The following is a 60948-nucleotide window of genomic DNA, read 5'->3' on the forward strand; positions in this document are numbered from 1 at the left end:
GCCCCTGCAGCAGGTTCCTGGGTGAGGGTCCCCACTGTGTGGTCATTAGTGCGCTAGGGCTCAGAAGCACCTGAAGATTCACAACTGTACCCAGACCAGGGTGCTTAAACCACAGGAATCTGCCCATGATCCTGGAGGCTAGAAGGCCGGGATCAAGGTGTGGGCTGGGCTGGTGTCTTCTGAGGCCTCTTTTCTTGGCTTGTAGATGGCCACCTTCCTCCTGTGTCTTCACCTCATCTTTCATCTGTACTTGCATGTGTCCTGATCTCTACTCACAAGGACACCGGTCATACTGAATGAGGCCCCATCCCATGCCCTCATTTTAACTTAATCGCCCCTTCAAAGACCCTATTTTCAAATACAGTCTTATTCTGAGGTATGGAGTATCAGGACTTCAGCATATGAATTGGTGGGGGTGGGGGGGTGCGGGAAAGGCATTGGTGGAGTTTGCAGGGCACGACTCAGCCCATGACAGGAGGTCTTAGCAAGAAAAATATATTTGCTAAATGTATAAATTTATTGAGGTATTTTACATGCCAGGCAATGGGATAACTGTTTTACATACATTATTTCATATACTTCTTTCATATACAATGATCCCCAAAGCTAGATTACTGGAATTGCTATTTACAAATGAGAAAACTTTGGGTTCCAAAGAAAGCGACGTTCCCACAGCTATAGAGAATGAGTTGTTAAAACCAAGTCCATACACTGTCTCCAGAAAGTGCACACATTACCATTATGCTTTTCTGCAATTTATGCAAGGTCACAGAGCTGGCTGGTAGCAAAGACAGGCCGCCTGATTCCCAATGCAGCGCTCTATTGCACTCATATGCAAATGACAGGAAACAAATGTATTTTCACTACTCCGCTTATTAAAACTGAGGATGTCATTTTGCCTTGTGTTAGTTAGGCTGTTTTATATTTCAAGGGATAGAGAACACTGAACAGGATGAGATGTTAAAAGCCATTGATGCTTTGCTTGTTCACTCAGTTAATTAGGGCTATTAAAAGGATATTAATAGGTAGGGCAACCGACCATCCCAATTTGCCCTGGAACTGAGGGCCTTCCAAGGATATGAGAGTTTTGTGTTAAACCTCAGAAAATCCTAGTTTTAAAAACAAACAGAAACAATTTTTTTTAATTTTTTTATGTTTTATTTATTATTTTTGAGAAAGAGACAGAGTGCGAGCAGGAGAGGAGCAGAGAGAAAGAGAAACACAGAATCTGAAGCAGGGTCTAGTCTCTGAGCTGTCAGCACAGAGCCTGACATGGGGCTTAAACTCATGAACTGTGAGATCATGACCTGAGCTGGAGTTGGACACCTAACTGACTGAGCCACCCAAGCACCCCAAAAACAGAAACAGTTTTAAAGCAGAAAATATAGGAAACAATCTCAACAAGTGCAGAGTCAGGCCCTATGGAGAACTGGATTCCCAGCTCAGACACAACAGCCAGACTCTATAGAGACTGAACATACCAATGGGCAATGGCTAGACCATATATATAAGCAGACCTTTGACCCGCGATCTGCAGCAACCTGCCCAGGAAGCCAGCCCCTTGTCTGCAATGAGCAACCTGCCATGTCCCACTTGCAGGATGCCAGGTCGCTATTTCTAGTGGCAACCCAGGAAGCTAAACCATAACTTCTGAAACAATCAGCCCCAAATGTCCAGGACTTGATTAATAACTGATGGTTGCCCTAATTGCTGCCCCTGCTTCCAACTTGGGACCAATCAGAGAAAGCCAAATACGTCCCCCTAACCAATCACTCAGGATGCCCTGCTTCCAGTTAGCCCACCTACAGTTTCCCCTTGCCAACAGCCTTAATTAGGGCACACCAGATGTCTTCTCCTTCTTCTACTATAAAGTTTCCCCAATCCTCTGCCTACCTTTGAGTCTCTGTCAAAATGCAAGCGACAATGGCAGGCTCCCTTGCTATAACAGTATCAGAATAGTCTTTCTTGCTCTCATTTTTTTTTTAATTTTTTTAATGTTCACTTATTTTTGAGAGAGAGAGACAGAGAGACAGCATGAGTGGAAGAGGAGCAGAGCAAGAGGGAGACACAGAATCCAAAGCAGGGTCCAGGCTCTGAGCTGTCAGCACAGAGCCCGATGTGAGGCTTGAACCCACAAACCGTGAGATCATGACCTGAGCCGAAGTCGGACACTTAACAGACTGAGCCACCCAGGTGCCCCTTTCTTGCTCTCATTTGATTAGCTTTTATCTTCACATTCCATTGACAGGACATATCATTCACTCTCTACTCCAGTGTTCCACCATTTTGGTGACTCAGCACTTTGCCTCCACTGCTTTCACTTCCTGCTACCAGTGAAAACTGCCTCTGTACCCTTGCAGTCACAGGCTTCCATTTACTGCCTTATTTCTGTGCCCGTCAGGTCCTCTTATTTTCCACCAGCTATGTCTGTCTTTGAGTTAAACTCCCTGGAGAGAGACAGCATCTGACTGCAGTATGCATTGGGTGCCCAGGGAACGTCCTTACTATGCATTGTTATGGATACAACCAACTCATAAGCTGCTGGCCAGATGATAAATGACTGCCTTTGGCTCAAAGACCTGCCCTTAGCCAATTAGCTGTGCTCGTGGTAACACCATCGCCTGGTACAAAGCATGACAACTGCTGTATAAAAGATCATTCATTCATTCCAAAAGAGTCTGATTATGGCTTCAGGCAGAGTGTACATGAACAAAACTGGCTGAGGGTTATGTCTGAGAATGACATTTGGTCCTTACTGAGCTGATATACTTGAATGTGTGAAGCACGCACGGCAAACCACCCTACATATTCTTCTTTACTTTTCTTCTTCCCAAGAGCTCTTTCCCCCTTTTATAACTGGAGGAAAGAGAAGCTTTGAGTATGTGCTCCATTTGATTTGGCAGGTTTTTATTCCTGCCGTGTTGTTACTACTGGGCTTTCCTGAACAGAAAGTCTTGCAAATTTAGATTCCAAGTGAATGATATGGTATTCTCCCACCTTCATGAGTGGTCCATTGCACGTGAAGCATTTCAGCAAATGATTTATAAATTGTTATTCGCTACTAGTTCTATAAAACCACTTTCTTCTCAAGAGAATTTGAAACAAGGAATGGCCACTTTTGAGTCCATTTTTTTCATGAAGTTCTTCAAAGGTTTTTAGTTAATTTTGAATTACTTATACTCATGTATTTATCATTCATTTTTCATATTTACTGAGCCCCATCTACTTTTTAGGCGTTGCAGGATTATGTATCTTGTATAGATAGTCTGATTTCCAAAGCAAAATTGTTATGTCTAAACCCCTAAATTACGGTAGATATACTGATAGATAAAATGCTCAGAGAGACATAATTTCAATAACAAAGATCTCTAGACTCAAAGAGAAAATCACTGGGCTGGAAAGCAGTCCTTTTAAGATCTGATCTCCGTAGTCTATGGAGGAAAGAACTGCTAGTTTGTAGCATTTGGACTCATCCAGATTACTAAAAAGAGTTCTAGAAGCAAGAAAAGCCATTAGGTTTTGTCTAAATCTCACAGAATATCCCTTACAAGCCAAATTCGGGCTGTATACACTAAACACATCATTGATTATTTTTTCAGATTGCTGTTCTAGTGGGAAATACAACGTTCCAGCCAGTAGTGTTTCTCACAGTGAGATAACTGACAGTCTCGTTACAAATTCATATTTCTTGGATGCAATTTGCTTATTCCAAGTTCTACTTGAACTTGAAGGAAAGCAATTTCATCAGCCTAGAGATCCTCTGTGACCAGGCATAAGACGATCCAGTGTGGGGTAGACATCCCCTTCATGTCTTTCTGTGGTGCTGAATATACATGCTAGGGCATATAGTAAATACAAACAACAGTCATCAGCAACTCATTTCTGAAAACGACTGGCATTGCGAGTTTATTCAAGACTGACCCAGATAAAGCAGGTCTAGGAACAGACTGGGCTGAGGCAGTCTGCTACGAAAATCAAGTTGGATCAAACACTCAACCAGAAGCATGGGGCAAGTAAAGAGCATGTGTGTGTTGGAAAGGTGTTGTGTAGGGGTAGAAAATAAGAAAGGGGGTAGGGAATGACTGGAAGTTGGGAAAAAGGGAGTTTCATTCTCAAAAGTCAAAATCCAGAGATTGAGCTCAGAAAACTAGTCCAGGAGAAATGATTTCTTCAGGATCAAGGGCTGAGAAGAGGCCCTAGCAGGTCTGGGCAGTTAAGAAGGGCTTGCTGTTCCCATTCTGTACAAGGCATGTAGTGTTTCAAGATTTCTGTGATAAATTGTATTCACACTGAGCATCTTTACTGAGCCTTGCTGTGGGGTTAAGAAGCAAAGCATTGTGGACTGCTGCCATGTTCACAAAGCAGTCACTTAAATAAATTTCCTGTATTGTTGCTATGTGATGGTAAAAGTATCCACTGATAACCTCTGAGAGCTTTAACTGCCTTCCGGCTGCTGAAGGACCATATCAAGCATAGTAACACATCTACAAGAGAAAGTTCCCGATTGGATGAGGTTAAAAATTCTCAAGCTGTCCTAATGCTTTCCCTCCTATATTTCACCTTTCATTTTGCTGTACCACCATCTTTTTCTAGCATTCTGAGCTAGGATGGCCCTTGACATACACACAGCATCTTTATCCCCATGTTGCACACTTCACCCCATCCTCACTGTCACCAAGTTAGGAAAATGACTTCATCTCTTAGTTCGCCTGAGGCAGGGTTAGTCTTTGACTCTATCATAGAATTGGCTCACACAGAAAGCATAGATTTCTTCATCTAATTTTCCTAAACCTAATCACATATATCTTAACTAGATACCCTACCCTAGATACCCTTCCTTGTTATTGATCCCACTCTGTGTATGCTAGACTAAATTAAAAAGACTTGGATTAGCACGGTTAAAAATATGGTAACAGCCTCACCAAAAGTAGATTCAAAATGTCATCTCCAAGGCTGGGTCCTGGGCTGCCTGGTCACTGTGTTCTTAGTGCTGTCCTTATCACTGGTCCCTGGGGAGGAAGACATTTCTCAGCGTGTCTGTGTATCCTCAAGTTTTCCGTCTTAGGCCATCAGTATTTTATCAGCCCCTTTCAGGAAGGGCTCTATGACATTGGGGCCCTAGATATCCAGCCTTAAGCCATCACCCGTTTATCTCCAACTTTTATGAAGTTTTCGATACATATTCACTACCTAGTGAGATGCTAAGGTTCATTTGAACCTCAACATAAGCTTAGTTGGCATTGGATCCTAATCTCATTATTTATCTGTCTTTGATGACACACGCCACCTATCCCCATTTCAATTCTCTGCCAGTTACTTCTAACCATGAGAAACAGAATCTCTGTCTCTTCTTTTGAAAAGTACCCACTCTCATCTGGGTCTCCCACTAAGTTCTTAGCTCATCTTTGGAACAGAGAAGCTTTTAATGAGTAATAAAACTCATATAGACAGTTCCACTCATGGCTCCAGGTTCTGCTGGGTGACTCACCTCTGAGGAAACTCTGAGGTGTCCCTTTCTGGAATCCTATGCCCGTTTTTACAACAGCAAAACTATTTTACACTGACTATAAATGCAGCAGATATGGTTTCCACTAAGGGAAAAGAAGACTTAGTAACTGACAAACCTAAAGTATCAATTACCCCTAAGATTAATATTGGGAAACGCCCACAGTCTCTATTTTAAAAGTGGCTTTCTTGCCCACAAAACACATGAATCTGGCCTCCATAGGGTGTTTTAAAAATTATCGATTACCTGTTGGAGCGCCTGGGTGGCTCAGTCACTTGAGCGTCTGACTCTTGGTTTCAGCTCAGGTCATGGTCTCACATTTTGTGGGATCGAGCTGACAGCACAGAGCATGCTTGGGACTCTCTCCCTGTCTGTGGCCCTGAATGATTCTATTTATTGATAATTTATTAATACTCCTATTTATTCAGACTATATAGTATATAATTAAATATATAGTATATATAATTAGAATATACCTATAATTCTATCTATATATGCTAAGATGTATCTATCCTTGAATTCATGCCATACTTTCCTCATTGCATCCTGTTACTGGTACACGATTAATACTTAGATCACTTCTAAGATATATAAGAGATTTCCTAGAGAAGCATTTCTCAAGCTTTTTGGTTTCAGGATCCCTTGTATCTTCAAAATTATTGAGGACCTCAAAGAGCTTTTGATTTTGTGGGTTCTATTTATTGATATTTTTTATGTAGTATGAAAAATCTAAACTGAGAAATTTTGAAATATTTCATTAATTTATTCATAACAATAATAAACACATAAATAACTTATTTAATGAAAATATAATTGTTTTCCAAACAAAAAAGTGGCATTGTTTTTTACTTTTGGAAAAATTTTTAAATGTCTGGCTTACTAGGAGATAGTTAGATTTTCATATCTGCTTCTTCATTCAAACAATTGCTTTATGTTGTTTTGTTTCAAGTACACGAACAAAGTCTGGTCTGACAAAAATAGTAGCTGGAAAGGAAAAAGTACTTTAATAGCATTTTCATATAATTGTGATATTATATTATATCTTGATATAGTTGCAGTTTTCTAAAGATTAGCTGCAATGTGGAAACTGAAATTCTATCAACGAAGTCTTCTTATTCTGTTACATTACAATAGAATTTTCTATCTTGAATTTTTTTTTTTAATTTTTTTTTTTAAAATTTTTTTTTCAACATTTATTTATTTTTGGGACAGAGAGAGACAGAGCATGAATGGGTGAGGGGCAGAGAGAGAGGGAGACACAGAATCGGAAACAGGCCCCAGGCTCTGAGCCATCAGCCCAGAGCCTGATGCGGGGCTCGAACTCACGGACCGCGAGATCGTGACCTGGCTGAAGTCGGACGCTTAACCGACTGCGCCACCCAGGCGCCCCTCTATCTTGAATTTTTAAGTGGATCTTTTACCCATTCATAATTTTATAACATGGTGCATTGGTTATTGGGAAAAGATTGGTTCACAGACATTTGCAGATCTTCCAAATATTGGCACTTTCTTGTTATACAGTATTAAATAAATACTTGGTTATTGCATCACCTATCTAATAAAAAAGTCTTTAAGTATTTGGAAACTGCCTCTTTGTACATACAAATTTTCTAAGATTCCAAATTTTGCTTAAAAGCTTGAAATTGAATTGTATCATTGGCCATAAACAATGCCTGGTGCACAGTAGTTCAACGGTTATATTCAGTAAAAAGAAATACAAAAGGGCATTAAACTTCAAAAAATATATACAATCTTCTGTCTTTTAACACATCTTAAATTTATGTCCTGGTTGATTTTAATGCAGGTATCATCTACAATATCTTCTATCCAAGCAGTACCTGATCTAGTTGAGTCCATAAACTCTGATGCAACTTCTCTGGAGAATACCCATCCCAGCCCTTGCTAGGGTGAACAGCAGTACTCACCAGGCTCTGAAGGAACGTGGGAGCTACCTGGGAGGTGACAGGCTCCTTATCCATAACTTTTCCTATTTCTTTTCTCATTTCTGTTTCACCTTCCAAAGTAACCGGTTGAATACAATTCCTGAGACTATCCATGGTTCGGCTAAATGAAATGGTTTGCTTCTTTCCAGAATCTCCCTGTGTGTCTTAGACACTTAACATTTCAGCTTTCTGTACTCTGCCTGAGCCAGTTACCACCCATCCACCATCTTTTTAGCTGCCAAGAATTTGTTGACTTTCTTCATCTCCTGTCATCTATTCTCTTTTCTTTTATTGTGGTTTTAGAACATGTTTATCCTTTCATTGTTGTTTTAATGAATTTGGAAGGGAAGGTGTAGAGATACATATTTGTGCTTAATCATCATAGTTTACCAGAAGTCAAGACTACTGCATGAGAATAGAATTTTCAAATTTGTCTTTCTCTTCACTTGGAACAACAACATCTAAGCCTAGAGGATTCATATCTTAGACTTGTAAGTAGGATAGCCCATCTTCTTTTGATAGTGAAGTTGTGAGACTTCCACAAGCAGGAAGAAAGTAAGGAGTATAAACAGTCATTTTATGTGTGCTAATTTCCCCTATGGATTAATGCTCATTTTGGGATGTGAATTGTCAATTCAAATACTTTGCCCATTTTTTAATTGGGTTCCTTTTTTTCTTTTTAGTATATGTAGTCTGGATATAAGTCTTTGTCAGATGTATATATGAGTATTTTCTCCTAGTCTATGGTTTGTTTATTTTCTTAGCAGTGTCTTCAAATGAGTAGAAGTTTTCAATTTGATGAAATTCAACTTCATCTGTTTTTCTTATATAATTAATGCTTTTTGGATTATCTCTAATAAATCTCTGCCTTCCAAATTTCGAAACATCTCTTACATTTCCTTCTAGAAGCTTTATGGTTTTAGATTTTACATTTAAGTTTATGACCCATCTTGAATTAATTTTTATGTAAAGCTTGAGGTACAGGTTGAGGTTCATTTTTTCCCCATATATTTATTATAGTTTTTCTAGTTCCATTTGTTTAAAGGACTTTTCTTTCCTACTGAATTATCTTGAAACCTTTGTAGAAAAGTTCTGTATGTATGAGTCTATTCCCCAACACTCTAATCTGTACCATCAATGTATTTGTCTATACTTCTGATAATTCCACATTATCTTGATTAGTGTAGCTTTAAAATAGGTCTTAAAATCACCTTAAAAATTCGCGGGTCCTCCAAATGTTTGTGGAATCATGTTGGATTCATAGTAGGGTCAATTTCTACAAAAAAGTCTTAATGTTTTAACTGTGATTACATTTAATGTGTAGATTAATTTAGGGTGAATTGCTATCTTAACAATATTGTGTCAGTTGATCCATGAAAATTCGAAATCTCTCCATTTATTTAGATTTTTTTATCTCTTTCAGCAATGTTTATAGTTTTCAGTGTAGAGGTCTTGCATGTCTTCTTAAAAAATGTTTATTTATTTATGTATTTATTTATTTAATTTTTGAGAGAGAGAGAGAGAGAGAGAGAGAGAACAGGGGATGGGCAGAGAGAGGGGAAGAGAGACAGAGAGAAAGAGAGAGAAAGAATCCCCAGCACAGAGCTCCATCCCACAAACCATGTGATCATGACCTGAGCCGAAATCCAGAGTCAGATGCTTAACCGACTATGCCAGCCACACATCCCTTGTGCATCTTTTATTACATTTATTCTGAAATATTTTATGTATTTGTCGCTATGTTTAAAAATACTTTCTAAGTGTTTTCTGCAAGTACATACAAATAAAATTAACTTTTTGGTATATTGACCTTATATACTATGACCTTTATAAATTCCTTACTAGTCCTCATAGTGTTTTATAGATTCTTTAGGAATTTCTACGTTAATAATCACATTGAGAGTAAGATGGTTTTACTTTTTTCTTTTCCGTTTTTGTTAGTTAGTTTCTGTGTCTTGTTGGAGGGTTTCCCTCCCTTGGCACCACTGACAATTTGAGCTTGTCCTGTGAATTATAGAATGTTTAACAGCATCTCTGGCCTTACCCACCAGATGCCAGTGGCACCTTCTCCCCACCCCCACCTCCCACCTCCCACCTCTCTGCCCTTTTGAATAACTTCCAGGCAGGGGGAGTAGTGAAGTCTTCAGGGGACAGAAGCTGTGGGGCAGCTGGAAATGGAGGTCAGAAAGAAACAGCAGAAGCTTGGGAGACTGAAGAAGAGAGACACAGACGCAAATAGACAAGAGGAGAGTTCCAGAAACAACATTTGGTCAGTATGATGGGAGAAGAAGTGTTCAAGAACAGGGATTGCTGTCACAGGAGGAATGATGTCTCAGTTTCTGCAAGTCCAGAAATGCCAAAATTAAGAAGTTTAGATTTTCTTCTTTAGGTCAATGGCTTTTTTATCCTTTTATCCCTCTTTCCCTACTTCAATCCGTTCCTTTCTTTCTGTTATTTTTTTCAAATGTCAGCAGAGCCCTCAAGAAATCAAATTAAATCTTACACGGATGACTGGTATTGAAAATAGATGAAATCAGAGAATCATCAAAATATACGCTGCAGGGAGGAACCCTGGAACCTGCCACACGATCTTGCCGTTGACATGGCTCCTGGGGCTCCTCTGTGGCACCCCCAGTGTTCTTTGAAATACAGAGACAAACAACGACTTTAGGAAATGAGGAGTCATTAATGGATTTTGAACTGAGAAGGCAAGCCTTTTCCTAGCTGTGAGCCTTACGAAAGTTATTTAGCCTCTCTGGGGCTCATTTTCTCTTTTGTAACATGTAGATAATAATACCTTCTAGAGAGGTTATAACAATTAGAAACAAAGTACTTGGCAGAGTGCCTAGCGTGTAGGTGTTCAAATAAATGTAATTGCAAAGTTAATGATCATGACGATAATAATGGAAACAGAGAATGTCACCAGGCACGGAGTTCCAAATTCCCAAAGTCATTATAAGATCTATGTTTGTGATTGGATTCTTGGCTGACCCCAAAACCAAATTCAGAAGACTCTTAACACTCTGGAGCCACCGTAAGGACCTGCTGCTTGTGTGTATATGCCTCTGGCTGGCTCTGGGTATCTAGGGAACATGGTTCTACCTGAGACTCTTTTGAGTCGGGAGATACACTGAGCTTGAGACTGACTCTGCAGTGGCTCTGGGTCCCCTGGCATGCCTCCACCTAGAAGGCCGCTCTGGTATGTACCTAGTATATCCACGGACAAAGCAAGGAACTACCCCCTTTCCACACTGAGCACGGCACAACTCAGCATTCCCTACTCCAGACGGATCCCTGCGCCAACTGTGGAGCTTTGGGAAAGGCAACAAGTTACATTCTTACCCCTTAAGACTGCCCATGTGTCATTTTATGGACAGAATACATTTGAATTCATCTTAGTTATGTGCACGTTATCTGTGGATATTCACCTTTTAGAATTCACTTACCATTTATTTATCACAAATATAACAAATTGATATTGAGTGCCCAGTGTGTGCCAAGCACTAGCTTAGGTACACGTTGAAAATACACTGACAGACGAGCCTGCAGAGTAAACATTATATAAATGCTAGTGGTACGTAGATGTCATATATTTATCAAATACAACTATATATGTGTATATATATACACACATGTTTATATTTATATATAAACTCAAAAGAGATTTAATGGGGAAAGTCAAAGCCGACTTTCCGATGTGTTTGTGTCTTTCCAGGGTGACTTGTAAGGCACTACCAACGCCATCTGCTCCAGAGCAGAAAGACTACTTAATAGCCAAAAGCAGCTGCCAGCTTAGGCTTCAATGTACTCTCTCAGTTCCCTCCAGGATGACCTGATGTGACCACCCTTCTAGGTAAAGAGGATTCTATCTCCATTGGACAATAAATCCTTAACCTGAGGAAAGAGGAGTCATGTCAGCCTGGCTGACTTTAAGTCCCAGGAGGGCGGAGGTTTTACAACTAACTTAGCTCTACCTGGAAAAGGCCATGTGTCAATCATTCAGAGGGGTAAATCCGGTTTGTCTGGTTTGGGGTCTGATTGTTTCAGTACCACGATGTGAGGAAGGATAATATTTCTGAAATATTAACGTGTTTCTTTTCCCTAATATTTTGAGATGCAGTAAAACGGGTGGCTAATCCCTAGGAAGGGGGTGTGGGCAGGTGTGAAGGAAGGGGTGGGCTGGGGATGAAAGGGGAGTGAAATGCATTGGCATCAAGACCTTTTCTATTTTTTTTTTTTTTTAATCTTTGAGAGGCAGAGTGCAAGTGGAGGAGGGGCAGAGGGAGACACAGAATCCGGAAGCAGGCTCCAAGCTCTGAGCTATCAGCATGGAGCCCCATGTGGAGTTCGAACCCACGAACTCTAAGCTCATGACCTGAGCCAAAGTCAGACGCTTAACCAACTGAGCCACCCAGGCACCCCAAGACTTTTTCTGTTCTTAAATTTGAAATAAAAATTAGTTTTGCTATAGAAAAAACAAATTAAATCCCCTGCATAACCTGACATCGTGGGGTAAGAGCTCAAATTGCCTCAGAAACTTTTTGGGGGGTTAGCCAGCAATTAAAGTATCTCAGTGCTAATCGATATACAGTAGGCAACTTTGGCAAATTGCTTAATAATGGTAACAAGATCATTGTAAGAAATCTAGGAAATGCCAAAGTGCTTAAATAAAGTGAAAAAACCGTTTGTAACATTTGTACCCTTTTCCTTTCAGTATATTCTTTCCGCTTTCTAGAAAACATAATTAAAATTATACTGTATATAAAATTTATCTTACTGTCTTATCTGAGAACGTTGCTTAAAGAACATTTTCTGTCATTAAAAATATTTACGTATTCTTTTAAATTAATTATGTTATATTGCAAAATTAACCCATGTTCATTGCAGAAAATTTAGAAAAAAGAGGAAATAAATAGTCCTAACTCAAGAAAATCACTATTAACTTAGTTATTAATATAGTTATCATATTAATATAGAGCCATAGGCAAGAGTTTTACCTATAAAAGCCTCATTTTCTTTATCTTTAAAATAGAGATAATAGTATCTTCCTTATAGGGCTGTTATAAGAAATTCCATATAAATGTAAAATGTTTCTCACAGTGCCTGAAATATCATCAGAACATATTTATAATTTTATACTACTTAAAAAAATTTTTTAATGTTTATTTATTTTTGAGAGACAGAGAGAGTGTGAGCAGGGGAGGGGCAGAGAGAGGGAGACACAGAATCCAAAGCAGGCTCCAGGCTCTGAGCTGTCAGCACAGGGCCCGACGTGAGGCTTGAACCCACAAACTGTGAGATCATGACCTGAGCCAAAGTTGGACGCTTAACCGACTGAGCCACTTGGGTGCCCCTATGCTAATTTTAAAGAAAATATTATCAACCTTTATAAATTGTTCTACAACCTGCTTTGTGTTTTAACTGAATAATATATATCAGGATCATTTTTACATGTTAACAAACATAAACCTGCAATATAATTTGAATAACTACATGGTGTTTTTTTCCATGACTATGTATGAGACATTAGGTTGCAAACATGATTTAAAAAAAATTTTTTTAACGTTTATTCATTTTTTGAGAGACAGAGAGAGAGCATGAGCAGGGGAGGGGCAGAGAGGGAGACACAGAATCCAAAGCAGGTTCCAGGCTCTGAGCTGTCAGCACAGAGCCCGACACGGGGCTTGAACTCACGGACTGTGAGATCATGACCTGAGCCGAAGTCCAATGCCCGATCGACTGAGCCACCCAGGCGCCCCCAAACATCATTTTTAATGTTTTCATAATATTCCATCATGTGTATGTGCTATATTGTATTTACACTATGTTGTGTGTTATGATCCAGCTACCTGGGGACAGTGAAACCATGTTGACGGTAATCAAATATATTTTTCTGACTCTTCCAACTTTTTTTGCTGGGCTTTAGGCCCTCTTCAAAGATGACTCGTGTCATTTCTAGGAGTCCCCAAGGGATCCATTTATTCATTCAATTAACAAACATTGAGCACACACCATGTTCCAGACATTGTGCCAAGGATGCGGTAGTGAGAAGAAAGACACAGCTGCTGTTCTCTTGGTGTCTTCAACCTAAAATGGAAGACACCAGACCTTAATCAAACAATCACTTAGGGAATCAAATGCAAGCTACGTTCAGTGCTAAGAAGAACAAGTAGATTGCTATGGTAACAATGGCAGATGGATTTGACCTTGGCTGGGGCTCAGGGAAGGTCTCCGAGGCAGTTCCTGCTTGAGATAAGATCAGGAGGGTGGAGGAGTTCATGAGGTCTGGGTGAAGGGGTTCTGAAGAAAGTGAGGGTCATGTCCAGCAAAAGGAACAGCAAGGGCCAGAGCTCTGTGGAAGGAGGACACCCGGCGTGCTTGGAGAAATGTCTGGGGCTTGAGTGAACCCTTGCTGGAAACAACACGTGCCATCTGTGGTGGCAGCATACCAGGCATGTCTTTTAAAACGTGTTTTGTTTTTTGTTTTTTGTTTTTTACTTTTCAGGTACAGAGGGGCCAACTGATGAGGGGGCAATTGCCATTGAAAAGATAATTTATTATACCCACAGGTCCCAAGAGGAAGGGGCACATGAGGAAGCACCACGGTCAGTCAGAAGGCTGAGGGAATGTGGGAGACACATGGGCAAGAGCGTTTGTTGTGGTTTCTGTGGGAAGGAACGGGCAAGGCAGCGTATGCAGTTTAGGATTGGCAAATCTGAATAATTTCAGCGGTCTCTGAGGCAAAGGGGCTGTCCCTAATTATCTGGTACCTGGTTCTGGGGGGTCACAGAGGCCAGGAAATAGTGGCCCTGAGTGTGAGAGCCCATAGAGGAGGTGGGTGGTAGTGTGGGCTCTGGATGGGTTGGTTTGCATATGAAAATCCCACCCACCGGCAGGTTGTTTGCTATCTCTAGAAATTGTCTAGCCCTGGGAAGGGATTCCTTCCAGATTCAGCAAGCCCCAAGATGTCAAAGGATCAAAAGTATAGAGTAAGAGACACGATTAATACAGTATATTGGAGGAACATCAGGGAGGAGAACAGTCAAAATAGAGTTAGCAAGAGGGACAGATGACGAGGAAGGATGATATTTCTCGATGTTTCTGAGAGACTTGAATGAAAACAGGTCCTTGCAGTTTTTGTAGTCCTTTTCCCCTTTGGGCACAAGCATACAGCTGATCAGAGGGCTAACCTGGATGACAGAAACATCTGCACTCAGAAGTGTCCCAGCAAGTGAGGTGTTCATCTTGGGTTAAGCCTGGATGCTGGGTCTGTTCCTTGGGAATACATTTTTTCTTACGTTCGTTGGTCAAATAGGCCCTAGAGCAGTGATTCTCAACCAGGAGCTATTCTGTGGAATATAGGACATTTGGCAATGTCTGGAGACATTTCTGGTTGTCACAACTTGGTGGAGAGTGCCAATGGCATTTAGTGCGCTGAGGTCAGGGATGCCAACACCTTAAAATGCATGGGACTCCCTCCCCCCCCCCCATAACAGAGCATTATCTCCCTCAAAATGTCAGCAGTGCAAGACTGCCCTCAGTGTCTGTATCCTGGAAGTGACCAGGACCAGAGTTTAAGCTATGGCCCTTCACAACAGAATTTTTTCATTAATAATCACCCTGCAGTGGACATATTGTATTCATCATTTTTATAACTTTTTGTTCAGTCTCAAGATGTATCTTCCCTGTTTCTTCCCTCTATGTCTGTTTCTGGAAAAGAACTTCTGGGGAGCATATGTGGAAAAAAATGACTTAATCTACTCTCTCGTAGGACAGTGACAAAGACCTTTCGGTCACAGTCTCCTATTTGTCTACCTTTTGAGTGTCCCTATTGCTTAATGAGTTCAAGTCAACAAGTCTTTAATGACTGTCTGCCATATACTTAGCATGTGTCATTTTCTGGAAATCTAGCACAGTGCCTGATGCAATGCACATAAGGAATTGGCCCATGAGAGCATACATTATCTTATTTACTTCTCCCAATAACCATATTATGGAGGGATTAATATACCTCAGCTTATATATGAGTAAATAAAGGCTTGGAGAGTCGAATCATGCCTAGATGACATGGCTAGGATGTAGTAGACTCTGGATTTGAACCCAAGCGCATGGTCTGACCCCCAAAGCCAATGCCCCTCTTGTGGAACTCCGTGACTCCTTCCTGTTGATGAAAACTGGGGACCACAATTCTTTATCTCATGAAGAACTGTGCTGTGGTTGGCTCTTTTAATTTCGAAGATTCTGGTAAGCTCATTCAGCTTCCTGTAAAAAAAAGTAAGTACAGTCCTGGATGAAAGGAAAAATATTAACCAAGGGAATAAACAGGCCTCATAATGGCTTGACTCCCACTCTACCAGAAAGTCTGACTTTGAAAAACTCTGATTCCAACATAACTAGTACCTTAGTTGAGATCCTATTAAGTAACAGAGATCGGTTATGGATAATGGCAAAGTTAGGGGACATTTCCCAACATTACGCAAGTTTTATTCTACAGATTGCTTCCTGGGAAATTAAAGAGATTCTCATTGAGCTTGAGGTGAGCCTTGAATTTCACAGAAGATGGAAAGGCTCATCAGAGTAGGCCTATTCCTGCTCTTGATATAAATTACTTGTCCTCGGATGTCAGCCCCTTTCTTACCCCTCAGACTATCTCTTGTTTCTCCCATATTGTCAGCGTTTTGTTTTGTTTTTTTAAATATATCCTTCTGTATGGTTTTAATGGTTTTTTCCTATTATGCCCCTATTCCCTCTATAAACTAAGACTTGAGTTAGCTACTTAAATAATCTTTAGTAACTACATGGAACTATACCCTATGGTAGAGTTTTAAAAATAAGATGCATAAAGCAAGTGGCAGAAGAGTATAGAAGATGTGATTTCAACTGTGCTATAAAAAGGAAATATATTTTAATATGTACAAAATATGTCTGGACTAAGACAATGGCTTATCAGAGAGAAGAGGGGCTGAAGAGGTCAGACACTGGTAGGATGTAGGTGATGTTTGCTTTTTAAAGGTTTTAAGAACTAGTCCACTTCCCAGGTAGAATTCTATAGATGACAAGATGCCATTTTGAAGGATCATGCCTTATCTATAATTTAAGGCATCAGGTTCTTCATTTGTTTACTAAAGGTTATACTTTAATTACAGATACTAGAGACTCCTGATAAAATACTTAAGTCTTTCACAAACTGCTTTACACGCCAGGGATCCACACTCTGATTTCAGAATGGCTACACCTTCCACCAAAGAATGTAACGCATCTTCTTTGGGTTACTGTATTACACTTCTTAGGTCGATGCCCACTTAGTTGGCACATTTTTGTTGACCCCTAACAGTGCTGATTTTGCTACTATCACTGGGCACGGACAGCTTTGTATGATCACCATCCTGTCCCTACCCAACAAAAATGAGACAAGTCATTTAGCCACTGATCTCAGCTGACAGTAGAATCAGTAAATCTTTGCAATGGTGGGTTTGCCAAGCACAGCTCTCTGGCACTACAAGCGTACTGACCAGTTCGAAAGAGAGTCTCCGGCTCACACCATTCACTCTGCACCCCTGACTATCTTTCCTCTTCTGGTCCAACTTTTTTTTTTTCATGATCATATTGCAGTCTCTGCTGAAATTTAAGAAAGACTAAAAATCAGGGACACCTGTTGTAGTTGGAAATGACCATGTTGTCTGTGTTATAGTGGCCATTGAGCCTGACAGCTGCACAAATGCAGGGCCAGTCAGGGTCTCCTTCAGTAGAAGTGACTTCTCTGTTTGGAAAAAAAAAAAATGCCAACAGAAACTCAGAGCCTGGACTGTTGCTGTGGCTTTGCCTGCTTGCTTGTTCACTTGCTTGGTTTTACAGAAAGAACATTTTCTGGTTTGTCTCAAAGTGGGGAATCATAAAAATAATATGTATATATACATTTACATATTTTATTTTATCTTAAAACACAGGTGCCTATTTTCCAGTGATTCATGTAGGGCCAAGGCTTGATTTCAGGGTGGACATGCTGTTTGGAGTCATAGAGTTGCCCCTTTTAAGGAAACCCCTTTCTGATGTACCATGCACCATTTCTAGAAATGTACCATTTCTAGGTTGGATTTCTTTAAAGTGGAATTAGAACTCCAAGCTCCTTGTGGAACAGTCTGAAAGTAGATTCCATTTGGATTTATACAATCTTTCCCCACAGAGTTTACTTCCCCATACATAATTCCACAGCAATATTCTTAGTTAGTTGTTTTTACTAAGTCTTTCCAAAGCATTCTCCTTAGTATTTGTAGAAAAAAGGGCTCTCATTTCATTATATTTCACTGGCTTATATAATACGTAATTAAAGGAATGTAACCAGGGCACCTAGGTGGCTCAGTTGGTTAAGCATCGAGCTCTTGATTCCAGCTCAGGTCATGATCTCAGGGCTTGTGAACTGGAGCCCCACGTCGGGCTCCATGGTAACAATGCAGAACTTGCTTGGGATTTTCTCTCTCTCTCTCTCTCTCTCTCCCTCTCTCTCTGCCCCTCCCCCCACTCACACTCTCTCACTCTCAAAATAAATAAATAAACTTAAAAAAAAAAAGAACATCACCAACACATACAACTGGCATTGAGTGGTTTGGGGACAAAGTCCAACTGATCCTTGGACAATAGGCAGCACAGTTTGAGGGGGTGGACAGGGAGGTGACTGAGCAAGCAGCCAGAAGCAATGCCCAGCTACCACCGGAGCATCAGTCAATAAGTCTTCCTTAACTCTGGGAAAAGGTGGGTTCATGGGATACCTACTGTTCATTAGTCTCTTTTAAGGTCTTGCAATGCATTTTAAGCAGCATTGATGGAGTCTTATGCAGAAGAATAGAATATCTGACAGGTATGGAAGTGTTCTTGGGGAATCACATTCATCCCCTCTCTGCCCCTTTTATTCCCCTGAGGTGGCCCTTGAGAAACATCTGGAACACCTAGGGCTGTGTGAAGCACAATATGCAAACCTTGGACAGAATCCAATTCTTTCACAATGAAATAATAAACTGAAATCTAAAGATATTGTGGCCAGAATTCAGTTTTCCTGGTTCCCGAGCTTACACTTTTTCTGCTATGTTTTCTGACTTTTATTTCCCATGTGACTTGAGGCTGCCCCTCCTTGGGTTTTTCTGCCATCTGATTATCTCTGTGCGGCAGCCCAGAGGCCAGGAAGGAACAGAGTGGAATGGGCTCAGCATGGCTCTTTCTTTTTGTATAGCTCTCTGAACTTCTTGCCACTAGCATCGAATCCCTATGAATCAGTGTGTGGTGGGAGAGGCATGACTTTCTTGCTGACCTTTCCACCAAGACTGTTACTTTCAAACACTTTGTGGGCTGCAGAAGTGTTTTTATTGCTCAATATGTGGTCCCACTTTCACCTCCAAATTGCTCCCAGGGGAGGTAACATCTAAGTGGGGCTTGCTCAGGAGAAGGGGGCAGAGGAGTGGAAGGGCAGTCTAGGCAAAGCAAACATCAAACACAAAGACCTTGACTTGACATGAACCAGTACATTGTTTCAGAAGCAGAAGGTGAGAGCAGGGGTCAAAATCACGAAGGGTCCTATATCCATGCTAAGAAGTGTGGATTTTGTCCTGAAGGCACTAGAAAGTTATTAAAGGATTACAAGCAGAGGGATGACATGGCCAGGCTTGTGATTTATATGGATCACCCTGTCAACGCAAGAAAATGGATGGTGGTGGTAGGAGGGACTAAAAGCAAAGAGGCCAGATAGGAGATGGATGGCTAGAGTAACTCAGGGGAAAGATGATACAGCCCTGAACTAAGGTTTTAACAACATGGTAGAGGGGAGGAGGCAGATTCCAAGAGAACACTTTCTGATGCTGACTAGAAAGTTGGATTAAAGTGGCAAAACAATTTTCAGGAGCATGAAGGAGAGTATGGACGTGATCAAGCTTCAGATTCAATTGCGAGGAATATTTCAGAGCTTCTAGTCTTCCTATCAGGGCCTCCATGTATGGCTGGACGTGTTGTACACTACTGTGCACTACGGAAGGTGCTACTGACACAGTGCAGTGTCCTCAGACTGCAGCCCCTTCAAGTTGTGCAATGCTACCATCTTGCTTCCTATGGTTGTGCAAACAAAAATTTCCAGAGAAAGTCTATGTAGCTTCCTGACAAATGTCATGTGAGGTATCGAAGCCCAACTAAATAGAAGAGGTAAGGTAAGGCAAGATTACTACCAGTAGCTTTTAGGGTCTAATGCAAAACTGAAACAGTCCTTGCTCCACACAGGTGCTGGGAAAAGAGCAGAGTTCAGATGGCTGCAGGCTCTCAGGCAGTTGGGGAGGGACACAGGAGGTGGTACAAAGCACTTGGCGTCAGAACAGCCTGAGACAGAACTTCCGCCGACGCGGTACAAGTCTGAAACATAGAAAACAGCCCCACCAAGGACATCCTACCGTGGTGCCCAATTCAGGGGCTCAGGGGAACTTGGAAGAGTCTTTACAGTGGCAAGCCCCTCAGCAGGATCTGCACCCACACACCAAGAGGCATTTTCTTCCCATTCTGTATTTGGAAAAGGTTGTGGTTTGTGCCCCTCCTTTTGCTTCACGTTAGCCAGTAAGGATGGTAATTCTTCTAGAAGTAGATGCTTTGTTTGTTCACAGTTCATGGTGTGTATGAAATAGATGAAGAAGTAAATGAGTATGTGCAACTGTCCTTCAGTTTACACAAATTAATATATTTCTAAGAAGTTGTGGGTGTACTGCATCCAAACCAAATGTCAACACAGGTTGGAAGTCTCTAACAGATGAAAATTGGAAGTGAACGTGCCGCGTGCTGTGCAGATCATATGGTCAGTGCCTACCAGTGCCTGCCTCATAGCGGAGGCTCCATGAGCGCTCACTGAACTCACAAATAAACGGGTTATGTTAACGAAGCACTTCCGCACAAATTATCTCATTTGATCCCAACAAGTCTGTGAAGTAAGTGTTGTTATCTTTGTTTCACAGAAGAGAAAACAGAAGCTCTGGAAGTTTCACTGATTTACGTGCTCAGGGTCACACAGCTACAAAATGCTGTAGCTGGGACATTAATTGAGATCTTTTGATTCTTTCCACCGCTCGACAGCTGTTTGTAAAAGCTTTGGTCGGCACAATTCTGATTTAAAGGAACCTACTGAGTAATCCTCTGGTAAAGAAGAAAACCGTGCCTGATGCATATTTTGTAAGCCATTTTTTGGTATTATTTTGGATTTTCTCAGAGTGGGGCTCTCATCTTGTAAATGCATAAATGCATAAATGCCTAGTTTACACTCATTTTGAAGACTGAGTAACTGTAGCACATAAAGGACACACAAATGGCTGGTAACCACAAAAAGGGAAAAAGGAAAAAAAGCAATATGAAAAAAAAAAAAGACTTCTTCCCTTCTTTTGACCTATTAGAATCCACTTCTCATATGTAGCCAGCATTACGTAATGTTTTATTTCTTGTCTCTGTCTGGTTCAAGGCTGAAATATTTGCTTTCTAAAATTGAGACCCTAATTTGTTGGGTTGATTTGATAAACTAATGATGTAGAAATTGGTTCCGAGGAGGAATGAAAACATTCCTCCCCTCCCCCCCACCAAATCACAGGTGCTGAAAGCCATAGATGAAGGAAGTTGCAAGCTTCCTTCTAGGTAAAAATGGAAGCAGTTAAGCCTCCTAGGGCAGGAAGCTGGTCTCAGAAAGTGTTACCTCTCACGCATACCACAGCAAGTGGGCTTTGCCCATGTGTGGTTATTCAGATTCCCACGCCTCTCCCACCTGCTAGGGGCCTGGGGGGCCCAAGGCAGCTCAAAACTTCACATCCTCTGGTGGTGACCCCCAAGCCTCCCGCTGGAGACAGTGTTCTCGTTCCCTGTCCCCAACTGCTGTTGACCATTGCCTGCTTGGTGAGCTTTCTCTCCTGATCTTTTTTTAGGTAAGCGTGAACAGAAGCCCAAGGATCAGGTGCTGGCTGCAGAACAAAGATGTTTACTTTCCACCAGGATCAAAGATGAACATAAACCAAAAATAAGTACAGCACCTTTACCATCAGAGTCTTTCAGACAATAAAGCAGAACATATTTTGAGAATTATATCAGCAGACACTGCTCAGGAGAATTTGTCTAAAGCAATGATTATCTTAATTTGATCTACCCCGTCCTTATTTGACTAGCGGAAGTGTCATTTCACGGATGAAGGACAGCAGATCTCAGCAGCCTGGCTGAAGGCGGTGTTTTTAAGAATTTCAGAGACCTCCACCTTGTTTGTGGTTAAACTTTATTCATTCAGCTTTCCCTGACTCAGTGCTTCCTCCAATTAATTTGTGCTGAGCAGAAACATTGAATATCAAATTGAAAACGAAAAGAAAATTTGCTGAGTATTTTAGTTGATAAAAGAGAGTCGAGAAAGATCTGAATACATACATGCATGCATAAAATTTTGATGGAGGTGGTGGTGTATTTTCCAGCAAGCAAACTGCAAATTCACAATGGTGTTTATTGAAGTGCACTATATTTAGCAAAGGCAGGTCTGATGGAGCTTGGCTTTGAGAGGGCTGTTTGATCCTTCCTTTCATCACTGCGTGGTGGGGAGGACCTTGGCGAGGCCTGGGTAGAGAGAAATCACCACCAGGGCTTCCACTGCACGAACCTCCGCTCTCGGGACCAAACATAGCCCTGCTGCTTCAGGAAGGTTTGCATAAAAGGGATTGGTTTTCATTTGATTCTGCAAGTGAACTCCCTGGGAGAGCCTGGCAGAAAGGAAGAGAATAAGAAAGAAAAAAGATTCTTAAGCAGTTCTGGCCAGCTTCCAAATGCTTCAAGCTGACAGCACAAGTGGTTTAATCTGCTTCTTTAGAGCTGAAGACTTGCTTAACTTTCAAGGCCACAAACCAGGGACTTAATGAGCGATCGCTTGAAATTCTGAATTTTTCTTTTTTTTTGGTAAAAAACAAAACCAAAACCAAAAACCAAGATATTATGCTTGAGCTATACTGCATTAATTTTTTTAATCATAGAAATGTTGGTCCATCTCCTTTACTTAAAAGACATTTTAAAAATTGTAAAAATTCATGACTTCTCTGAGAAAGAATCATGTTGCATCTGTTGCTACCATATGATTACATTAGAACTGTTGAAGACAAAAAGATAACCCTCTTCAAAATGAAATTGAGTTGGATCTAAAATAATTGTTATTTATTTGCTGACAATTTACCATGGGTGGGCATTAATCTTGGTTTGTTACAAAGATAAAAAGCAATGACACATATTCACTGTTCTCAGGGCCTCACAATTGAACAGGGAAAGCACAAATTTATGGCTAAGTGGAAGATACATATTCTAATTTTCATACAATGCAATGAACATTACATAAAAGGTATGGGCAAGACACTGGAAACAAGAAAAGGTAGCAATGAATTCAGCTGAGTGGAGCAGAAGTCTGTTTTGGTTTCACATGGATATTAACATTGAAGCTGGGCTTTAAAGAGATACTAGCTAACAAGACCTAGGAGTAACGCCAGGACCAAATGGGGACATATTGTATAGCACTTGCTAACAGTGAGGCCAGCTGTATTCAGGTAAGGAGACTGGGCCAGAAACGGGATTACTCAACAGCCACCACCTATCCAAGCCGCATCAGATCCTATCTGAGCTGGAATGCTAAGCTACTCTCATCCTCTCATCCTTCTATAGAAGTCTTTTCTCCGCAGTGTATCAAGACTCACCCCCTTACTATCTAAATCATGTATTTCTTTTTTAATTATGTATTTTTATTTTTTAATTTACATCCAAGTTAGTTAGCATATAGTGCAATAATGATTTCAGGAATAGAATCTTGTGATTCACCCCCTACATATAACTCCCAGTGTTCATCCCAACAAGTGTCTTCCTCAATGACCCTTGCCCATTAGCCCATCTCCCCACCTGTAACCCCTCTGGCAGCCCTCAGTTTGTTCTGTGTTTAAGAGTCTCATGTTTTGTCCTCTGCCCTGTTTTTATATTATTTTTGCTTCCCTTTCCCTATATTCATCCATTGTGTGTCTTAAATTCCACATAGGAGTGAAGTCATATGATGTTTGTCTTTCTCTGACTGACTAATTTCGCTTAGACTAATACCCTCTAGTTCCAACTATGTTGTTGCAAATCACAAGATTTCATTCTTGTTGATTGCTTAGTAATACTCCACTGTATATGTATACCACATCCCCTTTACCCATTCATCTGTCAATGGACATTTGGGCTCTTTCCATACTTCGGCTATTGTTGATAGTGCTGCTATAAACATGGGGGTGCATGTGCCCCTTTGAAACAGCATACCTGTATCCTTTGGATAAATACCTAGTAGTGCAATTGTTGGGTCTTTAGTTTTTCTATTTTTAATTTTTTGAGGAACCTCCATACAGTCTTCCAGAGTGGCTGCACCAGTTGCATTCCCACCAGCAGTACAAAAGAGTTCTCCTTTCTCTGTATCATTGCCAACATCTGTTGTTGCCTGACTTGTTAATTTTAGCCATTCTGGCAGGTGTAAGGTGGTATCGCATTGTGGTTTTGATTTGTACTTCCCTAATGATGAGTGATGTTGAGCATTTTTTCATGTGTCTGTTATAGCCATCTGGATGTCTTCCTTTGAAAAGTGTCTATTCATGTCTTTTGCCCATTTCTTCACTGGATTGTGTTGAATTTGACAAATTGTTTATAGATTTTGGGCACTAACCCTTAATCTGATGTGTCATTTGCAAATATCTTCTCCCATTCTGTTGATTTTTAGTTTTGCTGATTGTTTCCTTCGCTGTGCAGAAGCTTTTTATCTTGACAAGAACCTAATAGTTCATTTTTGCTTTTGTTTCCCTTGCCTCGGGAGACGTGTTGAGTAAGAAGCTGCTGCGGGCAAGATCAAAGAGGTTTTTGCCTGCTTTCTCCTCAAGGATTTTGATGGCTTCTTGTCTTACTTTTAGGTCTTTTATCCATTTTTGAGGATATTTTTATGTATGCTGTAAGAAAGTGGTCCAGGTATATTCTTCTGCATGTCGCTGTCCAGTTTTCCAACACCATTTGCTGAAGAGGCTGTCATTATTCCACGGGATATTCTTTCCTGCTTTGTCAAAGATTAGTTGGCCATACATTTGTGGGTCCATTTCTGGGTTCTCTTCTCTGTTCCATTGATCTGAGAGTCTGTTTTTGTGCCAGTACCTTACTGTCTTGATGATTACAACTTCCTAATACATCTTAAAGTCCAGGATGCCTCCAGCTTTGGTTTTCTTTTTCAGGATTACTTTGGCTATTCAGGGTTTTTTCTGTTTCCATACAAATTTTAGGATTGTTTGTTCTAGCTCTGTGAAGAATGCTGGTGTTATTTTGATAGGGATTGCATTAAATATGTAGATTGCTGTGGGTAGTATCAACATTTTAACAATATTTGTTTTTCCAATCCAGGAGCATGGAATGTTTTTCCATTTTTTTTTTTTATAGCTTCTTCATTTTCTTTCATAAGCTTTCTATAGTTTTCAGCCTACAGATTTTTCACCTCTTTGGTTAGGTTTATTCTAGGTATTTTATGGTTTTTTGCAACTGTAAATGAGATCAATTCTTTGATTTCTTTTTCTATTGCTTCATTATTGGTATATAGAAATGCAACCAATTTCTGTGCATTGATTTTATATCCTGTTACTTTGCTGAATTCCTGGATCAGTTCTAGCATTTTTTGGTCAAATCTTTTGGGTTTTTCATATGGAATATCATGTTATCTGTGAAGAGTGAAAGTTTGATTTCCTCCTTGCCGATTTGGATGCCTTTTATTCCTTTGTGTTTTCAGATTGCTGAAGCTAGGGCTTTCAATACTATGTTGAATAACAGTGATGAGAGTAGACATTCTGTCGTATTCCTGACCTTAGGGGGAAAGGTCTCGGTTTTTCCCCTTTGAGGATGATATTAGCCGTGGGTCTCTCGTATATGGCTTTTATAATCTTGAGGTATGATCCTTCTATCCCTACTTTTTTGAGGGTTTTTTATCAAGAAAGATTGCGTATTTTGTCAAATGCTTTCTCTGCATCTATTCAGAGGATCATGTGGTTCTTGTCCTTTTATTAATGTGATATATCACATTGATTTGCAGATATTGAACCAGACTTGCATCCCAGATATAAATTCCACTTGATTGGAGTGAATAATTCTTCTAATGCCTTGGTGGATCCAGTTAGCTAGTATCTTGTTGAGAATTTTTGCATCCATGTTCATCAGGGATATTGGTCTGTAGTTTTCCTTTATAGTGGGGTCTTTGTCTGGTTTTGGAATCAAGGTCATCCTGGCCTCATATAATGAGTTTGGAAGAGTCCTTCCATGTCTCGTTTTTTGCAACAGCTTCAAAAGAATAGGTATTAACTTCTCTGTAAATGTTTGGTAGAATTCCTCTGGAAAGCCATCTGGCCCTGGGCTCTTGTTTTTTGGGAAGTTTTGTAGTTTATATGTTTCTAGGAATCTATCCATTTCTTCCAGATTGCCCAATTTATTGGCATATAGTTGCTCATAATATTCTCTTATTATTGTTTGTATTTCTGCAGTATTGGTTGTGTTCTCTCCTCTTTCATTCTTGACTTTATTTATTTGGGTCTTTTCTTTTTTCTTTTTGGTCATACTGGCTAGGGGTTCATCAATTTTGTTAATTCTTTCAAAGAACCAGATCCTAGTTTCGTTGATCTATTCTACTGTTTTTGTTGTTGTTGTTGTTGTTGTTGTTCGTTTGTTTTTGATAGCATTGATTTCTGTTCTAATCTTTATTATTTCCCATTTTCTGCTGGTTTGGGGTTTTATTTGCTATTCTTTTTCCAGATCTTTAAGGTGTAAGGTTAGTTTTGTATCTAAGATCTTTCTTCCCTCTTTAGGAAGGCCTGTATTGCTATTATATACTTCCCTCTTATGACCACCTTTGCTGTCTCCCAGAGGTTTTGGACTATGGTGTTATCATTTTCATTGGCTTCCATGTACTTTTAAATTTCCTCTTTAGTTAAAGAGGAACTTAAACCCATTCATTCTTTAGTAAGATATTCTTTAGTCTTCAAGTATTTTTTGTCTTTCCAGATTTTTTCTTGTGGTTGATTTGGAGTTTGTGGTCTGAAAATATGCACAGTATGATCTCAATCTTTTTATACTTGTTGAGGGCTGATTTGTGTCCCATTATGTGATCTATTCTGGAGAATGTTCCATGTGAACTTGAGAATAATGTGTATTCCACTGCTTTAGGATGAAATGTTCTGAATATATCTGTTAAGTCCATCTGGTCCAGTGTGTCATTCAAAGCCATTGTTTCCTTGTTGATTTTATGCTTAGATCATCTGTCCACTGCTGTAAGTAGGGTGTTGAAGTCCCCTATTATTATGGTATTATTGTCAATGAGTTTCTTTATGTTTGTGATTAATTGATTTCTATATTTGGGTTGTTCTACATTGGGGGCATAAATATTTACAATTGTTTGATCTTCTGGGTGGATAGACCCCTTAATTATGATATAATGCCCTTATTCATCTCTTGTTACAGTCTTTATTTTAAAATCTAGATTGTCTGATAAAAGTATGGCTACTCTAGTGTTCTTTTTGCAACCATTAGATGGTTCTCCATCCCCTTACTTTCAATCTGAAGGTGTCTTTAGGTATAAAATGGGTCTATTGTAAACAGCATTAGATGTATCTTGTTTTCTTATCCATTCTGTTACGCTATGTCTTTTGATTGGAGCATTTAGTCCATTGACATTTAGAGTCAGTACTGAAAGATATGACCTTATTACCATTGTGTTGCCTGTGGAGTTGGAGTTTCTGGTGGTATTCTCTGGTCCTTTCTAGTCTTTGTTGCTTTTGGTCGTTTTTGTTTTGTTTCATCTTTTCTCCCCTCAGAGAGACTCCCTTAAAATTTCTTGCAGGGTTTGTTTAGTGGTTATGAACCCCTTTAGTTTTTGTTTGTCTGGGAAACTCTTTATCTCTCCTTCTATTTTGAATGACAGCCTTGCTGGATAAAGAATTCTTGGCTGCTTGTGTATTTCTTTAACACACATTTATAAGCACCTACTTCATAGCAGGCCCTCTGCTAGATACTTGGAATATGTGAGTCAACAAAACAGGCATAAACCTTGCCCTTGTAGGGCTTATTTTCTAGCAGTAGAGACAGTCACACATGAAAACATAATCAATGAGGATAAAAAAGTAAATTTTATAATATATTAGAAAGTAATTTTAAAAAGGGGGTCACCTAGGTGGCTCAGTTGGTTAAGCATCTGACTTTGGCTCAGGTCATGATCTTGCAGTTCATGAGTTCAAGCCCTGCATTGAGCTCTGTGCTGATAGATCAGAGCCTGGAGCCTGCTTCAGATTATGTCTCCCTATCTCCCTCTCTCTCTGCCTAACCCCCCTCCCCCAGTGAAGATGCCATTGTGGCTGGACCAGTGAGCAAGGGGGAGAGAAACAAGGGTGACATCAGAGAAGTGAGGGGGGTGGTCATCTCATGAAGGGTCTTTTGGTTATTATAAGGAATTGGCTTTCACTCTGTGGGAAATGGGTTTGAAGCAAGAGGATGACATGCTCTGACTCATACTTCAAAGAGGAACAATCTGGCTACCCTTTTGGAGTTAGGCTGAGGGGACATAGGTTGAAACAGGATGAATGCTTGGGATACAACTTTAGTGATCTGGGAGAGAGAAGCTGGAGGCTGAGAGAAGGGAAATAAGTGGAAGAAGTGGGGAAAAGAAGGAGGACTCTGAATATATTTTGAAAGCATAGCCAATAGGATTTGCTGATGGATTGCCCATGAGGGGAGAGAAGGAGTGGGTTCAAAGGTGACACCCAGGAGTTTGACTGCAACATCTAGAAGGATGGAGTTTCCATTGGATGAAATGGGAACAACTACAAGTAAAAGAGATTTGGGGGATAAGACAAAGAGTTCAGTTTGGGACACATGAAGTTTGAGGTGTTCGTTAAACACCCAAGCAGAGACCCGAATCTGGGTTCATGAGAGAGGTTAGGTTAGAGATATTCATTTGGGATTCATTGCTATGTAAATTATACTGAAAGTACTGAATTTTACTGGGTGAAATCACAAAGTGAATGCGTATACATGGAGAAAAAAAGAAGACTAAAAGACTGTGTTTTGAGAAACAAGGAACAAACATGAAAAACAGAAGGAGCAATCAATGAGGTAGGAGGAAATCTAAGAAATGTAGTTTCCTGGAAGCCAAATGAAGAAACTTATAATCAAGGAAGAAGGAATGGTCAACTGTGTCCAATGATGCTGAAAAAAGTGGAGAGCTGACCTTTGTATTAAATAATGTAAACCATTGTTCAATCCAAGGACTCGTCTGTATCTCTTACAAGAGCAGTTTTGATGGAGTGCTGAGTGTAAAGTGTGATTGGAGTAAATCATTCCCAGTGTCTGTTTCAGAGCCATGTTCCCCAGCCAATTTCTGTCTGCCCTGCTTCTTACCCTCTGTCTGTTTACCTTGCTGTTTCCTCATTTCTGGCTTTATATCAGGTTTGGATTTGGTGCTTAGCCCCTTTTCCATTGTTATAATTTGATTCCTTTAGATAATGACTGTATCCCAGCCACATTGCCTCCAGATGCCTCACATATAAATCCCTCCTAGCTCTGTCGGACCCAGACCCTTTTTACTCTGACATTACTCTCATGGTTATTGCTACAGCATTTGTCCTGGCTTTAGGTTCAAGGGGAGCAGATACAAGTGTCAAAGAGCTTACTGCAGATTGGGATGTTGGCAAAGCGCATGTGCATGCGTGTGTTTCAGTGGGGGAGGGGCAGAAAAAGAGGGAGAATAATAATCCCAAGCAGGATCTGGGCTGTCAGCAGGAGGTCCTACAAGGGGTGGGAGCCCACGAATCAAACATGAGATCATGACCTGAGCCGAAATCAGGAGTTGGATACTTAAGCAACCGAGCCACCCAGGCACCCCCAACCCCCTGACTATACTTCTTCCCTGCAACTCAATCTGTTTCATTTTTCCCAAGGCCTAGATGTAACAGTTGGTGCTACTTCTGCGAGGCTAGGACTCTTTGTGTTTTGAGCTGGCCACAAGGCTTAGTTTCTCTTAGTGGCCATGTTGCTTCTGTGGAGAGTTCTACTTACCTGGTAGTCTGTCTTCCTCTGAATTCCTTCAAAGCTACTTTGGAACTTTCTCTTTCAAACATCATCCAAAGGTATAGGAAGTTCCACTAAGTTCTTTTCACGAAGAGCAGCTTTAATATTCATCTTATTTGCATTACTATCTGACAGACTATGCTGAATGCTAGAGACATACAGATGAAAGAAGATCAGGAGGATTCCTAATAAATATTTGTCATCTAAGAAACATGATAAGGAGTATTATTCAGGGCTTATATTGGCCCTTACATTTGTTATGGCTCCATTCAGTACCAAAATGGGCCATGATGACGATGGTGATAGTGATAGATGCCAGGATCTAAATTTCCTTGACAAATAGAGGAATGATAAGAATGGAAGTTTGTTGAATAATGTCTATTAAAAGATACTATCCAGAGAGAAAATTTAAATTAATTCTCTATGTCCATGTTCTTTAGTCCAAATATTTTATGATAGCTTCGTGAAAATAAACACAATAATACCTCAGAATGGCCATAGTGATTAGGTTAGGCATCCTAGTAAAAACTGTGTGTAGGGGTGCCTGGGGGCCTTAGGTAAGCATTTGACTCTTGATTTCAGCTCATGTCATGATCTCTCAGTTTGTGGGTTTGAGCCTCAAGTTGGGCTTTGTGGTAACAGTGTGGAACTTGCTTGGAATTCACCCTCTCTCCTCTCTCTGCCCCTCCCCCACTTACTCTGCTCTCTGTCTCTCAAAATGAATAAACAGACTTAAAACAAACAAACAAACAAAAAACCTGTGTGTAAAATTCACCATTTACTTAAGTTGACAATGATGAAAAATTTTGCAAGATGTCTATGGTAGTCAGCGTCCAATATTGCCCCTGATGATCTTTTCCTTCTAGTATTTATTCACACTCTTGTGTCATCCCCTCCTACACTGTGATCAATAGAAGTGATAGTATGTACTTCCAAAACTATATCATATAAGGCTTCCTGGCTTCTGTCTTGTTCTCTTTCTTGGATCACTTGTTCTGGGGGAATCAGATGCCATGTTATGAAGACACTCAAGCAGCCCTATGGAAAGACCCACACAGTTAGGAATTAAGGCCTCGTAACAACTGCCAGTAAGGAACTAAATTCTTTTGCCAATGTGTGGGTAAGCCATCTTGGAAATGGATTCTTCAGCCCCAGCTAAGTCTTTCCATATCTCCAGCCCCCTCCAACATCTTTACTGCAACTTCATGAGAGATCTTGAGCCAGAACCCTTCAGCTAAGGAGCTTCCAAATTCCTGACCCACAGAGATTGTGTGAGATCATAAACATGTGTTGTTTTAAGCTGCTAAGTTTTGGCATAATATGTTACTCGACAATTAATAATAAACACAGAGTCACATGGAACTTTTTGTAGGTGCTATCCACCACTCGAGCCCTAGCGTGCTAATAAAATCAACTTAGTTTGTCTCATCTCTTTATGTTCAATTTAATTTCCATTTAAAAATGTTTTCAGCGTTCTGGCATTTTATCCCTTAACTTTGATATTTACAAGATTTTAGAAATAGAGCTTAGTGATTCAGCAGTTGGGCTTTCGAGTTAACAGACTTCAGTTAAATCACTGTCCTGACACTGCTCACTAGCAGTATGACCTTAGAAAAGATATGCCTCAGGTTCCTTCTCAGCATCATGATTATAGTAGGAATTTAACCCAAAAAGATTGCTATAGGGATTATTTATATATGTAAAACTGCACGTTGCTGGCTCTTAAAATCTACTCATTAAATGGTACCAATAATGATGACGGTAATAATGATGGTGTGATGCTGAAGATGATGGCAGAGGTAAAAATCTTGGCGTTTTGGATGCCTGGGTGGCTCAGTCAGTTAAGCAGCCAACTCTTGGTTTCAGCTCAGGTCGTGATCTCACGGTTCGTGAGTTTGAGTCCCTACTTGGGATTCTCTATGTTCTTCCCCTGCTTTTGTTCTCTCTCAAAATAAATATATAAACTTAAAAAAAATCTCCATATTTTCAACTTGCAGGTGAATTCCTTATGAGGTGAAAGATAGACCTTTTGCATTTCTATGTTATAATGGTCTCAGCTCTTACCCTGTGTTTCTTCTCGTATATGTGTAATTCCATCTATAGTAATCACAATTTAATTTTGCAACATATCTATTTCTCTGTCTTCTTTGCTTCTTTTTCTATAGCCCACAATAAAGCAGGCATTTTGCAGGTGTTCTCATGATAGAAACATACTACTGAGTTAATTAAGGTACAATTTTAGCAATAAATCTAATTTGGCTTTGATTATTCTTTTTGCAGATAGGTGACCTATTATTAATAGATATTTAAAATGCCTAAATTGTTCAACTATTCAACTTTTTATGGAGATGTAGAACTATAGCTTTGATCACATATCTGAAAACTATGTGGGCTTAGTTAAATCTCCCCAGTAGGGTTAATTTAAAAAGCTACATAGAGGTTGCATTCTTTAAAGGAAAAGAATGCTCTCCCTCTCTCTCTCCTCTCTCTCTCTCTCTCTCTCTCTCTCCCTCTCTCTTGAAAGGTGATTTTGGTTTTCCTTTCTCTGTGGAAATTGACGAATGAGAGGAGAAGACCTATTTATTGTAAGATAGACCTACTGATAGTGACATGTGTCTGTTGTCTTGGTGTATCTCCTGTTCTCCATTTTATTGGCCTTACAGTCAACAGGTTGAACCAAATGACCTACATATTTATTCTCCCTGCAGATTTCTACTCATCCTCCAACAGGGAAGTCACAAGCCCACTCCTTTTCCCCCTGAGGCTATCAAAGATGAAAGTCTTGGCCGAATCTTTGTTTCTAAAAGAATATCTAGTATTAAAGGTGATCTCTGCTTGCCTTTTATATATATCTTTGAAGTATCTTGGGTTAGTAAGTTATGAAAACTTCATGAGATGGTTCCAAAAAGATCTGAACTCATTCCCAGGATGCCTGTGGTCATGAGCCAACAATAGAAGCAACAACAACACCAGTGGAGGACTCTCTGTAGGCTAGACAACGTTTTAAGCACTTCACAGGTTATACCTCCCTTAGCCCTTAACCCTTACCCTGACCCTATTAGCTATTGTTACCACAGTTCCAGAGTTTCCTGGTATGTCATACATTCTCTACTCACCAGACACAGGAGAGAACATTCATAGTCTCTCCACGGAGTCCTCAGTATGGTCTTCTTTGTTCCACCAGCTGTCCAAGCTGAACTTTGCAACTCTGCAAAGTGAGAACTGAGTAAGACACACCCATCCATAGCAAAAGCGTGACTGTGTGGTCTAGAAGTCCATTCTGAGAGGCATAACACTTCGCTTACAAGTTATGAACTCCAGTACTCCCTACCCTTCACTGCCTCCACACATACAAATACATACATACACGAAGCATTCACTGCTTCAAATAGTTTACATTCAGCTGCTTCAAATAGTTTACATTTGCTTGCGTGCTACAATATCAGAAAGGGAGCATATTTTGAATTTCATGGCTTTTAAAAATTTGAGTACTACACCAAAAGTCAACCAGGTGGGTGAGACATTTCATAGAAGAAAGGCAACAAATAATAGGAATTTCAAAAGACCAGGGCTCTGACTGGGAAAGAAAAAACTGCCAGTCTTTTAGATAATCAGATAAGTCGGTGGTGCCCAGATAGAGGTTTCCTGTGATTTGATTTTTCTAATTAAGGTTGTTGGTATCCATTAAGCTTTTTCCATGGAAACAGTATCCAAGATACACAACTGGTTCCAAATGGACTTGTTTTGAGCACAACAGGAAGGAAGGCTTCAGGTTAGAACTCAGAGACCAAAAAGTATCTCTAATGTCTGAAGTTGAGTGCGATCTTGAATCAAGTGCATTTGATTTATATAAATTCAACCACTCTGTGGGGGTGGGAAGCTAGGAAATAACATGTTATCAAATGTTATTTTATATTTATTATATATAGAATAAACATGTGCACTTATATATTACATATTGTACATAATTATGCAGATTCACATATTATGTTTTATAGGTTGTATACTCAAAACCCTGAAATCAAACTTTATGAACAACTTAAGGGATTTCCAAGGGTAATTTTGACCCTATTTTCTTTTACCTTGAGCACAGTCTTAGAAGCCCAAGCAGCCTGTGACTCCTCTGTGAATTAAATGACCCTTCAGACAGAAAGAAAGTCCGTGGGATGGATGTCCCAAGAACTAATCCAAATCTGATTGTTGCTAAGGTGGGGTCTCTATCTGTCAGATCCTGGAATTCACTAGGAATAGAGAAGGAAATGAGGTTAGAGTGATTCAGGAGCATTTTTGATCAGTCTGTTAGATTTTATCCAGAACATATTCTAAAGTCAGTGAGAGAATGTTTTGTGAACTATTGCATTAGGAGTGTGTTGTGTTGAGTGAGAAATGGTTTTCTTGCCCATGTTTGCTTCCCTCGCTCTTGAAGGCAGAGAGGATAGTTCAGCAGAGTTAGCCAAAAAAAATCCTGTGCACCTATTTCTATTCTTAGATGCTGTGTGTGTGATAATGATACAGAAACCCATTCCAGTCTTATGGAAGGGGGTATATGTTTACAGGGACTAAAATAGTAGCACATTAAAATCAGGCAGGTGCTTGATTGGGGAATGCAAAACCGTCTTCTCAAAGAGGCTCTGGAAGTTTTTATTTAAATGTTTTCAGCAAAATAAACTGTTACTAGGAAAACATGTTGTTATAAATATAAGGGTCCCCAGGCTTGAAATGTATCTGGCTGATTTCTCTTTCCTTGTAACTCTGCTAAGCCTACATGCTCAACGGTGCAAGTCGGATCTCCTCATACACTTGATCACCCCTGACTGCTGGCAGAAAATGGTCGGCTTTCTGAGCTTAAAGCAAAGTCTTTTTCTTGACTGATGACCCCTGACCTTTTAAAGAGTATGTATTCAGAGATCTCTTTTGACCCAGGAATCTCTTGCATGATATAATGGGCTATCTTACATTCTGAGTGTGAGGGAAAAAAACACATGAAAGTGGACATAAATAGTAAAAGAAGCAGCAATGTATTAGTCCAGAGAAGAATTAATTACTGTGGGGAAAGAGACTAAGAGTCACTTTGTGGCGGTGAGGATGGCTGAAGGACTGTAGATGGGGTGGGGGTGGGGGCTGGACCGGGGTTCAGGGGGACATTTTGTATATAAGTACATATTTATTTCCAGGAGAATTGTCAAATTAAAATTGCCAGAGTCTCAAAGGGTTTTGTGAATTAGGAAAGATTGGAAGCATTACCATAGGAGATCAATTCAATTTCAGTCTTAAAAGATTCCTTAAGTTATAGAAGGTACAGAAGAGGAAGGCTCTCTGAAGAAGTGGGAGAATGCAAGACATAAGCAAAGAAACACTGAGAAAAGTGAAAGTCACACTTCATACTGGAAATGGTTTCAGACTTGTATGTTCGGGACACGGGATTCATATAGGACAGTGAAGAAACTGAAGCTGGAAAATAGGTTGGAACTGAAATGGGGACAACCTTAAATTAAAACTAAGGAGACTGGACTCCCTCCTACAGACCACGGAGAATCACTGGCTCCAACTCAACTGAAAAACTATTGAGCACCTGATATGTATAAAGCAATGTGTGGTGTCCTGGTTTTGCGGGTGAGGACAGGACAGGCACATGTAAGGGAGAAGGGTTAAAATTTGCTCACAGCATGACAGTAGTTAGCAATAATTAACCTTTATACTAAATGCTTTAAACGGATTATCTGATTTAATCCTCAAACCCCGATTGTGGTATATACCCTTTTGGGGGTATAAGGAAGTTACATTACTAGTGCTTAGTTTACAGCCGGGAAAGGTGGAGTCATTATTCAAACTCAGGCGGTGTAACTCCATTGTCCAAGCTCTGGAACACTCTGTTGACTGTTCTGGAACAGCCAGAGATGACCATGACCCCATGCCTCTCATCAATACCAGGATATTGACCCTTCTGGAGACACCCGGAGTTTACCAAGTGCTATGTGAAGTGACAAAATGAATATAGCATATTTCTATAAACAGTCAACTTTATTTCAAGACTTGAAAAAAATACACATGAAAACAAATGGGAATATTGTGGGAATAATATGGGAATATTATGCATGTAAAACTCACATTAGTTTTTTTAATGAACATATTACATAACCCGTGTACAGAAAAGCGAACACTCATAAGCATACAGCTTGCTGTACTTTCACACAGTGGATGCATCTATGCGACCAGCACCCCCAGGAAGAAATGGAGCCTTTCCAGAGCCCCCATCTGCACCTGCCCTGGCACCATCATCTGGGGTAGCCATCATTTAATATGTTCCCTTTGCAGGTGGATTCTTTTCCTAGCATTGTGTTTGTAAGATTCATCTATATTGTTGCATGTGGCAGTTGTTTATTTATGTGGTATTCGTTCTTAAAGTAAAACTTGATGCCACAATGAAGTTATTTGCATTTTTAGGGAGTATTCTCCAATTTTTTGAGAATGAAGTTGAGTCTCTTCTGTTTGGTCACTCGGATGACCAAGTTTGAGCAACACAGGAGAAAGCACTACATTTGGCGCCAGGAGAAAGGAGTCTAGTCTTCCTCCACCACCCACCACTGCGTGACCTTGGACAAGTCACTTAAATCTCTGAACTTCATTCCCTACATTAATAAAGTAAGGAAGGGAGGGTCACATGTCTCTTGGTCTACCCCCGTATGAGTCGTCTTTGCTTCACTTTTTTTTTATTTTAATGTTTATTTATTTATTTATTTATTTATTTATTTTTCCAACGTTTTTTATTTATTTTTGGGACAGAGAGAGACAGAGCATGAACGGGGGAGGGGCAGAGAGAGAGGGAGACACAGAATCCGAAACACAGAAACAGGCTCCAGGCTCCGAGCCATCAGCCCAGAGCCTGACGCGGGGCTCGAACTCACGGACGGTGAGATCGTGACCTGGCTGAAGTCGGACGCTCAACCGACTGCGCCACCCAGGCGCCCCAATGTTTATTTATTTTTGAGAGCCAGTGAGAGAGACAGAGCGTGAGTGGGGGAGGGGCAGAGAGAGCTGGAAACACAGAATCCGAAGCAGGCTCCAGAGTCTGAGCTGTCAGCACAGAGCCCGATGTGGGGCTTGAACCCACAAACCATGAGATCATGACCTGAGCCGAAGTCGGATGCTTAACCAACTGAGCCACCCAGGCACCCTGTATTTGCTTCACTTCTAAGTTGAATGGGCTTAACTTAAGAAAAGTTTATGGATGAAATAAAATTTCTCTAAAATAAAATTATTTTTTTCTATTACAAAAGAAAAGCGTATTTGTTGTAATCGTTCAAACAACACCTAGCTGTCTGAAGGAAAATCTGACAATAATTGTTCAATCTTACCTTTCCAACACACAAAAACAATGTAGTTTGGTATCTATACATCTATACATTTTCCGTTGATACAACTCTGTTCCCTTAATGAGTTTGTTGATTGTTTTTGAATGGAATCATACTAATACATTTTATTCTGCGATTTTATTTTCGTGGAAATTCTTTCAAGATTGAAACGTACGTTTCTGATCATTTAATGTCTGCAGAACTAATGTGTACACAATGTGCCATTGCATGCATTAAGGAATCTACTCCTGAAATCATTGTTGCACTATATGCTAACTAATTAACTAATTTGGACGTAAATTAAAAAAATAAAATAAGAAGAAGAGAAAAGAAAAGAAAGAAAAAAAAAGAAAAAAAAATTGGTTCAACACTAACCTAGTCTGGAGAAACTTCCTGTAACTTGGAAAGCCTGATGAGGCATCTTTCCTGACCTGCTGTCCCCAACGCTTAGACCCTCAGGACTCTGCCTCCTGCAGGCTGGAATAACCAGTAGCTGACTCTGGGGAGATGGACAGAGTTAGGCCATTTGAAGTGGTCAATATTACACAGAGGAAGATTTATTTATCCTGTCAGTGTTTCACTTTGATGCTGGTCTGGAAAGGATAATTTTCCCTTATCCAGTAATATCTGAAACACCAAAACCTCCACTCCTCCCTCAAAAGAGAGCCAGATGGAAGCCATTGTCAGGGGCCAAGGGGAAGAAGGGAAATGGGGGTGGGGAGAGGGAGGGCAATATATCTAGGAGACCATTGAGAGAGGAGAGGGGGAGGGCGGGAGACCAGAGAGGAGCAACTCCTTGACACCCATCCTGACTGGAGGGAGAAAGTAAGGAACCTTTTTGCGCCGCCTCCTCCCTCTGTGGGCTGGCTTGAGTGTCAAAGTTTTATTTCTGGTGGTGAACTGTGTCTTCCTGTCCTTCCAAGTTCTAAGGGCATAGCTAAGGGGTTGCATCTACAATGTGCATGGCACGATTCTACAATAACGTGCTCTTCTTTGCACAAGAAGATAGTGCTACTTATTCATCCTCAGGGTACATGCTGTTTTTTATTCACAGGGATAGTTTTACACTAATCCTGCCACTCTGTTTCCTTGGACTCGGTGGTGACCAGCTGGTTCCATGTGCAGGCAGCTGTTTGAGGCTGTGGAACAGCTAATTGGCCAGCAGTGGGAATGAACCTGTGACCTCCACCTCACAGACTGAGTGCTCAGTCCTCAACTGCGGGTGGTGGGCTCGAGTCACTCAAGAGCTGGGCAGTCAGTGCTCTGGCACTATTAGTTGCGAAAAGTCATGTAGCAACGTGTCTTCACTAACCTCAATTTTTTAATCCACAAAATGGGAATGATCATTGCTCTTTCATGGTGTTTTTAAGAGGATTAAACAAGCCAAAGCACATGTTTACCTCAGTATCTAAATAAATGCTTTTTGGCACCCTCAAAAAAAAATAATAATAATGTGGTGCCTTTTCTTCAGATGTAATTCTTAGGCATGCCCACCTGGGCCAGGAAGCCAAACAGCTGGCCACACTCTGGCATTAGGCAGTGGTCGACAGAAAAGCCTCCTTCACATCATTGTGTGTGAATAGAGAATTTAAAGTAATCAGAAAATATCTGTCTCCTATTGCACCCCAGAGAATCCTGAGAATGTCTGCACTTGGTAAATCTTCTGTCTGACTTCTAGTTTGAGTCCAAGTTTAAACCTATCTCTTTATTTCTGGTCTAGTAGCCTATGTCTGCTAACGCGCTAAAGCGTTCTTCCCTTTGGATGATGTATTTGCCTATTGTATTATGCCATTGTTGGACACCTGAAATATAACCATATTCTTTTACCAACTGGTGGATAGCCTGGCCTTCATTCTCAATTTCTTTAATCATGTTAAAGTTTTTCTTACTATGATACGTTTCACAAGACTTTCAGAGAATGCTAAGAACTTTCTCTGCAGAGATAAAAATAAGGACACTGAGTCATTTCCTTTGTTGCTCTTTGAAATCCCATATAAAGTTATCTACCAAGTATACCTTGCTTGGTCTAGTAAGTATGCTTGCTTAACATGAGTTAATGCTGGTGACATTAGTCATTGTTAATTGCTCAAGAGTTGAGATCAGGTAGGCAATCACTGAGTTCATCTGTAAAAAAAAAAAATGACTCCAGTCATATTACGGAATAAAAAGCTCTATGGCTACCAAATGAGTATTTCATAGTAGCATACACTGACAGAAAACTCTGAAAATGCAGAGGCCAGGCAGTTTGGGGTTCTTAATTGTGTTGACTTTCTGCTACAATTGGTCATTGTTTTTCCATTTATGAGTTTCTTTCTTCTTTTTCTTCTTTTTTTCCTTCCAATCTTTTAATAGAGTCTGTCCTATTCTGAATTCTCTGCCTGTCTGATTTTTAAATAGAATTTGTGGTTTGAATTAAACCTTAGTTTTTGGAAGTTGACTTTATTTGAAAGAGATTTTCTTACAAGTTTTTCCTACACTGGCATTCATTTAGTTAGAAAAGAGAAAAAGACCTGCCCAGAGAAATTGCAGGTAAGTACCTCTTTTAGGATAACCCTCTTTTTGTCTCTTGGGGAGCTCTGGCTAGGGCTGTGCTTTCTGGAGGAAGCAAGACTCTAGAAGCAGGTTTTCATAACTTCAGCCATTAGGCAATTATTCCTTAACCTACAGGGCATCTGACCTTCCAATTTTGTACTTTGTCAACTGCAGGGGGAAACCGCTGAAATGTGTCGAGTTATCATGACAGACAGGGCCATGTGGAAAGTGCTGGAAAATTCCTCCTTAGACTATAATTGCCTTGATGGGCAGAAATTCTGCCTTCTATTCAACTATGGAGTGTGTATGGCCCATAGTGCTTGAGGCAGTGTTCAGGATTTATTGTCCAAGGCTTCAGAGCAAGATTAAAATGGGGCATTGAAATTACTCTACTTGCCTGAGCAACCAATTGTATTTTATTTCATTTTATTTATAGATCATGTTCGTTAATCCCTGAGTATATAATGTATACACATGTTGATAATATTTTTATCAGAAATATTTTTATCAGAAAGGGGTGTGTTTTGTTTGTGGTCATGCAGATGAGATTGCCTAATAGATACATTGCTTCCTTCTAATTGAGCATTTGGCACCGTGGAGAGCGTTCGAGCAGAGAAGCCAGCAAGCTTCTGCAGCATAATGCTCCAGATTCAAGCTCTGGAGCCAGACTGCTTGGGTTTGAGTCCTGCTCCATAATTTCTTAACATCTCTATGCCTCAGCTTTCTTATGCATTAAAATTGTACCTAACTCATCAGGTTGCTAATACATACACATGTAAAGGTGCATCACACACAGTAAGGCTATATAACTCTTAGTTGTGATTATTATTTAACCTTTTCATTGTCATTAAAAATCTGGGAATTTGTGCCATTGAGTCTGGTTCTCCATAACCAAAAAGTTGGCTGAAAATTTAGCAAATTCTCCCTTTTCTTCTTGTTCTTCCATTCCCTTCCTCTCCCTCTGTTTCTTCCTGTTTCCTTTTCTCTTTTACTCTCCGCCTAGTGCTCTGGCTTTATATCCACACCATGATACTTGATATTTCCAGTATTTCCTTATGTCATGTTTTTAATGGCAATGACGTGGGCAGAAGCAAGTTGTCAGGGGGAGAACGGCAATGCTGTACTCTCCACGTCTCGGGTATGGGAAGGTAAATGCTTCACTTATTAGGGGCTCCCACTCCATACCTACCCCCACGCCTATCCAGAAGAAGGAACATTTTTCTGTGCGGGGGTGGCTTTCACATTGGAAGGGGATGGGTGATGATGTTATTTTTGTTCCCCACAAATGTGGATGTTTAAAATAGTGCTTTATTCAATCGGCATAAGTGACACATAGACTATGTATAGTGGTGAAATTGGGCCTGGCAGGTGATGAGGGCCAGATCTCATGAAAACCAAGGGTCGTGGTTCTCCACTGATAGCACCCAAGGATCTGCTCTGAGAGTGGCCAGCACAGAACCCCTATCGTGGGGCGCCTGGCAAATTCACTTGCACAACTACTGAATTATCTGAAATGGATGTACCTCAGAGCCAGTGAACTGGGACTCTGGCTCCATTTCCATGGGGCATGCCAGCGGGTCACATTTCCTCTCTGAACCTCCCTCCAAGCCGCACTGTACTCATGAAGGGTAAGTGTATTCGTCGTTCTTTTGTGCCTTTTGACTCCACGCCCTGCAGGCCTGGAATTCAGCCAGGGTAACCGAATCACGAGGCTACAGCTCAGGCTATATTTAATTGAAGGTTTATTGTCTTGCCCCTGTTTTAGAAGTTTAGGGAACTTTTTCTGAGATCGATTGGATACTGTAGAGTTTGAAGTAGTGTTAATTTTGACCCCATGTGCTCCTTTCTAATGGCTATTATTAAAAGTTTATTTATTTAAGGTCTTCTGTCTTAAGTCTTTGAAAATTGCCCTTTTATACTTCAAGTCCACACAGTAAGGATTCTAGAAGGGATTCTGGTTTGGAACAAACAGATTATCTTTTATAGAGTGTAACTTCGGAGAAAGAGGGATGGCATATTTTACTCCTATGGAAGTTTTATGACCAGAACTCATCTGATTTGAGATGAACGAAGAAGAAAGTGCATAGATTTTGAGGCAAGCATAAAGCCTCCCATATGTCTAGGAGAGATTTTGAAATCTTTCTGGATTGTCCTGAATTCATATGAAACGCAACGCCAAATTTGAATTTTATTTAAGAACAAGGGGAAAAAGCCATTTAATCAGATTGGGGAGTGAAAGATGGCAGTGAGTAAAGACTAATTTCATACTTGCTAGACATGGCTATAATAGATTACATAGAGCATTTGGTTGATTTGAATGAGAACCCACATGCCTCCTCCACCCTCCACCTTCTCTTTTCATCGCAGAGCCTCCTCTCTCTACCCTCAAGTGTGGTTTCAGTATGACTGGGGAACAGACACTAAAAATATTTCTGGAATGACGTGACCCACTCTCGCCCCATCCAGGAAAGGGACAAGGCTTCACAAGAAACAGCACATGCTTTCCTTTCATTTCTGGAAGTCCCTGGGTCGACCTACAGATGCTGCTCCTTCCGTGGCCGATGGCATTCAGACTCCTCGCCGCCGAAGGTGCCAGACAAACAACTGGACAGAACAGCTCCGCCACGGGAAGCTGGCCCCAGTCTCGGCCGGAGCAGCAGCCCCCCGGCCCCAGACCACCTCTGCCACCCCAGCCGGGAGCCTTCCCGCCTCCCTCGGTCTTGCCCCCACCGCGCCACAGGGGCTGAGGACCTGGGAGCTGGTGGCAGCCGCCGCAGTGGTGCCTACGGCCTTGGGGCCGGTCCAGGCACGTGGGGCCCTGCTCAGGGCCACTCTGCAGCCCCTCCGTGGCCAGGGAGGGACCCAGGACAGCCCCGGCGCTCACCACTGTCTCTTCCTGTCGCTGAAACTTAGCCGAGGGCTCGGAATGGAAGGCGCCACTCCCGAGCCGAGTCCGCAGGCCAGACCGGAGGAGGTGGGCGACCCCGGGGAGAGCGGGGCTCCAGAGAGCCAGGAGCTCAGGCAGCAGCTGCGGCCGCGGCCCAAGCCAGCGGCCTCCTCCCCGCGAGGAGCGAGCTACGTGGAGATGTGCGCGTCCGCTGGGGCCCAGGGGGACAGCGCCGGCTCCAGCGCACTCGCTCTGGGGCGCTGCCCCAGAGCCCAGGGCGCCCCTAGGAGTCCCGGGGAGGAAGCCCAAGATGAACCCAGCCGTCGAGAAGGCAAGGCCCCGGCCCCCCGGAGGAATCCTGCCGCCTCGGAACTCTCCAGATCCCAGCTCTCCCGCACAGACGGGGGCAGCAACGTCTCCTCTTCCTCCTCCTCCTCCCCGGTGGACAAAGCAGAAGAAGGTGGCCTTTCCAAGATGGATGATACCACGACATCAACAGGGGCTCTGGCCACCTCCTCTTCGTCTTTAGGCTTTGAGAGTGACAGTGGTGAGAACGCAGTGAGCTGCCAGCCCAGGGGAGGAGGAGGTGGGGGGAGAGCAGGGGGAGGAGGAGGGGGGGGAGGGGCAGGCCGAGGGGGAGGGGGAGGGGGAGACGGAACAGAGTGCAGGGACATTATTGCCAAGTCTCAGGGCGGCAGGGACCCCCCCAAAAATGAGGAGGCTCACTACATCACCACCCACGAGATCCAGCTGAGTGAGGTGGAGCAGGACATGGATTTTGACGTGGGACTGGCCTCCCGCTGGGATTTCGAGGACAACAACGTGATCTACTCGTTCGTGGACTACGCTTCCTTCGGTGGCAGCGATGAGACCCCGGGGGACGTCACCACCCCGACCGAAGAGGACGACGACAACAGCTGCTACCTCAGCACCACTCCTAGCACCAATGCCACCCAGACTCCGAGCCCCACCAGCAGCGACCCGGCCCGCCCCGACGCCGACAGCAGTGGTCGCCACACCAGCAGCACGGAAGTGGGCAGCGGCCCCTCTGACAGTGACCCCACTCCCCCACCCACCGGGCCTGGCACCGCCACCCCGAGTGAGCCCTTGCCCGAGCCCCCGGAGGCAGCGTCAGGGGCAGCCGCCGCCGCAAGCAGCTGTGGGAGTGCGGCAAGCCAGATCCTCCTATCAATCAAACCGACTTCCCGGGCTATAAATGAGCCTAGCAACGTGCGTGCAAAGCAAAACATTATTTATGCTGCCAAGCATGAAGGCGACATGAGCCTCCGCGTCTCTACAGCTGCTGAACACAATTCAAGTTCACTGAAGCAAGACCCGGCTGCAGCCGTGGCTCAGGACCATGCAAAGAAATTCATCGCTGTCCCTGCTCGCCTGCAGACCCGGTGCGGGGCCATCCGGGCGAAGGAGCTGGTGGACTACTCCAGCGGGGCCTCCAGTGCCGTGAGCGAACTGGACGATGCCGACAAGGAGGTGCGGAACCTGACCTCCCGGGCCTTCCGGAGCCTCGCCTACCCCTACTTCGAGGCCCTGAACATCAGCTCCCGGGAGTCCTCCACGCTCTCCGAGGTCGGCTTTGGGCGGTGGTCTACCTTCCTGGACTTAAAATGTGGAGGTGTTGGAGCCAGGGTGGAGCAGAGCCTCCTGAGGAGCAGTGCGGCCTCTGTGGCCGCGGGTCTGAGGAAGGGCGGTGGGGCCAGGACGGCCGCAGACCAGCTCTACATCCAGTCCAAGAAGTCCCAGACCAAAGCCTTGGAGTTCGTGGTCAGCAAAGTCGAGGGGGAAATCAAACATGTGGAGACCCCGCTGTGTTTCCAGAAGCAGGTCCAGACGGGCTCCCGCGTGGTCACCCTTCTCGAGCCCATGAATTGCCGCAGTGACAGCAAAGCCAGTTCGGCCACTGGGCCCTGCAGAATCACCAGAGGCTCCAGCAAGGGCCCCGGGTCGGTGCACACTGACGATGGCTCGGAGACCTCGGAGAGCAGCAAGCCTGCCTCCCGCGCCGACGGCGCCCAGAAGAAGTCCAAGTTTGCTTCCAGTCTGCTCAAAAATGTCATCTCCAAGAAGATGCAGCGGGAACATGAGTTCAAAATGGAGAGGGGAGAAGTCAGCGACACATCCCACCATAACCTCTCCGGCACCTCCAAGGAGACGGCAGAGAGCCCTGCTCGGGGGGAGAGGCCGCGGGAGAGGGGCCTGCAGAGGCAGAGCTCTCGCCACTCAGAGGCGGGCTCTGAGTACACAGTGCTCAGCGTGGCGGACGCAGGTGCGGAGGGGTCCGCAGCCGAGTCTAAGTCCCCAATCTTCAAAGCCAGTGCTCCTCGGGAGAGCGCCGCGGTCTCCTGGCGAAATTTCCCGGATGGACATACGGAGGAAGTCTGTGAAATTAAGAAGAGTGCATCAGAGACTGTCAAAGGCATCTTCCTCCGCAGTCAGAACAGTGCATTCCGGTCCTGGAAGGAGAAGGAGGCAGAGAAGAGGGAAGAAAAAGCCCCCATTGGGAAGCTGAAGCTTCCCAAAGGGGGCGACTGGAGGGCTGATCTCGGAGAGATCTCTGCCAGCAAGTCCACTATCATGTCTCGCCTTTTCGTCCCCAACATCCAGCAGACGCCCAAGGACAAGCAGCCGGGGAAGCAGGCTACCAAGTATCCTGCTGCCCAAGCCACCTCCATGGCAGTGATCCGGCCCAAGGCTCCCGAAATCAAGATCCGGCTGGGGAGCGTGCAGCAGCCAAGCTCTGACTTCAACATTGCCAAATTGCTCACGCCCAAACTGGCCAGCAGCAGCGCCTCTAACCTCTTTAAGACCATTGAGGACAACAGCAGAGCGCAACAGAAACTCTTCCGGGGAGACAACCTGGAAAAAGTGCCCCAGTTCCAGGTGAGAGACGTCAGAGACAAGTCCAAGGCCCAGGGCCCCCTCCACCAGGTGAGAGATGTCAGGAAACTAATCAAAGGGTCAGGGGACAGCAGTGACAAGGGCAGCGTTACCCCAGAGCAGGGGCTGACCGGGCCCAAACCCAGGCAGCTGGCCGCTGCAGCTGGCGGATCCAAATCCCTTTCCCCCATAGTGATTACCTGCCAGGCCGTGGTGAACCAGAGGGAAGATAGCATGGACCGCGAGCCGAGGGAGAACATAGGCAAAGGTGGCAGCGGCAGGGTCTTGAATTCCTCCTCACCGGAAGGGACAGTCTTGGTTCATAGGGCATCTGGCAGGCTGCCCGTGGCCACCATTGCCCCCAATAAGCCGGAGCAGGGGTCTTACCTGCCTGTGCTCAAGATCGTCTCTAAGGCTTCTGCTCAGAAGACCCCAGAGAAGGCCAAGGAGGAGGAGGTCAAGGAGGAAGGGAAAGGCCCCAAGCCATCTCGGAATGCCCTGGAGAAGCTGACTGCCGCAGTGAGGTCCATGGAAGAGCTGTACAGCTTCAACAGGAACGAGTGGAAGCGCAAAAGTGACCCTTTGCCCATGATGATGGACAGCCATGTCCTGTCGCTCATTGCCAGTGAGGAGAGGGAAGGGGCTGCGGGTGCTGAGGGGGACCCAGACAAGCTGGCCCGACGACTGGGTGGGCTGGAGGAGCGGGGCGCAGGAAACAAAGGCGGTGTGGTCCTGCGTGGGGGCCCCGTGGAACGTCTGCAGCGGAGAAACTCCAACCCTAGCACTGAGAGTGTGTCTGCCCGGGCAGCTGCCTTTGAGAACCTGGCCAGGGAGAGGCCTCGATCGCTCTATATTCCCCCAGTCCACAAGGATGTGGAAAGAACCCAGCCCCTGCAGCCCCTCCCCCCACTCCCCAGCAACCGAAATGTGTTCACCGTGAGTGCCAGCAGCACCCAGAAAACTGGGGGTGTCGCTGGCAAGTTCCCACAAGGGCCTTCGCCAGAGAGTCCTTCGGCAGCAAAGGGCATCAAATCACAGGGACTCCGGTCCCTCAAGATCTCTCCGGCCACACGGGCACCTCCTGATGAGGTGACCAATAGGAAAAACGGCAGCAATTTGGAAAAGAACAATAGTGACTGTGAGAATTACCTGACCATCCCCCTTAAAGGAAGCTCTGCAGCTGGAGAGCTTCCGGGCCGGCCCGGGGCTGGGAGGGAGGGGCCGCCGGCCTCCTCAGCGACCACTCTCTGCAGCTTGCCACCCCTGAGCGCCCGCAGTCAGGTCCCCAGTAGTCCCAAAGGCTCTCAGGTCAGTGGAACCGGCCGGCCAGCTTGGCGCACCAAACCCGACAACCCCAGGGAGACAGTAGCTGCCCCCCAAGGGCCACAGAGCCCTGAGCATCTTCCCACTGCCATCTACCACCAGCAGCCACTACCCTTCACCCTGCAGGGAGCCCAGCCCCAGGTCCTCTGCTTCTCCCCACCCAGCATGCCTGCCCCAGCACCTGCAGGCCCGGCCTCAGTCCCCGCAGACCCCTTCCAGCAGCCACAGCCTCAGCAGACCCAGCGCAAGATGCTCCTGGATGTGACGACAGGCCAGTACTATCTGGTGGACACACCAGTACAGCCCATGACCCGAAGACTCTTTGACCCTGAGACGGGGCAGTATGTGGATGTGCCTATGACCTCCCAGCAGCAGGCTGTGGCTCCCATGTCCCTCCCTGTGCCTCCTTTGGCCCTGAGTCCTGGGGCCTATGGACCCACCTACATGATCTACCCCGGTTTTCTGCCCACGGTGCTGCCCACCAGTGCCCTGCAGCCCACGCCAATTGCTCACACCCCAGGGAGCAGTGAGCTCTCCTCCATGGCGGCAGAGCCCCCCAGCAAAGACGCAGCTTCGACATTCACTGAGGCCCCATACTTCATGGCCTCTGGTCAGTCTCCTGCCTCCTCTTCCTCCTCGGCCGCAGCAGCCACATCCCAGCTCGTGGGGGCCAAGGGCTTCGCCCAGCTGCACGGCAAGCCTGTCATCAGCATCTCTTCCCAACCCCTGGGGCCGAGGATCATTGCGCCCCCCTCCTTTGATGGCACAACCATGAGCTTTGTGGTAGAACACAGATGATGCGCAGTCACCAGAAAGCAGAACGGAGCAGCTGCTGGTGAGTGAATGTTACTTTGATAATCAGTTTTAAGGGATTAAGAGCAATCCTACTGCTTCGTGTTTGAAGTGGCAGGGGAGGCTGTCTGTAGAAAGGGGCGTTTTGGGAGAAGAGAACAATACCCCACCTAAATTATTAAGGAGCTAATTTCCTTACCAAGTTTCCTCTTCTTCCCACTCCTCAATCCCCGCAGCCAGCCTTTCCCCCTCTGACCTTTTCAAACTGCCTGTTTTTCCCACCAGTGAGTAGGAGGGAAGTGAACCTTAGATCTGTCAGGTTAGCCTTTGGTGAGGATTGGCAGGGGAAAGAAATGAAAACCCGGTCTGGATTTCGCGGAGTGAGCTTCGCTCTATTCCTGGCAGCCCCAGCGACAGAAGGCGTGAATATTCTGAGAGATGGGTGGGAACACCGGTGCACTCGGTGCTCTTGTCGCTCCCCACAAGTAAGAAGAATCACACTGACATTTTCTTGTTTAGGAGGTTTTCTAAAATCTGTACAAAGGCTTCTCTCCCTCCACATCTTCTCTCACTTGAAATGTCTTATACAAAGGGACTGTATATTTTAAGCTCTTGTTTTTCTGTTTCCAGATAGAGTACTTTTTCGTAGGGTGAGTTCAAGGTCTTTAGACACACACACACTTGACCATGAAAAGGGGGATATTCTTCAGCTGCAGTGGCTTCTTGCATGGGCTGCTGGGTTTGATCCAGTCTGATCAGACCGAATCCACTATGCACGGCTGCTAATTCCTGTAAGACACTCGCTTTCATATCTGCATTCTTTCCCTTCGGAAAATAATCAACCTCCACTTGCCCCCCTCTAGAAGAAATCAGATTAAGTAGATTCCTGATATCTGAATTAATCCAAATGCAGACAGGAATCCTTGCTGTAAATACACTCCAGGGGACTTGATAGGAAAAATGAGTTTGGCTTGTCTGAACCAGGACGATCAGACAATCAGACAAGGGCAGCCTTCAATAGGAGCACAGAAGTGTCAGCAGCGTGGGGACAAATCGGCCCCCTCATTTTCCTGTTTGCTTCAGATTAGGACGTGTTGGCATCATATATGCTTCTAGGACTTTCACTTTTGGTACGATCATGCTGAACCAAGAAGGGAGGTGGAGAGGAGAGAAGCCGTTTCTCTGCTTATATGAAAGAAGTAAACCATTTTTCTCTTTTCCGAACTGAAAAGGAACAGAGGACCACTGCTTCTTTGTGCGATGAAAGGGCCTTAAGTTAGGAAGTAGGATCATTGAATCAGATTCACAGCTTCAGCTTCTCACCAGCTGTGTGTTCTTGGGCATGCAAACTCTTTAGCACTCATGACACTCACGTGTCAATAATATCTACCCTTCGGGGCCCCTGGGTGGCTCAGTCGGTTAAGTGTCTCTTGATTTAGGCTCAGGTCATGGTCTCATGGTTCATGAGATTGAGCCCCATATTGGACTCTGCGCTGACAGAATCCTTGGGATTCTCTCTCCCTCTCTCTGCCCCTCCCCCACCTCTCAAAATAAAGAAATAAACGTTTAAAAAAAATATCTCCGGCTGCCTGGGTGGCTCAGTGGGTTAAGCATCCAACTTCAGCTCAGGTCATGATCTCACCAGTCGTGAGTTCAAGCCCCGTGTCGGACTCTGTGCTGACAGCTCAGATCCCGGAGCCCTCACTCTCTGCCCCTCCCCCACTAGTACTCTGTCTCTCTGTCTCTCTCTCTCTCTCTCTCTCTCTCTCTCTCTCGGAAACAAATAAACATTAAAAAAATTAAACAAAATATCTACTCCTCAAAATTTACCTCAGTGTCAGATGGCATAATAGTATATTGCAAAGTATAAAACCTTTTTCAAATTCAGGGATTGTTACTATGCATTACATTTATTAGACTTCTAGACATTAAGCCACCGTTCAAAAATCCTTGGGTCTTTGTGTCAAAAATTCCCTTGTTTTCCTTGCACTCTGGAAACAGAGAACTTGCATTCTTCCTCTGTGAGAGTTTGCAGCAGGCAGTGTATGATGATCACAAAGAGAGGGGTGTGGGGACTCAAGGTAAATAATGAATCTTTTATTCATTGTAAAACAATTGAATCTGCTTCTGGAAGAGGCTCAGAATTAGACACGTAGTTTTGCAGAAAGAAAAGAGTAGCCTCTAGGCAAAAGTGTTTTAATCTTCTAGACAGGTGGTGTGTTTACCTAAGGCTATTTTGGGGCAGCTAATCCTGCGAGGCCTTTGTGTGAGCCCTGGAGGTGCAGAAGCCAGGGGAAGAGAGGACACGACACAGAGGAGGGAACAACCGGGCACACGGGCACACGCTTGCCTAGTGTCCCTGCAGCAGCTGCCTCTGGCTTCCCTCCTGTCTGCTGAGTCTGGAGAGATTAGGCATGGAGTTGCTCCCATCAGACACAGATAGAAATCATAATTTTTAGTGTTCGAGATTTGAACAGTAATTTTTTAAAAAGGTTTTGCCTTTTGAAAGCACAGCCTTTTATTTTAGTCCCCAACCCCAAAGATAGAAATGCAAAGCTGGCTTCTCGATTTAAGAAGACTTTGTTAGGAACTAATAATTCACATTTTGTATATAGGCAAAAATCTATTATCCAAATTCAGATAACTAATATCCTTCAAAACTCATCTTCCTGAAAGTCCTTTTCCACACTGTCAGTACAGAGCCCGACTCAGGGCTCGAACCCACAAAACGTGAGATCGTGACCTGAGATGAAATCAACAGTCAGACACTTAGCTGACTGAGCCACCCAGGCGCCCTGCCTTCCTGAAAGTTCTATGCCACTTTCTGAAGAAAGTTAGATACGTGAAAAAGAAGTGTGTTGTTCTTTTTGGCATGTGAAAAAAATTGTAAGCATTGCTCAGATATATCAAAAAAAATTACGTTCTACACATTCATCAGTGGAAGCTCCTATGGATGGTCAGGGTGAGAAGTCTTGAGAGCTGGTTTCAATTCAAGATATCCTAAGAATTTGATTTAAAATTCAGAGATTTTCCTTGAGGTAGAGTAGGAGTTTATGTGCCCCTTTTAAGTAAGAAGTCACACAAATGACTTGACCTGGTCACAGCATTTCACGGAGAAGAAAATTAAAGCTTAGAAGGAATGGCTTTGCTGAGGTCCCCAGGGAACGAGATAGCCAGGATCTGCAGAGGGGGCTCTGGGCTCTCGCTCGCAGCATGCACCCCGGGGGCCACTCTGTTCCTTGGTCGAAGGCCCAGAGCAAAGAAAGGATGGCAGAGAAGGATAGCGGGCCCCGTCCTGGCAGCCAGGACACCTGGGCTCTCTACTCTGTGCCTCTCTGGACATTTGTAACATGAATGTTTGAACGAAATGCGCTAATTCCCTCATTCATCCGAGGAACACGAACTTCTTGTTTACGCTCCACCAGCTACAGTGTGCTCTGCGGTGGGGAGAGCCCCACCCACGTGTGACCTGGTCCCCCAAGCCAAGAGGGCACAGATCCGTGCCCGCAGAGCTGCGAGACCAGGATTCAAGTCCTGTCTTAACCTTTAAGATTCCTTCCAGCTCAAATAATAATAATAAGTGTTTCGGCATCTATTTTTAGCTGTACCGTTGTACCAGGGAGCCTGGGGAGCTTTGCTCCGTCCCCCTGTGTATATCTGAGCATAACCAGGTGCCATCATCTCTGTCTGCTTATGCAGTTACGAATTTCCCTTTAGTTTTGCTTTCACAGATGGGTCTTTCTGCTTCTCTCCTTCCTGTGGTCATTGCTGCTGTGCTCCTCAAACTTTGCCATGTCGCAGCCCGGCTGAGAAGATAATTAGCAGTATTATTCTTTTATCCTGACTTGGTAATGATGTCACACACTGTGACAAATGGATGAGGCTCTTCCCAGCTGGTGGCCTCGCGGCCAGTAGTCATGACAGGAGCGCATGCTCGACACACCGGTGTGCTGGGCACACCAGTTGCACGACTTGGCTATTTTCTCCCTTGCCGTTAGGATTTTTCTGTTTTAGGCCTTTGCTGTTTGTCGGCTTTTGCTTTGAAAGTCCCTTTTCCACAGGATCTTCGATGCTTTTTCTGCTGAGACCATTTTTGTTTTAGTTTTCTGTTATTTGACACGTGTGGCTGAGGTTTTCCTTCCCCGACACATTCCCTCTCATGCTTTCTCCTGCCCACCCACTTAGACACCATCTTTCTGTTTTAAAATTTGAATTGAGACTTGATTATAAATACCATTTACAAGGACACAAAGATAAAGTCAATAGGTGATAATAACAGAAGAAAACTTCAACTGGCATCATGCCTGCCACACAGCGGTTAACGCCATTATTTTGTTTCAGTGAATGTCTTCTGTTTTTCCTATTAGACTTGATCTATTTGTCGTTTCATTTCTGAGTGTGCCTTATGTTGCTCCTACATGTTGGTCTTTCTTTTCTTCTCACTTCCTCCAGGTTCTTTCCACGGCTCAATTGAGCCCCCCACATCAGCAGCTGAAGTGGAAAGAGAGAGGGGCTGGATGCAGGGGCAACTGTTTCTGGAAAGTTCTAAGGAGGCCCTAGAGGGGTCCTCAGATGGTCGAACCCTGTCTCTTGCGTTGAAATTACAGGAGGAACCTGGGGCTCAGAACAGTTAAGTGACCTTTCATGAGTCACTGTGCCCCTGAAGGCAGAATTGGGACTAAAAACCCAAAGTATCCCATGCGAGAGCCTTTTTCCAGTTTGCTTCTTTCTTGCTCTTCATTTGCCCTTTTCTTTTTCTCCTTTGGTGGTCTCTTCTTTGGTGGTCCCTCTTCCTGGTGTCTGTCCAACCAGTTCACTACCTATCTCTTTCTTCCTTTAGCGTTGGTCTGAGAATTTCATTTACTTTCTGTTCGTTGCTTTTTGTTTTTGTTTGACAACTTTATTTTTTTTTATTAATTGTAATGTTTATTAATTTACTTTGAGAGAGAAAGAGAGAGAGCAGGGAAGGAGCAGTGCGGGGGAGGGGGGGTGGGGGTGGGAAGAATCCCAAGTAGGTTCTGTGTTTTCAGCGCGGAGCCTGAAGCAGGGCTCGAGCTTGCAAACCCCGAGATCATGACCTGAGCTGAAGTCAAGAGTCGGATGCTTAATGGACTGAGCCACCCAGGTGACCTTGTTTGGCAATTTTATTCCCTTTTACGGACTCTTTTTTCCCATTCACTTGCAGTTGATTTAGTTGGATGTCCCACCTTGCTTCCTTCTTTCTCCTCACCTTTTCTTTCTGTGGTTTGTTTTTATCACCACCTGGGTGGCCTGAAGGACACTGCTCCCTGCCTGCTCCCTCACCTGCACATTCTTTGCAGCTTCCTGTAGGAGGCGAGGTGTCAGGGCCGCGGGCCATAAGCATGGCATTTCATTTGCAGTTCATTCTGTAATCACATTCCTGAATTGATTTGTTCAATTTTTTTCTAACTTTGTTGTGGCTTCCTCTGTCTGTTATTATCTATAGCTGCTCTTTTGTTGGATTATCTTCTTACTGTCTTTTTTGCTTTTTCTCCCTTTCTCTTTTCTTGGATTGTAGCTTCCCTCGAGCTTATTATTTGGTGCCTCCCTCCACAATTGTATTAATACCTTTTTGTTTTCTTTACCATCTATAAAATTAATAATAAATGAAAAGTAATAGCTAATGTATATTAATCATTTGTTATATATCAAGACTTCATATCATGCCATTGGATTCTGAAAGTAAGGAGATACTATTTTTAATTCCTGTTTACAAATGAAAAAATAGCTTGTCCCACATCCACAGATCAGCTGAAATCCAGGCCCCTGGAGCTCTGTGGCCCATGCTCTTGCAGATGACCCCTTGTATGCTCACTTCGTTTACTCTCTGCCCTCCAGGTGTCAGTTTCTGGCTGTGAATTGTCTCTCTCCCCTTATCTGGGGAAAAAGAGAAGAGAATAAGGGTAACAAATTGACCCTGAACTGTCAATGTCTAGCATATGCTAAGTCTCCATGTGTGTTTTTCTTTTGATTTAAAAATTAGCTGTCCTTAGTTATTAGAACATCGTATGCATCAAAGAGAATTCAAGCCAGTTTCAGAAACTTTGGGAGTGGCTGTGGCTCCCAGTGATGGGGGAGAGGGTGGTAATTGTGGTATGTGGGGGAGGGGTGGGTATAGGTTGTCCGTGTGAGAGTGGGATCCTCCTGGAAGCCAATGGGTTCGTGCATTTTAGTTGAGGAGGGACTGTGGGGCTTTGACTAAATAAAGGCCAAGTAGGTGCACCTTGAGGTCAGGCAACCCTGGCTTAAATTCTAATGCTCGTATTACTTTGCATAAGGGATTTGTCATGTCTGGGCCTCGGTTTCTTCAACTGTAAAATGGAAATACCTTGCAGGAGTGTTGGGAAGAATGAGTTATAAAACCGTTACAAAGGACATAGCAAACAGCTCAGGGCACATAGTAAGAGTTCAGTCTCCCTTGGAGACTAGAACCCTATAAATGCCTCAGAGCCCCTTCATCTTTCAGGCCTTCACGAGAGCAGAAATATTGGTCCTTATCTACGCGGACTTCCAGGACAGCAACAGGGGCCTGTATCCAGGATTGCTTTATATTTCCCCCAACGGAAAGCAATGCCCACAGCCCCAGAGTCCCCTTTGAGCTGGCTTATCTCTAAGGGCAGGCCCGTTGGCTGCGGGTCAGGGTACTCTAGTATCAAGGCCTTCCAGAATGTTATACAACTCTGCAGATAGCTTGCCAGCTGCATGTAGAGATTTTCCTCTCTGTCTGGGCACAGGTCTGTGTGAGCAAGGGAAAATCTGACCCAGCATCACTGCTGAACTCTGTCATGTGTTCTGGTCCTATAACCATGGGAAGTCATCCAGGCCAAACTGCCCGGTGACACAGTATAGTCACCCCTCTCATCTTTACTGGCTTCTTCATGATCCTCTGATAGGTTAAACTGGTGGATTTTCTTACTCGACCCTTAACAAGAATCGGACTAACTTTATTACTTGCAAAATTTCAAATAAAATTCCTCTGAAGTTAATGGAAGCAGAGCCAATGTCCTGCAAATGAATGAAAAGGCGATATCTGGACTATGGGTCCCTAAAAATGGTCCCAGTCGATTGTATAAATAGGTTTCTCCTCCATTTCTCAGGCTGTTCTCACCATCCTGGAGTACGCCTCCCACCCACCCCACCGCTGTCGGCGCCCATCTCCACCCACACCACCACCCCACGTCTTCTCAGCGTGTTCAGGGAATCTTTGCAAAATCTTGCCTCACGATGGACTCAGCCTGTGTGGTTGTCAGATCCATGGATCCTTGAATCTCATACTCTGCTTCTTAGTCTTCTATTTTCTTCTCCTCCCCTTGTAATGATATTTTCTTTTCCAGTTGCTGCTTTCTATGCCCTAAGGTAGGAAAAACCTAAATTTCACAAATGAGAAGTCTCCAAACCCATCTCGGTGTCTTTCATCCTGGAGGTCACTCCTCAATATTAGAAGACAAAAAAATAAAATAAACAAACATGAAGTATATACATATGAAATCATAATTATTCTTAAAGCCTTTTTTTTTCTTATGTATTTAACACAAGTCAATTTTTAGATGACAGGATAAAATATCCCTTGTCGAGCTACTCTGATTGCATATAATTGATTAGATAGCTGTTATTTGATACTCCTCAGAGGTTATTTTTCACATGACAGAGTGTTCTTAATCCTTGACAAATATTACCTGTAGGCCACTCTATATCTGTCTTCATAATATTATGTTCAAATATCAACTCTCAAATGTCAGAAAAAAATGTTTTTTTAAGGCATGGTTTTAGTAGACTTACTATAGAGAGATCAACAGAAAAGGCTAATTTTCAGTAAGCTTTTAATCTTGTGATAGAATGGATTTAACTAAGTTATAGGCAATAATCAGCGTGTCTCATTTTAATCAAAATGCACTGTACGAAATTCTACATAATTTAGGTAGTGATTGTTCACTTATAAGAATTCTCAGTATAGGGTTTACTCACTTAACTGGATTACTAACTCATAAATTTCAAATATTTCTATTTAGCTTAAATATCATTTCTGCATGATATTTTAGGAATGTATCTATCACAGTTTTATCTCTGCTGTGGATGATTTCAATGAGACTAAACATTTAACTCTAAAATCATTTTTCAATAATTGATTGATTCAATTCAAGTTTCAAAGAGAAGCTTTTCTTTGGGTACTTTCTTAAAGCCACCATAATGTCTAAGGAAATTCAGAAACACATTTGCCAACTACAATTTAAAATGTGATCTTCATCATTGTTAATGTTGAAAGTAGCCAAATAGTCAAATAAAATGTACCTTGATATCCTTCTTTAGAAGTGAGATCTACTGGGGTGCCTGGGTGGCTCAGTCGGTTGAGCGTCCGACTTCGGCTCAGGTCATGATCTCACAGTTTGTGGGTTTGAGCCCTGCGTCGGGCTCTGTGCTGACCTCTTGCTCGGAGCCTGGAGCCTGCTTCGGATTCTGTGTCTCCTTCTCTCTTCTGCCCCTCCCCCGCTCACGCTTCATCTCACTCTGTTTCTCAAAAATAAATAAATAAATGTAAAAAAGAAAAATTAAAAAAAAGAAGTGAGATTTACTTTTAGTCTAACAATCTTTTCTTGACCATGTTTGTTTATAGGAGCAAGACGGAAGATGGACTATTCTGTAATCTGAAGGTTGCATTGTAACAGCACTAAGAATGCATCTGAAACACTTCCTCTACATGTGTTATTCTTAGTTTTTGCTTCTTATAAACCAAGTGTGTAAGTTTCTATATTTTCCTGAACAGCCCTGTTAAAACAGTTTGTGTTATTTTAGTTTTACTAAGCTGATTGAATGGTTGCAGTTTTTCCCCTGTGAAACGATTTCTTTTTATACTATAATACAGAATATAAGCTTTCTCTTCATCTCTCCCTTCTGTACTTGTGACTAGGCAAACAATCCCTTCAGTGTTTTCATAGTTCAATCAAAACATACAGCAGAATGAGATTGGTTCTGTTGTAAACCACATCAGTAAATCAATAATCTGGATTGCAAATCTCCTTATGGGTTCTTGGAATATGTGAGGATTGTTTGATTTTTAAATATGATGGGCCTGCATTTTGAATCACATACGAGCCAAGCCTAGTCATTCCCTTGGTTATGTTCTACATGTTCTTTTATTGGGTTTAGCATGATTTCAAATGTGATTGTGAAAAAATAGTAGTTTTCATTCTTGGGCTTTGTTTTAATTTTCCCATTTGTACAACGCCATGACACTATCTGTCGCCTTAAAATAGAATGGCTTGAAATACTGAGGAGCCAGTGACTGCATTTAAAACTAAGTTCTTAGCCTCAGAGAAGTATAAAATACCTATTTTCCTCTTGGAATCCAACCTTTGTTATGAGTGGATAGCAGTTTTTTGTCTTCTTCGGTGATTCCCTCTCTCCATAGTTGCATGCTCCTCTCTCACGGGGTTGCCTGAAGTCTGAGGAGTGGCCTGTCTGGGGCAGTAGAGTGGAATGTGAACTGATTCAGTGGCTCTGATTCTCTCCAGCCCCGGCCATACAGATAGCAGTGACCTAGGATGGTATCACTTGCTCCCTATGGCTTTAAGAGATGTTGAGACTCCAAATCACAGAATCTTTCATCGACTTTCAATACTGCCTCCGCTGAAACTCAATTCTGAAGGTTATTTTAGTGAGTGTTCACAGTGAGTCCTGATGAGTTGATTGGAGAGATAAATATTTTGTTTGTCGTAATTAGTAAGCATGCCAACATATACTCAACAAATGATACATTGGAATATTTCTTACTTTTAAAAAGAATAACTTGAAGGTTCTCCCAGGCTTTCTTTAAGGAGTTTCCTCTTATCTGTTTATTTGTTCAAAGGCAAGTCATCCTGGTAAAACATTTTTTAAGATCCTTATTTTGATTTTAATGATCATCGGTATTTGGTTTCTGCTTAACTTTTTTTCTTGAAGCCACAGAATTTTATGCTATTCATGACTGAAGATGTGAGTAAAACCTAAGACTGATTTTTGTGTGATTGACGTAATCTCATTTGTAGTTAGGCTTCCCGTCTCAGACTCTTGTAGGAAAAGTGACTCAATTTCTCCTTTAGGGCCTTCCCGAAAGGGATCTTCCTTTAAAATGAAATTCTGTTGGGTAGAAGAAAAGGTTTGAGGCAGGAATAGTCAGCTCTGGTCACGATTCCATCAATGGGCTGATGAGCAATGAAATGAATGTCTCTATGAGACAAGAAGCATGAAATATAAAACAGCCTCTGTGTATAGAAAAGATGACCTTGTACCATACTGGGGCAAGCCTTATTTCTTTGTCACGGAGGTCTTCTCACCCAGGTACAGCAGCAGTGTCACCCCAGAATTGCCTTAATTTTTCACCACTCTTACCACATTCAGCCATTTTCAGGAGAGATTGGCTAGGTATGAGGTCATTTAGTATTAAAACAAGGAGGTAGAATCGATTTCAAAGAGCTCAAACCTGTAGTGCCCAGAGAAGCACCATGAATTCTCAAATATTTGAACACATCTGGCAAAACCGACATAGGATTTGGGTGGATAGTACCGGAATTGACAAGACTGTTTTAAAAACACGTGTGACTTTTAGGCAAACCCAGTGATCATACTGAGTAGTTAACTGCTTGCCAGGTCTTCAAAAAGAGAGACATTTCCTTCCCTGGAAAATGTGGTCGAATTCTTACCTGGGGGCCTGGGGACCCCATAAGCTATTTATCATTATTTATCACCAGCAGATCTGAGCCTTAAATTCTCACACTGAGGTAAACTAGTACAGAAACCAGGAAAGAAAAGAGAACTTTTCACTCATTGGTTCTATCAGAGAGGCCACATCTTCTAAGAAGCTGCCAAGGACGTAGTAAATGTCCAAGTGGTTAAAATGGAACTTTAAAAATAGTATTCTATGACTACCACATTGTTTATTGATAATTTTATGGTCCTCTATTTCATCAAACAAAAAAAGCAAAAACAAAAAACAAAAAAAAACCAAACCAATGCTGCTGGCCATTTACTACCTCAAGTGATAGGGACGAACGTTTTTAAACACATGGTAATTCTAAATCCTCATTTTCAGTGTTTCATTATTTCTTGAGGTTGCATTGCTGTTGGAATGAGGTGGTTGTGCCCTTCCTATTTCAACCAAAGTTACGTGGAATAAAGCAAGAGTCTATGAAGCCTTTTGATCCATAAAACTATTACCCTCACGATGTCCCTTTAGCTACTGAACTACTACCCTTTTATGTCTTATGTACACAAAACCATTAGTGAAGCATGTAGCATTTCCCAAATAGTGACTTGAGCTTGAATCTAACGAGAGTCCGGTTTATGCCATTTCCACTCAGGGTTACATGTGTGACTCAGTTTTCCAGAGGAACCACAGGGCATTGTCCATAGAAAACTTGACCCGTTTCCTCCTTCCCCCTGTTGGTTAAATAGTCAGGTGGAAATTTACTCCATTTGAGTTGTTTCTGGAAAACTGAACACATTTTTAACCAGTATGAAAATTTTCATCGGCAAGAATATATTTTCTTAGAAGCACTCACTGAAATTGCCCTCAGGATTAAATGAAGCCCAAATATGCAGTTAGTGACTTAATATATAAGCTCTCTGTCTGTCTGTATATGTCTTTATACGTTTGTATGTATATGGCTCTCTATGTACCACTGAGTAAATAAGCTAAAACAGATTACGCTTTGCCATCTTTATGACAAATCTCAAATGTTAACACACAGTTCAAATTCATCCTTATAACAATAGGAAATACCTAGTGATATAAATTTCTTTTTCTTAATTTCAGATTTGACTTTATCATTGTTGCCTCTTAAAGAGATAATGCATTTTAATTATTTTCATACTTCATAGAAATGAAAGTCTGTGTTTGCTACAAATTGAATGCTCACGCTACCTGAAATAATACTTTGGACTGCAGGACAGTATTGATTCTTAAGTAGATTCTCTATAATCTCATGATAAGTATATATATGTGCATGAGAAAACACATTCAATAATAGTCTCTGTGTTTAAAAAATATCATGGTATACATTTTCCTATGTGGTGCTTGAGGAGTTTTCATTCTACAGTTTACAAGGTGTAGGTTTGCACCCCAAATTCTCAGGGTATAGTATTTTACCCAATACTTGAAAGCAAAAGGTGCCCTGTGTTTTATCAGTACTGTTGAGGAGAAAAATTATGTGTAGGCTTGTTTTAGAAAACTACTTATAAAAAGTCAAATTCATAAAATATGTTAGGCTTTTTCATAATTTCTAAGAAGATATACATATAGATATGATATATATTTTCAAGAGACTGTTTCTATATTCTTAACTAATTTCTGGGTCCTAAGTAGACCTCACAGGTGCGTAAAATCATTAAGAAAGCATGTAGCATTTGCTAAATTGTACCTTGAGCTTGAATCTAATCAGAATCGCAGACTCTGGTTCTCTGGGGGGAAAAAAAAAAAAAAAAGCACATCCATCTGTGACACGTGCGACTACAAGGCCCAGAGGAAGATTCTGAAAATTGGACTCATTTGTATGCCCCGTGTCTCAGAAGAGAACTGAACGTTCACAGCACAGCAGTATTTGTAAGCTGTTAACATTCTTGTTTCATGTTGCAACTAGAGCATATTATTAGATTTATTCCTATTTAATTCAAAATGGTGCAGAATAAAACACACACACACAACACATCAAATTTGATTTCCTTTTTTTAAGTTTCATAATTGCTTTTTCACAAGCTAGTGTTAATGGCAGTCCTTGCCAGGGTTCCCTGAATTTACCCTTCCTACCTGGATCTGTTTTCTAGCAGGCAGTCCTTTCTTTTTCTCCCTCTTTGAGGATGTAGGTGTCTGTATTTACATTGAAATCGTATTATTGTATACTAAAGACAGTGGTTGTTGAAAAGAATGTGAAGACTGTGGAAGTTATGTCCCAAACAGAGAAGAGGAAATTGTGTGGTAAATAGAGAAAGACATTGGATAATGCCGGATTGTGCCCCTGACGATGAAAAAGCCAGAGGTAAATGGAAAGAATGTGAAAATTAAAACTGCTCTCAAGGCAGAAATCATGGTGGAAAAGTTCCTACCTGAGGTCTGATTCAATTATAAAACACGGTGAGCTTGGCCAATGGGACTGTGAAATCAGCCCAACAGCTCGGAGAATTACGCTCTCGGTGTGTTGCATATGGAGAAAACTACTAGACAAGGACTCGTGAGACTGGCCTACTTACCTTTAACTGCAGCATTTGTAAGTGATTGTGCAATCTTGTGTAATGGTCTTTTATTTGGACTCGTTTGAAAAAGAAATGTTTTGTTGTTGTTGTTTTTCAGTAAAAGTAACCGCAAAGAAAACATGCATCGTTTGTCTCTATTTGAACTCAAAAATCAAGCTTTGGGCATTTTGATTTTCTTCTGTATCCTACCTTCACTTAACTAAAATCTTCTATCATAATGTTTTACGTCCAGGTTGTGTTAGTTTTTGATTGCTGCGGTAACCACAAATTTAGTGGCTTAAGACAACACAAATTTATCATCTTATGCTTCTGAAGATCAGAAGTCTGGTATGGGTCTTTCCCTGTACCAGAGTA

General features: G+C 42.5%; 1 protein-coding gene and 2 long non-coding RNA genes across 3 annotated transcripts; 2 read left to right on the top strand and 1 right to left on the bottom strand.

Annotated features, from left to right (window-relative positions):
* The first annotated feature begins 10247 nt into the window (after positions 1-10247).
* Positions 10248-21534, top strand: LOC123385002. The gene is made up of 4 exons (XR_006596912.1): positions 10248-10648; positions 11165-11302; positions 20427-20640; positions 21378-21534. It is a non-coding gene; the product is annotated as an uncharacterized LOC123385002 (long non-coding RNA).
* Positions 21535-21712: 178 nt separating this feature from the next.
* Positions 21713-33273, bottom strand: LOC123385003. The gene is made up of 3 exons (XR_006596913.1): positions 32688-33273; positions 29560-29719; positions 21713-22190 (listed from the first exon to the last, which is right to left on the bottom strand). It is a non-coding gene; the product is annotated as an uncharacterized LOC123385003 (long non-coding RNA).
* An 8341-nt stretch (positions 33274-41614) lies between these two features.
* CB1H4orf54 (chromosome B1 C4orf54 homolog) lies at positions 41615-60718 on the top strand. The gene is made up of 2 exons (XM_006930945.5): positions 41615-47395; positions 55985-60718. Exon 1 carries the CDS (start codon positions 41953-41955, stop codon positions 47356-47358), a length of 5406 nt encoding a protein of 1801 aa, XP_006931007.1. The 5' UTR covers positions 41615-41952; the 3' UTR covers positions 47359-47395; positions 55985-60718.
* Positions 60719-60948: the final 230 nt, after the last annotated feature.

Source organism: Felis catus, chromosome B1, assembly GCF_018350175.1.
Source record: "Felis catus isolate Fca126 chromosome B1, F.catus_Fca126_mat1.0, whole genome shotgun sequence".
NCBI classification, from domain to species: domain Eukaryota; kingdom Metazoa; phylum Chordata; class Mammalia; order Carnivora; family Felidae; genus Felis; species Felis catus.

Excerpts from the sequence above, each read along its gene's own strand:
- CB1H4orf54 (XM_006930945.5), top strand. The coding sequence starts at position 41,953 with ATGCTTTCCTTTCATTTCTGGAAGTCCCTGGGTCGACCTACAGATGCT.